The sequence below is a fragment of the Manihot esculenta genome, chromosome 14, assembly GCF_001659605.2.
Source record: "Manihot esculenta cultivar AM560-2 chromosome 14, M.esculenta_v8, whole genome shotgun sequence".
Classification (NCBI taxonomy): domain Eukaryota; kingdom Viridiplantae; phylum Streptophyta; class Magnoliopsida; order Malpighiales; family Euphorbiaceae; genus Manihot; species Manihot esculenta.
Window position 1 is genome coordinate 20,959,531 of NC_035174.2, and position 72,089 is coordinate 21,031,619.

At 36.0% G+C, this 72,089-nt stretch overlaps 1 protein-coding gene across 3 annotated transcripts; it reads right to left on the minus strand.

The window, feature by feature from the left end:
• Window positions 1–23,099: 23,099 nt before the first annotated feature.
• On the minus strand, window positions 23,100–36,218 carry LOC110620048 (pumilio homolog 6, chloroplastic). 3 transcript variants are annotated; one of them, XM_043950069.1, is made up of 10 exons: window positions 36,009–36,209; window positions 34,731–35,356; window positions 33,148–34,556; window positions 32,924–33,065; window positions 32,712–32,819; window positions 29,853–30,065; window positions 29,629–29,739; window positions 25,150–25,344; window positions 23,601–23,772; window positions 23,100–23,522 (listed from the first exon to the last, which is right to left on the minus strand). In XM_043950069.1, the coding sequence occupies exons 2-10, from the start codon at window positions 35,301–35,303 to the stop codon at window positions 23,506–23,508; spliced, it is 2,940 nt and encodes a 979-aa protein (XP_043806004.1). In that variant the 5' UTR covers window positions 35,304–35,356; window positions 36,009–36,209; the 3' UTR covers window positions 23,100–23,505. The 3 variants fall into 3 exon arrangements, with proteins under 3 accessions (XP_043806004.1, XP_021619301.1, XP_043806005.1); XM_021763609.2 differs by having other exon boundaries at window positions 36,048–36,206; XM_043950070.1 differs by lacking the exon at window positions 25,150–25,344 and having other exon boundaries at window positions 36,048–36,218.
• Window positions 36,219–72,089: the final 35,871 nt, after the last annotated feature.

The following is a 72,089-nucleotide window of genomic DNA, read 5'->3' on the forward strand; positions in this document are numbered from 1 at the left end:
GAATAGGTGCAAATAAACATCAATAAGATCATGAAAATATGGACTAAAATATGCTCTATCAAATACCCCCACACTTAAGCTTTTGCTTGTCCTCAAGCAAATAAACATAGTCAAATAAGTTTTCTTCCTCTAGATCCTATTTACCACTTAAGCTCATACTCTAGACACTTATTTTGAAGCATTGCAGTGAAGAATATATGCATGAAGATTACTTACCCCCTTTCCTTGTTTCCCTTTGCTTACCATGGCTAGAATTTGTTTTCCTCAAGAGAGACATGCACATTAATTTATTAAGACTTTTTCCAGCTTTTAGTGTGACTTGCCCTTACCTTGAAGTACTTTATTCAGGCTTTTGCACTTTAGATTTTGCTTGGAAAGGTCACCAACCTATTTTGATGTCATGTTTTATATTTTTCAGTTGGTCACCTATCCAAGTGGCTATTAGCCTTGTTCATAGTCTTTTGACCATTGGAATAGTTTTTGAATTTGTGCTTTTGAGGTCTTTACCTTTGCTGAATTTTCTTTCTCTCAATGATTTGGGCAAATCAACACCAATTGCTAAATCAAGTCACATTAGGTTCATTCACACAATTTTAATTTATTCTCAATCAATTGAGGGTCATCAATATATTTTTCACCATAGGCAAACTCAAGGATTCAATTCAAAAGGCAATTCTCAAACATGAATACAACTCACTACAATTGATTCAACATAAGTTTAAAGAGTTATCACATCAATGGGGTCATGGCAAGAAAAACTCATTCAACATAGTTCATCAGTTTGAGTAGAGCAAAACAAAAAGAAGAAGAAGGTTGTGGTTGTGTGTGTTTTATTGAAAGCATAAACGAATTAAAATTCAACTGTGGCTAATTAACTGAAAGTAATGCAAGACTGAAAAGAGAAAAGAAAAAATTTTTGCAATAAAATTGCAGAAGATAAAGGAAAGAGAGGAAGAGAAGGGGAGAAGAAGAAGGGAGGAAGAAGAAGAGAGAGATATGCACCCCCACACTTAAATCATGCATTGTCCTCAATGGAAAAGAAAGAAAAAGAGAACAAAGGAATCTGAATACTCCCCTCAGGTGTGGTGTGCATGGCATGATCCTCTAGGCAGAGGGATGTTGTAGTGGAATTTCTTCCACCACTTGTACTGCGAATCCTTCAAAGTATGGTTTTAGACGATGTCCATTCACTTTGAAGATTTTTCCAGTTTCTATGCTTCGGATGTCCACAGCTCCATGTGGGTAAGCATGTTCCACAATGAATGGTCCAATCCACCTAGACCGTAGCTTTCCTGGGAATAGTTTCAAACGAGAGTCTAAGAGTAGGACTTTATCGCCAACCTCAAATTGTTTTCTTGAAAGATGATTGTCATGGGAGGCTTTGGTCTTTGTTTTGTAGTTCCAAGAGTTCTCATATGCATCTCGTCTTATTTCCTCAAGCTCTTGCAGTTGTAACTTGCGATGGTGGCCAGCTTCTTTGAGGTCCATATTGCAGTTCTTTACAGCCCAATAGGCTTTGTGCTCAAGTTCAACTGGAAGGTGACAAGCTTTTCCATAGACCAATCTGTAAGGAGACTGTAACGCCCCGGGAATCCGGACCGCTACCGGCGCTAGGATCCAGATCGGCATAAGGCCGCCGGGACCCGTAGCAAGCCTAACATATACCTGTAAACCTGCTTAATCCCATACATGATCAACCATCATACATAAAAATTAAAACTTTTCTTTTATACATGTGATCAATCACCAACTCAACCTGTGCATACTCTGAACATATACATAAATAAAGTCCCTCTGTGGGATCTCATCAAAGCCTCGAAGGGCTATACATCATGTGTTGAGTTAGTTTTGCATAAACATCATATCATAAGATCATGTACATAAAATAAAGGGATTAGCAATACATTATGGTCAAGCACAACTCTATCCTCAACAACATAATTACACAACTGTTCAAAACTCTACATTACATTCTTATCATTGTCATGTCCACATACTCTAGCTATTACATACATATGACTTTTCTCTTCTTTTCTTCTCTATCAATCCCGTACCTGCAAACCTGGGGTTAGGGGAGAGGGGTGAGCTAGATGCCCAGTGAGTAGAACTATATAAAAAAAATATTTAAAACATGCTATAATGGAATGCATCATTGCACAAACATTTCACATCATGGAAGGACCGACCCAAAAATCCCTCAGCTCCATGCCCGGCCCTATTATGGGCACCACAGGACTTCGTATTGCCCGGCCCTATTATGGGCACCACAGGACTTCGTAAATCGGAGCTATTGCCCGGCCCTATTATGGGCACCACAGGACTTCGTACACAGGACTAGTGAATCGTGCAATGTCCCTCCTCATCAACCACAATATAATAATGCAATGTAGCATATTCGTGATTCTAATGCAAACAACCTATATTATAGTCATGATGCATGAAACATGATAGAACATTCACTTTATTAATTTAAAAGGTTAAGTATAGTTCCACTCACCTCTGGCTGACTCTGTCAAACTCTCAGCAGCTGGCTCACTGCTGGGGTCCTTGGTTCCTCGGGTCCGAACCTACACAGGTGGACTCCAATGAGGGACCAACATATACAAACATAACTCTAATATATCCCCCAAAAACCCCCTAAAACATCCTGAAAACATCACAGAAAATATGCATGAAATGGCTGAACAGGGCACCTTCGGCGGCACCTTCGGCGGCCGAAAGTCCTGGACAGAGACGAAACTCAGCTAGGTTCGGCGGCACCTTCGGCGGCCGAAAGTGCCAGACAGAGACGAAAGTCTCTTTTCGGGGGCACCTTCGGCAGCCGAAAGCTGCCTTCACAAGAGGGGTTCGGCGGCCGAAACTCCCTTCGGCTGCCGAACCTGGTTTCTGCCAAACGGCAGAAACTTGGTTCAAATGAACCTCCTGCCTCCCAAAACCACAGATCATGCATATTTCTCAACCAAAACATACATACAAGTTCCTAGGGGCCTCAAACATGCATATACCCCATCTACAACACTTCATACACACACAATCAAGCTACATTGCTCAAAAACTCAACATAACCCATAAACTCAACATATGTCCTAACATGCATTTCTACCCATAGATCTTACTTAAAACTTGTTTAAAACATAAAAAGGGTTCAAGATCGACCCTTACCTCTTGAAGAAACGAGAGGAAAGTGATCCTAGCTTGGAGATGGAGAGATTAAGCTCTTTGAACCTCCAAGCACTCAAAACTTGCTCAAAACTTGCTCAAAGCTCACAAATCTTCAAAACGAAGTTATAAACTCGTTAAAACCATGAAAGATCTAAAGGAAACACTCAAGATCGAGGGAGGAACGGTGGAGACTCACCTTGGCCGACAATGGGAGAGAAAAAGCTCGCCCGTGCGGACCAAGGGGACCCTTTTATAGTGGCTGGCCAGGCCACGTTCGGGGGCCGAATGTGCCTCCGCATCCATGCAATGTTCGGCGGCCGAACATAAGGTTCGGCGGCCGAACCTGCACTTCCCTCACTTAGACTTTCGGGGGCCTAACGTGCCTCCCAAAGTCCATACATGTTCGGCGGCCGAAAGTGAGTTTCGGCGGCCGAACCTGGGTTTTCCTCCAAGGACTTTTCATGCTAGAACTTATTTAAAATCATACTTAAAAACATTAAAAACATGAAAACATTTTATAAAAACATGCTTTTACCCTTCTAGAGGTTTCCGACACCCAAATTCCATCGGACGGTGGGAATTCCGATACCGGAGTCTAGTCGGGTATTACATTCTCCCCCCCTTAAGAACATTCGTCCCCGAATGTTCCTCAACTAGTACATGCATAGCAAAACAACATAACATACATATAAAACACATAGAGACTAACCTTAAAAGAGATAGGGATATTGCTGGAGCATGGACTCCCGTGTCTCCCAAGTACATTCTTCCATATTGTGGTGGTTCCAAAGGACTTTCACCATCGGGATTTCCTTGTTCCTTAGCTTTTTGATCTGAGTGTCAAGAATCCGCACTGGTTGTTCAACATAAGTGAGATCCTCTTGGATCTCCACATCAGGCTCACTAAGAACCTTGCCCGGATCTGACACGAACTTCCTCAACATGGAAACATGGAAAACCGGATGGATTCTCTCCATAGAAGCAGGCAAGTCCAGCTTGTACGATACATTCCCAATCCTTTGCAGGACTTCAAAGGGTCCAATGTACCGCGGAGCTAGCTTACCCTTCTTACCAAATCGAACCACCCCTTTCATCGGAGACACCTTGAGCAATACTAGATCCCCCTCCTGAAACTCTACCTGTTTCCTGCGGATGTCTGCATAACTCTTCTGCCTGCTAGTAGCAGTCTTGATTCTTTCTCTGATCATGGGTACCACTCTGCTGGTGATCTCTACAAGCTCAGGCCCTGCTAAGGACCTCTCTCCAACCTCTTCCCAGCAAACAGGTGACCTGCACTTCCTCCCATACAAAGCTTCATATGGAGCCATCCCAATGCTAGCATGATAGCTGTTATTGTAGGCGAACTCTACCAAGGGTAGATGTTGCCTCCAAGAACCGCCAAAATCTAGCACACACATTCTGAGCATATCCTCTATTGTCTGGATGGTCCTCTCTGATTGTCCATCAGTCTGGGGATGGAAGGCAGTACTGAAATCCAACCTGGTACCCATAGCATTCTGCAGACTCCGCCAAAACCTGGAGGTGAACTGGGTCCCTCTATCTGACACTATAGAAACTGGGACCCCATGCAGCCTGACAACTTCATCCACATAAACCTGCGCTAACTTATCCACAGAGTAGTTGCTCCTAACAGGGATGAAGTGAGCAGATTTGGTGAGTCTGTCCACAATCACCCATATGGAGTCTAGTCTGTTGGATGTTGCCGGTAACCCCACTACAAAATCCATAGCGATATTCTCCCATGTCATACTGTCTAGTCTCGGGTCCACATAGCACTTGAACCATTCCTTTGCCTTTTTGCACTTCAGGGTGAACCCTGCCATCTCAATGGCTCTTCTATCATCTGCCCCTAGCTCATCAGTGATCGTCTTCACTGCTCTCAGGTATTCAAAGGGATCATCCCCTGACTTATATTTAGGAGCATCCAGCTTAAGGTAAGCTGTCATTTTCACCTTACTCCCACTGGCTGAGCTAGGTCTAGGAGGTTGAGTATCTGGGGCTACTGGTTCTGTAGGAGGTGGAGGTGGGGATGCAGCATTCCCCGAGGTGGGGTTTGCTGGGTGAGGATGGAAGGATGAGGGTGGATAGGCTGGGTACTGTGGGTACGGTGGATAGAAAGGTGGATAAGGCATGTGGGTAGGGTAGGGATTAAAGCTGGAGTAATCCGACGTACTTCCCATCGGATACCCGGGACTCTGTGCATAGGGTGGGTAATAGGGTGGAAAACCATACCCCGAGGCCTGAGTGCCTCCTTGTGACTCCCCTGTCCCTTCTTCTGACATGCCAACATCCAGATTCCCATCCCTTCTCTGATCTTCTTCCATAACCTCCCTCGCATCTGAAGAACTTCCTCCTCTTTCTGTCCCCCTTCTGCTAGTATCAAAAGACCTTCTAGGGTCCCTTGATACTCTTTCTCTGTTTGTTCTGCATGACATTGCCCTAGGCAACGTGGGAGGACGGGCGCTTGTGCCCTCATCCTCTGGTGGGACTCCTGTCAATCGTGCAGATCGACGAGTTCCTCTCATTCTGTTTCTGAAAAACAGCACATAACTCACAAGCATTAGCATCATATGGTTCATGTGGAGTCACATGAACCTACATCACGTACATGGCAAACATAGCATATCATTTATGCGCATGCATATAGTCATGGCATATCACATCATCATAGCAAGACAGGACTCTACATCCTATCCTAGTGGACATGACCTTCCTACTGTGCTTGACCTTCTAGAACATCTATGAGCCCGACACTCTAGGTCCGACCATATGAACCTAGGGCTCTGATACCACTCTGTAACGCCCCGGGAATCCGGACCGCTACCGGCGCTAGGATCCAGATCGGCATAAGGCCGCCGGGACCCGTAGCAAGCCTAACATATACCTGTAAACCTGCTTAATCCCATACATGATCAACCATCATACATAAAAATTAAAACTTTTCTTTTATACATGTGATCAATCACCAACTCAACCTGTGCATACTCTGAACATATACATAAATAAAGTCCCTCTGTGGGATCTCATCAAAGCCTCGAAGGGCTATACATCATGTGTTGAGTTAGTTTTGCATAAACATCATATCATAAGATCATGTACATAAAATAAAGGGATTAGCAATACATTATGGTCAAGCACAACTCTATCCTCAACAACATAATTACACAACTGTTCAAAACTCTACATTACATTCTTATCATTGTCATGTCCACATACTCTAGCTATTACATACATATGACTTTTCTCTTCTTTTCTTCTCTATCAATCCCGTACCTGCAAACCTGGGGTTAGGGGAGAGGGGTGAGCTAGATGCCCAGTGAGTAGAACTATATAAAAAAAATATTTAAAACATGCTATAATGGAATGCATCATTGCACAAACATTTCACATCATGGAAGGACCGACCCAAAAATCCCTCAGCTCCATGCCCGGCCCTATTATGGGCACCACAGGACTTCGTATTGCCCGGCCCTATTATGGGCACCACAGGACTTCGTAAATCAGAGCTATTGCCCGGCCCTATTATGGGCACCACAGGACTTCGTACACAGGACTAGTGAATCGTGCAATGTCCCTCCTCATCAACCACAATATAATAATGCAATGTAGCATATTCGTGATTCTAATGCAAACAACCTATATTATAGTCATGATGCATGAAACATGATAGAACATTCACTTTATTAATTTAAAAGGTTAAGTATAGTTCCACTCACCTCTGGCTGACTCTGTCAAACTCTCAGCAGCTGGCTCACTGCTGGGGTCCTTGGTTCCTCGGGTCCGAACCTACACAGGTGGACTCCAATGAGGGACCAACATATACAAACATAACTCTAATATATCCCCCAAAAACCCCCTAAAACATCCTGAAAACATCACAGAAAATATGCATGAAATGGCTGAACAGGGCACCTTCGGCGGCACCTTCGGCGGCCGAAAGTCCTGGACAGAGACGAAACTCAGCTAGGTTCGGCGGCACCTTCGGCGGCCGAAAGTGCCAGACAGAGACGAAAGTCTCTTTTCGGGGGCACCTTCGGCAGCCGAAAGCTGCCTTCACAAGAGGGGTTCGGCGGCCGAAACTCCCTTCGGCTGCCGAACCTGGTTTCTGCCAAACGGCAGAAACTTGGTTCAAATGAACCTCCTGCCTCCCAAAACCACAGATCATGCATATTTCTCAACCAAAACATACATACAAGTTCCTAGGGGCCTCAAACATGCATATACCCCATCTACAACACTTCATACACACACAATCAAGCTACATTGCTCAAAAACTCAACATAACCCATAAACTCAACATATGTCCTAACATGCATTTCTACCCATAGATCTTACTTAAAACTTGTTTAAAACATAAAAAGGGTTCAAGATCGACCCTTACCTCTTGAAGAAACGAGAGGAAAGTGATCCTAGCTTGGAGATGGAGAGATTAAGCTCTTTGAACCTCCAAGCACTCAAAACTTGCTCAAAACTTGCTCAAAGCTCACAAATCTTCAAAACGAAGTTATAAACTCGTTAAAACCATGAAAGATCTAAAGGAAACACTCAAGATCGAGGGAGGAACGGTGGAGACTCACCTTGGCCGACAATGGGAGAGAAAAAGCTCGCCCGTGCGGACCAAGGGGACCCTTTTATAGTGGCTGGCCAGGCCACGTTCGGGGGCCGAATGTGCCTCCGCATCCATGCAATGTTCGGCGGCCGAACATAAGGTTCGGCGGCCGAACCTGCACTTCCCTCACTTAGACTTTCGGGGGCCTAACGTGCCTCCCAAAGTCCATACATGTTCGGCGGCCGAAAGTGAGTTTCGGCGGCCGAACCTGGGTTTTCCTCCAAGGACTTTTCATGCTAGAACTTATTTAAAATCATACTTAAAAACATGAAAACATTTTATAAAAACATGCTTTTACCCTTCTAGAGGTTTCCGACACCCAAATTCCATCGGACGGTGGGAATTCCGATACCGGAGTCTAGTCGGGTATTACAGAGACATGCCTATGGGAGTCTTGTAGGCTGTTCTGTAGGCCCATAGAGCATCTTCTAATCTTGTACTCCAATCCTTTCAGTTTGGGGAAACTATCTTTTCAAGGATTGCTTTGATTTCTCTGTTGGATACTTCAGCTTGTCCATTCGTCTGAGGGTGGTAGGCTGTGGATGTTCTATGGATCACATTGTGTTTTCTGAGAAGGCTTTCCACCACCCTATTACAAAAATGGGTCCCTCTATCACTGATGATTGCTTTTGGTACTCCATGTCTGGCGTAGATGTTGGTCTTCACAAAGTTTACCACTGCCTTGGCATCATCAGTCTTAGTCGCTCTAACTTTCACCCATTTGGACACATAATCCACTGCAAGGATGATATAGGTGTATCCAAAGGATGGTAGGAATGGTCCCATGAAGTCTATGCCCCAAACATCAAATACCTCACAGACCATGATGGGGTTCTGTGGCATTTGATTTCTTTTGCTCAGATTTCCAGTTTGTTGACATCTAGCACATGTCCTGCAAAATAGAAAAGCATCTCGAAACATGGTGGGCCAAAATACGCCACTTTCAAGTATCTTGTGAGCAGTTTTCCTTGGACCAAAGTGTCCCCCACAACTATATGAATGACAAAAAGTAAGTACAGAGGCTATTTCTTGATCAGGAATGCATCTCTTTATCATTTGGTCAGCACAATGTTTCCACAAATATGGTTCATCCCAAACATAGTATTTTGAATCTTTCTTTATCTTATCTTTAGTGTGCTTAGGCATGTTAGAAGGTAAGTTACCTGTGGCCAAGTAGTTTACCATATCGGCATACCATGGCTCATCAGACTGAGCAAGGAAGATTTGTTCAAGGAGGTCTTCCTTGGATTCTTCAGATTCAGGAAGGTACTGTTTTGAGCTTGGCTGCAGAGAAAGTGGAATGGAAGAGCTTACTTGTGATGGAACCTGCTGGGAGAGGTTCGGCGGCCGAATTCCTTCAGTTTGCGGAGTGAGCTGTGGCGATGGATTTGGCTTCCGCAAGTCAATGGGGTTCGACTGCCGAAAGATATTCGGCGGTCGAAGAATGTCTTCTTTCTGCACAATGTTTTCCTGAAGTGGTGCGACAGAAGGCGGTGTCTGAAGGGCAGTGGGGTTCGGCGGCCGAAGGTGGGCTATGTTCGGCGGCCGAAGGTCTTCTGTCCGCGCAACCTCTATCTGCTGAATGCTGCAGATTGTTTCTTTTAGTTTCAGGTTTTCAATCCTGCAAAGATCATCATCTAGAACAGAATCTTGATTTTCATTAAACACATCTTGGCTCAAACAATCAATAATATCAAGACCATAAACTGGGGACATATCATGTGGATATTTCATGGCATCATAGACATTGTACTTAATGACCTCCCCTTCAAATTCCATGGTAAGAGTACCATCATGCACATCGATTTTAGTTCTGGCAGTACTTAAGAAAGGGCGTTCAAGAAGAATATCAAAACTAGTATTACAACTATCTTCCTTAGTATCAATCACATAAAAATCAGCAGGAAAGACAAGTTCATCTACTTGGACTAAGACATCTTCTAGAACACCTATGGGGTATACCACAGATCTATCAGCGAATTGTATCACAACTCTTGTTTCTTTGAGTGCACATGCATTGAGAGATTTATAGATGGAGAGAGGCATGACATTAATGGATGCACCTAAATCACACATGGCTTTCTTGATACCAACATTCCCAATTTTGCAAGAGATAGCAAACATACCTTTGTCCTTGCATTTGGTAGGGAGTTCTCTTTTAATAACAGCAGTAACTACCTCACCTACACTTACTTTTTCTCTTTCAGCAAGCTTTCTTCTATTGGTGCAAAGCTCTTTCAGAAATTTGGCGTACCTAGGAATCTGCTTGACAGCATCTAGCAGTGGTATGTTGATTTCCACTTTTCTGAAAGTCTCAAGGATCTCCTTTTCCTCTTTTTCTTTTTGTGCTCTTTCAAATCTTTTTGGAAAAGGGGTTGGAATGTGCAAGCTCACCTTTTGTTCAGTCTTGTGCGCAGGTGGTGGTTCAGATGGTGATGGAGAGGCTTCAAGTTGCCTTCGCTCTTCAGATGGCGTATGTTTTGGTGCAACTTGCTCTTTTTACTCATATCTTGTATCTTGAAGTTCTTTTCCACTTCTCAAGGTGTGCACTCACATTCTGTCTAGGGTTAGCTTCAGTTTGAGAAGGGAGTTTACCTTGGGTTTGCAGTTGGCCTACAGAGGTGGCCATTTGGCCTAGGTCTTGTCGCACGCCTTGCATAGATGTGGTCATTTGGCCTAAGTCTTGTCGCATGCCTTGCATGGTGCTTATTAGTGTCTCCATCATCTTCTCAAGGCTCGGATTGGAGCTTGAAGGTGCTGGTTGGGCTTGATTCCTTTGGTAATTTTGGTAATTCTAATCATTGTTGCCCTTTCCATAGCTAAAATTGGGGTGGTCTCTCCAACCTGGATTGTATGTATTGGAATATGGATTATATCTGGGTTGGTTGTTGTACCTTCCAATTGCATTGACTTGCTGATTGTCTTCTTGGAGGGTAGGACATTGATCAGTGGGGTGTCCTACATATGAGCAGATACCACATGGCCTAGGAGGCTGGGGTGCTTGAATCTGTTGCACAACATCTACCACAATATTTTTCATAACAGATGTTAGTTCAGACATGGTGGGAAAACTTACCTCATTGGCCCTTTGTAGTTGCCTCTCTTCTCCATACTGCCTAGATGAGGCTGCAAGAGTAGATATCAACTCTTTCATCTCCCTTGGTGACTTGTCTAGGATAGATCCTCCACAGGCTACATTTATGAGTATCCTTTCTGATGGAATCAATCCTCCATAGAAGAATTGTATGAGGGCCTTGTCTGACATATCATGTTGTGGACAACCTGTACATAGTCTTTCAAACCTTTCCCAATAATCGTATAAGTCCTCAGTTGGTCTTTGCCTTATGCTAGTGATTTCTCTTATTATGCCAATTGATTTAGATGGTGGGAAGTATTTGTCCAAAAAGGCTTGGACCATATCATCCCAAGAGGTTATTGATCCAGGTGGCAAATAAAATAACCAATCCTTAGCATGGTCATCTAATGAAAAGGGAAAAGCTCTTAGTTTAACATGATCTTCAGAGATCCCTTGAGGTCTCATGGATGAACAAATAATTTTAAATTCTTTTAAGTGCTTATGTGGGTTTTCATTTTCTCTACCTCTAAACTTAGGAAGAATATGTATCAAACCTGTCTTGAGTTCAAAGGGAACTGTAAGAGGTGGATAGGTGATGCAAAGTGGAGCATAATCACCTACAGGAGTTGCTAACTCCCTCATGGTTCTTTCTCTTTGTGCTTGTGGCCTATTTACTGGATTTTCTTGGACTATCTGGCCGTGGACAGCATGTCCATCATGGGCAGCAGCTGGTGCTTGAGGTTCTGCCATGGGTACAAAATTCGATTGCTGAAGTGCAGGACTTTCGACGGCCGAATGTTGATGAGTTTCGGCGGCCGAAGGTTGGGCAGAAGGTTCTGCGTTTGAGGCTTGCTTTCCTAGCCTTTTGATGGTACGTTCAATTTCTGGATCAAAGGGCAGTGTATCCCTATGTTCAGACCTGGTCCTGAAAGAAAAATAAACAAACAAGTAAAATCAATTCCCCGGCAACGGCGCCAATTTTTGACAGTGCGGTTGTCGAAGCCAGTCAAAAATAACCTTCTTGGTTATCAACAATTTTACAACTGCAGATAGTGTTGAAGGATCGTATCCACAGAGAATTGATTACCTATTTATATATCTCAATCAAGACCAAGAGAACTAATTGAAAACACAATAGAAAGCAAGTTATTGCAAATAGAACAAAAGTAAAGTGCAAGAAAAGTAAAAGGGGGGTTTTGAGATGATTTGACTAACAACTATTTGGAAGTAATTGAAACAGCAAGTAACTAAAATAAAAGAAGAAATCAATATGAGAAAAGGTCTAGTTGAAGATATGGATCCACTTTGGTTGTTTGGGTTGATCATTGAAACTTAGGTTTTCTTAATTCATTCAATAGATTAGTTATTGGGGGTGGAAAACGCTTCACACCACCATGTATCTCCTTATGATTAAATTAATTAGGGAACGTCCCCTAATCAATTACTAATTAACAAATTGCCAAGGAACGTCCTTGGGCCTTAGGCATCAAAACAATTGTCAATTGCATAAAGAATGAGAGAGACCTAACCCTAGCTACTCAAAAGCATGAGATGTTGCTAGATCATGCAATTCCTTAGTTTTTACACCAAGTGTTCTTAGATCAGAATATTTCCAGCAATTACGGACTAACAAATATCCTAATCAACAATCAATTAACTTTGCAATCAAGAATCAAGTGGCCAATTTGATCAAAGCAACAAAGTAATCTTTAGAATTAAGCACAATTGCATGAATATTGAATAAATCAAAATCAAACACTTTATGTTTAGATCTCACAACCTTTTAAACAACCTTAGTTTCAACCAAACTTCAACTAGAACAAAGGTTTCAGCCACTCATGGCTGAACCAAAACAGAAAATAAAAGAGAAGAAAGCAAAAGGATGAAGAACCAAGTGGTGGAGGAGAGAGGCTGTTCTTGATCAATCCTTGATGGAAGATGATTGTTTCTTGGTCTTCTTGAGGCCTTTAAATAGATCTTGAGAGGCTGCCTATTTTCCTTTTTAGTGTCCATGCATCTTTTAGAGTGATTGCCCATAGTGTCCTTGAGTCTTCTTTGTGCATGTGTGGAGTTGCAAGCCCTTTTTGGTCTTTTAATTGATGTCCAAGGTGTGTCCAAGAAGATTCATGCACTAAAGAGGAAGGTGAAGCCTTGATTTGAATTTTGAATGAGCATAGCACTATGTAGGAAACATGTGATCTCCAAGATTTGGCTCATTAAATAGGAAGGAGACTGTTCGGGGGCAGGTTCGGCCGCCTAAGTTAAGTTTCGGGGGCAGGACTTTCGTCTCTGGAGCCAAGGTTCGGCGGCCGTAGGTGCCGCCGAAGGTGGTCGACTTTCGTCTCTAGAGTCCTCTTTCGGCCGCCGAAAGTGCCGCTGAAGGTGACTGGTTTTTGGCTTCCGAAAGTGCTTCCGAAGATTGCTGAACTTGGGTACTTTTTGGCCTTTTTAAGAGCATTTTCTCCAATTTGTTTCTTCACACCTAATATTTGCAAAACATGATTAAAACCATAAAATTAGGTAGAATAGTTGCAAATAAACATCAATAAGATCATGAAAATATGGACTAAAATATGCTCTATCAATGGCCAAATTGCATTTGGACCAGTTTTATTATTTTAGTATTTTAGTACTTTGTGGAATTTATTTTAAATTAATTTGGCTAATATTAGAAGTTAAATTCGTGCAACCCATTTAGGAAGGAGATTTCTCCAAGATAATTTAGAAAAATGATCTTTAATGTAATCCAGGTTTGACTATTTGACTATATACTTTTTCTATATTATAATTACACCTTCCTATAATAGAATTAGGGTTTGAAGGCTATAAAATCACCCTTAAGGTGATAGCCACAAGAATCCAATGAATAAAAAATGATGTTATGAACAATATTTAATTCTTCTCCATTATTTAGTAACTTATTAAGGTTTAACCTTGTGGCATTCTAATATAGATCTCCTCCATGCTCAGTTAACTTATCAAGAATTTCTTGTGGCGTTTTCAAAGTTGAACTCGCTTGATTATCTATGTTTCTAATCACATTGGTTGGTTAGGGGTATGGTAGAGCAACCTTCGCTCCATTATCTATATTTCTAATCACATTCGTTGGTTAGGGGTGTAGTAGAACAACCTTTTGGAAGATATCTATACTTTGTTCATTATCAAGTTGTGTGAAAGGGTTTTTTTATCACAAGTTGATCTTGGGTTCTGCATCAGTTGGTAACCTTGTTGCATTCTAATATGGATCTCCTCCATGCTTAGTTAACTTATCAAGAATTAGTTGTGGAGTTCTTGAAGCTGGAATCGCTTGATTATCTATGTTTCTAATCACATTGATTGGTTAGGGGTGTAGTAGAGCAACCTTCGCTTGATTATATATGTTTCTAATCACAATGGTTGGATAGGGATGTGGTAGAGCAACATTCGCTCCATTGTCTATGTTTTTAATCACATTCGTTGGTTAGGGGTATAGTAGAGCAACCTTTTGGAAGATATATTTGCTTTATTCTTTGTCAAGTTGTGTGACGGGCTTTTGATCACATGTTGATCCTAGGTTCTGCATCAGTTGGTATCAGAGCACGATGATAGATAAATTTCTATTTATCTATATTTATTAATTCGTAAGTTTTTTTATTTATTTTTTCAGTCTATCTTATTATTTTTTTATTTCAGTTTATCTTATAGTTTCTCTCAAAAAGAAAAAAAGAAAGAAAAGAAAAAAATTCAGTTATATTTATATAAAAAAAGAAGAAAATTTTTTTATTCCAGTAGTGTAAATTTTTTTTTAAAAAAAAAGTGAGATAAAAAAAAAAAGAAGAGTGAAGAAAAAAATCATTTTAGTTGTTTGATTAAAAAAAAAAGGGAAAAATGAGGAGAGATGTCAAAGTTTAGTGCTTTATTCGCGAAATGTCATACTGAATTCAAAGAGGATCCCATATATGTCAATTTTTTTTCTTGTCATTATAGTTGATGATTCGAGGATGAATCTTTTTAAAGAATGAGAGAATGATACGAGTAAGGAAATAATATGATATTTCAAATATTTAAAATGAAAAACTCCAAATCATGACAAATCAAGTTATCATCGGTTAATTCAAGACTTACGAGATGAGAACTATATTTGGAAAGAATGGGAGAATAAGAAAATAAGCCACACTCTCTTCAATACATGTGGATGCACAACACTGTAATACCCGGCTAGACCCCGGCATCGAAATTCCTACCTTCCGGCGGAATCTCCATTGGAATCCAGAATTCCTCGGATGTCGGAAGCCTTCTAGAAGGGTAAAATAAAGGTTTTTCTAAAATGTTTTTACATGTTTCTATGGTTTGATCAAGAAAGAAAATTGAGTTTTGAAAGAAAAGAAAGTTTTGAAGGGAAATGCCAGGTTCGGCCGCCGAAGGTGGCTCCCTTTTGCTGCCGCCGAAGGTGGCTCCCTTTTGCTGCCGCCGAACATGGTGGAGTTGTGGAAGCACCTTTGGCCTCCGAAGGAGGTCTGGCCAACCATCTATAAAAGGCCCCATGTCCGAAAATGGGCGAGTTTTCTCTCTCCATTTTCGGGCAAAGGTGAGCTCTTAACCCTCCATGGTTGATTTTATGTTTTCCTTCAAATCTCCCAGAGTTTTTATGAGTTTTTACCATGTTTTGAAGATTTTAAACTAAGATCAAGGTTTTAGAAGTTTGGATACCTCCGGAGTTCGTTTCCTCCGCATCTCTAAGTTTGGGATCGCATCTCCTCTCGGTCTTCAAGCGGTAAGTGTAGATCCTCCTCTTCTTTCATGTTTTAAGTAAGTTTTAAGAAGGGGTTAAGGGTTTTAATGCATGTTTAGAGTAGATCTAAAATGTTAGGGTTTATGTACCCTTTATGATAAATGTATGCTAAATGTGATGTTTGTTGGGGTATAGGCTAGTTTTAAGCCCCTAAATGCTTGAAAATATGTTTATGCATGCTTTTGTGTGAGTTGATGTGAGTTGAGAGGCTTTGGGGTGGCTGGTTGTGCATGTGAGGCTCGGGTTCTGCCCTTTGGGAGAGCCCAGGTTCGGCCGCCGAAGCCAGTATCGGCCGCCGAACCTGCCTGGAGGCAGCTTTAGGCTGCCTAAACTCGCCCCCGAAGGTTTGGACTTTCGGCTTTGGAAGGGAGCTTCGGTCCCCGAACCTGCCCCCAAAGGTTGTGACTTTCGGCTCTGGAAGGACTTTCGGCTGCCGAACCTTGCCCCCGAAAGTGCCTGACTTTCGGCTCTGGAGGGACCTTCGGCCGCCGAACCTTTCGCCGAAAGTCCCCTGCCCAGCCTGTCTTTGCCTGTTTTGCATACATATTTTATGATGTTTTAGGGGGTTTTTGAGGAGATGTTTAGAGTTATGTTAGAGTATGTTTGGTCTCTCATTTAAGTCCACCTGTGTAGGATCGGACCTGAGAGACCGAGGAGGTCAGCAGTGAGCTAGCTGCTACAGAGTCTGTAAAGCGTCAGCCAGAGGTGAGTAGAACACAACTCTTTTATTTTAAAGCAAATAAACTTTTAAGCATGTTCATGCATCACGAATGCCATGATATGTACTAGGTTGTTTTGCATTAGAATTCACGAATATGATGCATTGCATAATATGTTGTTGATGTGGATGGATATTGTATGATCCATTAGCCCTCGATGTGATATGATATGATATGAGATGGAAAGACCAGGCGTGGCCGTATCGCCCCTGGCACAATTGGACATGTTATGATATGTATATGTAAGAGAAGACTAGGCGTGGCCGTATCGCCCCTGGCACAGTTGGACATGTTATGATATGTATATGTAAGAGAAGACCAGGTGTGGCCGTATCGCCCCTAGCACAGTTGGACATGTTACGATATGCAGAGGGTTACTAGTGACAAGTCCATTCGTAATGTGAATTGTTTGTGATGTGATGCATTTCATGAAAGCATGTGTTTAATTAACTGTTTTACTGTTCTGCTCACTGAGCTTTAGTAGCTCACCCCCTTCCCCTAACCCCCAGGTTTGCAAGACCAGAGATAGCTCAGGGAGTCAGCAAGGGTAATGGCTATAGTTATGTCATGTAATAGAGTTTTAGTGGACATGTAGTGTAATGAAATGTAAAATGATGTAATATAAAGTAATGTAATGAGGATTAGTATTGTGCTTAGCCCTAGTGTTTTTTGTAAATCCCTGTTGTACATAATCTTGATGTAAATGTTTTAATGATGAGTTATGTTGAACCAGGCTTGGCATATGAGATGTTGACCCAACTAGAGCATTTGATGAGGGCTCCAGTAAGGGGTTTTATGTATACAGTTATGGTGCATGCATAGGTCAAGTTTGGTGTATGAAAAAGTTTAAAGTTTTTATGTAAATGTTTGATTATGTATGGGATTTATCAGGTATGACAGAATGTATGTTAGGCTTGCTACGGGTCCCGGCGATCTTAAGTCGATTTGGATCCTAGCGCCGGTAGCGGTCCGATTTTCGGGTCGTTACAAACACAATTTCAGATCGCGTAATGTATGTATGGACAAATTACATTTAGGCTAGTTTTATTATTTTAGTATTTTAATATTTTGTGAGATTTATTTTAAATTAATTTAGCCTATATTAGAAGCCAAATTCGTGAAACCCATTTAGGAAGGAGATTTCTCCAAGATAATTTAGGAAAATGATCTTTAATGTAATCTAGGTTTGACTATTTGACTATATATCTTTTCTATATTTTAATTACACCTTCTTACAATAGAATTAGGGTTTGAAGGCTATAAAAACACCTTTAAGGTGGCAGCCACGAAAAGCCAATGAATAAAAGATGATGTTATGAATAATATTTGGTTCTTCTCCATTATTTAGCAACTTATCAAGGTTTAACCTTGTGGCATTCTAATATGGATCTCCTCCATACTTAGTTAACTTAGCAAGAATTTCTTGTGGCGTTCTCGAAACTGGAATCGCTTGATTATCTATATTTCTAATCATGTTCGTTGGTTAGGGGTGTAGTAAAGCAACCTTCGCTTGATTATCTATGTTTACAATCACATTGATTGGTTAGAGGTGTGGTAGAGCAATCTTCGTTCCATTATCTATATTTCTAATCATATTTATTAGTTAGGGGTGTAGTAGAACAACCTTCTGGAAGATATCTTTGCTTTGTTCTTTATCAAGTCGCGTAATGGGGTTTTTTTTCACATCATTCATCCTAATTGAAAATTACTAAAGGATTAGAGTGGAGGTTGTTACTTTATTGTCCTCTTTGGAGATAAATGTTATTGGCTTTTAGCATAACTCCTCCATCGCCATGATTTTAATTGGATCTAACACTTGCATCTCCCTCTTCTTTTTCGCTTTTGATGGTTCAAGTCCTCTGGCAATTACATTAATTGTGCCAATTAGTTCATCATTATCACTTTTTTCATTTTTCCATAATGAAGACTCCTTTCTTCTAGAGGACTCGCCCTTTTTGGCTACACGATTTGCTCGAATGAACTGTTTGAAGGCTCCATTATGGATGAGTCTTTTAATTTCATCCTTAAGGTGCATGCACTTCTCAGTGGTGTGCTCATGATCCTCACGAAAATCAGGATATTTGTCTATGTCCCTCTGTAAGTCTTTTTGGGGATTCATCACTTTAGGTATTTGATCCGCTTCCTTTTTTTTTTTTTATCCACATCAGGACTCTGGCTTTGAAATCAATGAGAGGAGTATAGTTCCAATATGAATCTTTATCCCTTCTATTAGCTCCTTTGTTCTTTCTCATTTGATGCTCCTCCTTTTATACTAGACCCAAACTTCCTTTCCTCTTTCCTCTCAATTCTTAGTGATGGCTTCTCATCAAGTTTGATGTATTTTTAGGCATTTTCCTTTAGCTAGAAATAGTTCATCACTGAATTTTAATAAAAGATTCTACAAAAATAGTATTTCCACAACCTTTCTTTGTCGCTTCATAAGCAGTTTCAATATTCAGGTTTATCAACCTAAATAGTTTCAACATTGAATTTGCCGATGTAGTTTCAAAGGAATTCATGTTCTACTACTTACCATTTGTAAATCTAATAACAATTTTCATTAGGGGGGATGCACGTAATAAATTTTTGCTTGAAATTTTGTCTAGCTATTTGAAATCATATATCACATCCTCAAACCTATAGTTATGAATATTGATACTATTAGATATGAGTTAGACTATTTCACAGTAAAGATGTGCTAGCTTACCCTAACCTACTTAGAGGAGGTGCTAGCTTAATACCGAACTGCTTGACACAAAATTCACCAAAAAATATAGTATCAAAAGTTATACTTAGAGGTTCATCTTATATTGCATATAGAGTTAAATACGTTGAGATAGAGTTAGAGTAAAATAATGTGTAATAATATTTTAATGTCTTCAATCCTAATAATTGAACCATAGAAAGTTCAAATAAAGAAATGGATGTATCTAAAAATAAAATAGACAGTGTGATCAGCGAGTCGAAGACAAGTTACTTTAAGAAGTGCTTAGGGGTATTACATCATAGATAGAATGAGGAGGGAGGTGTTGATATAACTTTTGAGTTACACCTATTAAAGAGGAGGAAAAACACAACACATAATTGAATCACTAACATCTTCCAGCAATATTGTGATTTAAAAATTGGCTAAGTAACTTTTGGGATCAAATTTTTCATCATATTTTTCTAGTTTTGAAAGTGGGCTCAATTAGGATTTCAGATGATAGTGAAGAAGCATCTCGAACACCAAAATCATTATCTTGGTATTCCTTTTAGATTCTCTTGACTGCGTCCAAAAACTTTGCTCTTCACTGATTTTCAATGGGCTTCTCATTGGTAATATTCTTGTCTGGATAATTTTATAAAAATTAAAAAACAATTAAAAGACCATCTTATGGATGGTTTGTTACAATTAGTTAGCATAATTATAGGGATCTACTCATCTATATTCGTATTTAGTTTGCTTAATTGTATAGGCATACTTGTATATAAATATGTACCCCTTTTCCACTATGGGAAAATACTGATACAATCTCTACACCATTTATGTAGGTCATTTATTTGTATATATACACACACAAACACACATGCACAACAAAGCCTTGAAGAATTAATATGAGGTCTTATTATTAGCTTGGGTGTTTGAGTTTAGTAATGGTGGGTGTTTCAAAGTAGATCCTTGATCTGTTCAAATGATTTGTGGAAGTTATCCATAGGTCTTACATTTGGTCCACCAATATTTTGAGTTCCATTATGTAGGATTTGAATTTAAAGATTTGATATTGGAGTTCAAAAAACAGATCTAAAATACATGGATTTTCTTTGCTTTGGCTAAATGTATGAATTCACAACTGTAGATGAAGATATGTTTGTAGTGCATTGGAATTACCTTTTCAAAATTTATAATTTCTTATATACTATATAAATTTTATTGAAACCTTTTATTTTCTGTGTATTTCCCTTATTACAAGTCAATGTAATTCAAAACTAAAATCTTAATACAAATATTTGGATTTCAAATTTTCCGTCCAAATGCTACTTTTCAAACGAGAGAGAGAGCAAGGGATGTATAACTAAAAGTTACAATTTGGCCCCCAAATTTTTATATTTTGTCTTATTAAATCAATTTTCTGATTCAAACTGAGCAGATGCCAAACTTAAACGCGCATTACCTTTGTTTTGCCCTCAGCTTCCGGCCTTTCTATATTGTGCAAATGCCTTCTAACTAGCTTTTTTACTGCTGCTTGACTCAAATGGTATCTTTCCCTTCCCTTCTTGTTCATGTGGATTTCGCACTCACATTTCATGTCCGTCTCATGTGGATGTGAGATAGGGGAGTATTTGTATTGGATTGTTTTACCTTCATTTCATTGCTAAAATTGGACCATTGGAATGATAATGTTAACACTATGTAGGGAATATCAGTTTGGTCCTTGAGCACCAACCTTGTACGAAATGTGATGCATTTTAATTTTTTTTTTTTTTGGCAAATGAAAACATGCAGAACATTGGCAACAATAAGTTGCCTACATATTACAACAATATTATTCTTGTTAGAAAAAAAATATCAATGTCTAATGAGGAGGGATTGAATCCATTGGTACATCGTGATTGGTTTTATTCTCTGAACTTTATTAACCAAGCCAAATCATGTGTAAAGTTTATAGACCTTGACCTCAACCTAGCTTAGCCAAAAAGATTAGCCTTGATTCATCAGGGTTATCATAACATGATTAAGAACAAAACATAATATTAATATTTGATTTTTTTGTGAGCTGAGCAGTAGGTAAATATAATCCTAACCTGCCTCACCTTGGAAGCAGCTGGGTTAGGCCTAGGGACAAAAACCTTCCAGTTATTGTATCCATAATAAATATATTATATTTATGCAATAATTTCTTTTTAGATTTCCATCATCTTATCCTAGTAGTTTTTTTATCTAATGATTGCTTGTATTATATTTTTTCTACTTCAATTAGAAGTAATATGATTGTATGAAACTCCACAATATAAAGGGTTTCTCTTTATTCAATAAATCATGCTTTAAAAGAATATAATTTAGTTTCAAGTGAAATCCAAATACACTTACAATAGCCACCGGCATGCATGAAAGAGTGTTGGCAGAGAGTTGTTGCTGCCTTTCAATTGGCAAGGCTATTTTGAATTTTAAGCCACATGAGAACCTATTAATCATTTCTAGGCTGCATACTCTACCTTTGCGCTTGAGGATAAACTCTTTTTTCAGAGAAAAGTGATGTTATGGATAATGGATAGATCAAATTCATAACAAATAGATTATATTTATCTAGTAATTTTTTATTAGATTTTCATTATCTTATTCTCGCAGCTTTTTATCTAATGTTTGTATTAGATTTCTACCTTAATTGAAGTACTATGATTATATGAAACTCTACTATATAAGGGGCTTCTCTTTATTTAATGAAACAATCTGATGAATTATAAATACATTGAGATTTAAGACTCTCTCTTGTTAACGAGTTTGAGATGTTAAGACCTCATGATAAAGCTCCTTCATATCAATCGTCCTACGATGCAATTTGGCTCTTTTGCAAACTGATCTAGCAGGTCCTTAGGCCGATATTAGTGGTTGCAATTAAAATGTAAGGTAAGAAAATATGTTGTGTCATATGTCTAAGAAATGGATCATAAATTTATCATTGTTGAGTATTACCAAGCAAGCTTTTATGCTTTTGCTTATTAGGATTCTTACCTGAAGAGCCTCTGTATGCAAATCAACAACATTTCAATGTTGAAAAATACAACCTAGCCCCTGAACTTGTATCCAAAGCTTAATTGAGCCCTTTAACTTCCTTTTTTTTTTCCAATTTTTTCCCAGTATTTAAGCCCAAGTTTAAAGGAACATTTACAACAGGAGCAAAATATGAATGTAAGTCCTACTCAAATCCTAAATCAGCTAAATAATAAATCTAACACAATAAGAAGGCTGAACACACGAGAACCCTAATCTATACCCAGATAATAGAGGATGTTGACCTAAAATAAGGTGAAGATGAAAAAGTAGCCTCCATGATCTGATACCTTCAATGGGCATCTTCAATGCGACCTGATATCTTTGATTTGCCTCCTTGATTCCTTGTTCTGAATTCAAGATATCCTTGAAGAACAATGGCTGTGGACATCTTCATCACTTGAAGATCTTGATAGATTTAGGTTTAAAAGATAACCTAAATCAAAGCAAAGCGAAAGAGAGTTAAGGAAAGGTAAGTTCGATCCACAATTATGGTTGTCCTCAATTAGTGGCTGCTGTTGGAATATTCAACGAAAATTTTAAACTAGTTTAAAAACAAAGAGATTAATTAATTTTTTTAATTTACGTTGCTAACCTTCTTTCTAAAATGGATACTCAAAATCATTAATGCAAATCATTAATTTTGACATAATTGCTATTGAAATTAAAAAGTTTACAAAAATTTAATCAATTAAAAAAATTAATTTTTTTAACTTAAACCATTGTATTTAAATCTTAAAAAATTTGAATTATTTTATTTTATCTCTAAAATTTGTTAAATGTGACAAGTAAATCACAAAAGCATATGCATTTTTTCAATTAAAATTATAAGCTAAATTTCCCTTATAATTTCAGCTCCAACCTGAAACGGAATGGAGTTATAAATTTTGGTTCCTATTACTAGCTATCGACAATTACCCGGGTAATTCTCTCTTCTTCCCCTTTTTTGTTTTTTTTTTCCTGGAAAGCAGTAGATTTTATACATAACATTTTTGTAACTTAATCACGCTTCATAGAAACAGCCATCAGCCAAACAAATCTTAAATTATTTTACATACACCCATCTTTTGCTTCCAAACAATTCCCTTTTGGATCTTCTGCAATCTATACTCCTAAATTACTCTGTCTTTTCTTTTCATTTTTTTGTTTTCTATAAAATGTAAAAAGCAAATCCTTACAAGGCACACGTATTTACCAATCTTACATCTTCCAACTCTGTTGTTATTAGTGGTTGAAGCTCCTACTGCTGAAGCAATCATATTTTTACACAATCATGTTGAAGAACACTGCACAGCTTCATTCCATCTTTCTTAACTCATTCCTTTCAAACGTCAGCCGAAATCTCGTTGCCACGTAACATGCCTCTGAAGATGATTCCCGCTGTCTTAATTATAATCATGATGCTTGATTCTCTGTGAAAGGGAGAAGGAACATTTAGAACGACAGGTCAGCAACTTCAATAACAGTCTGTTATCATATTAAGTACTTACCCTCTCCAAATTGCTGATCATACCGAGCAACAATGTGTTTCCCATAAGTATATTTCTTCAGAGCATGCACATGTGTTTTTATACGATTAAGCAACATTTCTCGCTGAATATCAGTACATGTATCAAGTATCTTTTGGACAACATAATTTCCAAACTGGTCCTTCATCATTATCTAGCACATAGAAACCAGAAAAATAATTAAAAAAGTAACATCTACCTCAAATATGAATAATACAATGTTAGAAACAAATTTGATTGGGTTACTGAGACAAATTATTGCACTTATATGAGATAAACACAAGCAGAATAAATAAACATCAAGGAGGGAGCGTCACACCCAGCCCAATCATCAAACAGGAGAAGAAAAGAGGGCAAGTGTCAGGAATCTAACAGGCACTAAATTAAATATAATATTTAAGAGTTAAGTAAATATACATGCATATGTATATATCAAATAGTAAATTAGCACTAGAAGTTAAAACCAAATTACATAATATTAAATATTCTTTTGATGATTAATTTGCATATTCCTTATAATAATAATAAAAGAAATAGTTGAAGTTTGGCCTAGAGAACAAGAAGTATATTTATTGCCAAACCAAGAAAAATAGCATGTGTCCTTATATGCACATTATTATTTATTTTTTTCATAAAATGGAAGTTGTCTTTTGAATTGAAAAAAAAAATAATGAAAGGGAAATATATGAAAACTTTGTGAGTGGGTACGACATCTTCCTTTGAAACCTAAAATTAAATGGTTCTTCCCAATTTGTGAAGATGTATCACACAGAATGAACCACAGCCGGGTAGACCAGTTCCCTGGGTTCCCAGTTTGTAGTCTCCTGCAGGTTTCAAAGCTTATGTACAATTTATTTTCAATCAAAGATGAAAAGTAAAAGTACAGAACTAGTTTTTCATAACAAAGTACCAAACTTCATCAGATACAAAACTTGAAAACAGGATTATCAATGTACTAGAAGATTCCTTTCTTATTGTAGCTGGGTATAGAGCATAAATGATAGTCTAGCCAGACTCAAATGCTTAACAGTAGAATTATTATTACAGCATCAAAAGTATCCCTGAGACAGCACAAAGCAACATTTAAGAGGAATGGAGGGTATCTGTATTTTGAACAGAATACCCAGGTAATAGACCCGGCCAAGGGTTGGTTTAGACTAGAATCATACCAGTTCAATCCAGAATCTAACCAGCCTTACACTGGACCAGAACTAGCTAATATGGTTTTGAGCCAAAACCGGTTTTTATTCTTTTCCTATTCAAAAAAACTTTCAACTGTTGGGACTTATCAAAACCAGAACCGAACAGAAACCTGCAGTCCAATTCCAGTCCACTGAATCTTGATCCTGAACCGTGGTTCTGACCAGAACCAGCTTTTTGGCCAGGTCTACCTGGTAATAATGATGTTGATGGTAAAATGCCACCAAATATATGCCATCTACTAGTGAATTTATAGATTATTCCCCAAAAAACACTACATTTATTCACAAAACCTTCATTAAGCCATGCAGAAAAGCTTTGTGGGACTCACCAATAAATTATCATTTCCCTCATGCTGCCCCAGAATTTCCTCAATTATTTGCTCCCGTTCAGTGTCACCACCATACTCCAAGCATTTCTCAATAACATTAGATGCAAATTTATGTTGGCTGAGCTGTACAACATGCCTTGACAACTTGCTAATAATTTTGCTTCTTTCTTGAGATTTCCCTCTCTCTAACACATGCTGGTAAAGATATATGTTTTAAAATTAGTACCAATAAATGAAACATTGAATAATGCTTATATATATATATGTATATATAGATACGGCAGTAAACTATATCGTAAATCAACTGGCCAGAAACTTATTCACCAAATTATACCTAAAACAAAGAATTTTTTACAATGCTAAAGCATATTTGAATCATCAACAAACCAAATCACAATGTAAATAGTATTGACTTGGCAATGGCACAAAGGCAGTCATGAACAGGTTGTAATGCAAAATCATGTACATTGTTGACACGGTTTAAATCTACATCCAACTCTATCTATATATGTTCAGTAACCTCACTGACCACTAAACTTATCTATTCCCATCGTTTTATAACCTTCTATAAGGAAAAAAATTTCAAAGCACACAAAAGTCATGTAAGATAATATAGAAACATTAGATATCACCTTCCAATGATAACAAATAATTAATTCTTACTAAGCAACATATTATCTTAATCTCATCAGTATAACAGTATAGCACAATATATTCTCACATGGCACATGCCCTTAGAAAGGAAAGAACTATGTATCCAGTTTAGTTCAATTAGTCAAATATAAAGAAATGCTATAATCCATGATTCAATTTCAATTAAATTCTGCATCCATTAGTTTATTTCCTAATATATAATTAACCTAATAACAATACTTACCCATTAACATATCCATTTAACTTTAGCACAACTTTCTTATAGCAATTCATTACTGTTTAGCCATCGAGAATCCAATATCAAAACTTTTATTAACATAATATTTTGACAAACAATACTATTTAGATTTGTATACATCAAGTAATGCAAACGAGCTTAAAAATTAAGCTCGAGCTTGGCTCGTTTAGAAATCGAGTCGAGCTCGGTCGAACTTTTATCGAGTCGAACCTCGAGTAGCTCACGAACGATTTGGTTCATTTACACCCATAGGCATATACTACTCACAATAGTACATACTAGGTAAGAAAATAAATTAATTCACTAATTATAGCCTAATCATATCCCAAGCATATCACATGATCATATCTCTAATTATCACTACAAATCTAGGCTATTTACAGAAAGAATCCCTCAAGCTGGAGCGTACATGTCATTTGCTCCAACCTTGTTACAAATATACTCGGTTTGTAAACCTCAAAGCGATTTTGTGAAAACATCAGCTAATTGATTATTTGAGTTGACAAAGCTAGTAAAAATGCATCCCAACTCAATCTTTTGCCTAATAAAATGGCAATCCACCTCTATATGCTTCGTCCTCTCATGAAAACTGAATTTGATGCAATATAGAGGCAGCTTGATTATCGCATATCAACTTCATTTGGCCAGTATCGTTATATTTCAATTCCTGAAGGAGTTGCTTCAACCAAATGAGTTCGCATGTTGCTAAAATCAATAGTAGAGTCATAGCATTCATAACCTTTTTAAAGTTATGAATAGCTGAGAAACACATTTAACCGATTTGGACCGAAGTTTGTCTTTGCCAAGAGTATGATCATAAACAAATCATATACATCTGAAAACACACAGAGAATTAGGTGGAATTTTGGCAAGATGAGGACTTTAATGCTGCAAAACATAAGAAGGCATTCGGTTAATCAAGTAACAGGCAGTAAAGACAGCTTCCCCCCAAAAATGCAATAGAACATTGTGATGTAGGAGTAAGGTGCGGGCTGTTTCAATCAAATGCCGATTTTTTCGCTCAGCAATCACATTTTGTTGTGGGGTATGAGAATAAGAAGTCTGGTGAGTAATAGCCTGAGTAGATAAGAAATGAGTGAATGAGGGAGACAAGTATTCTCTTGCATTGTCACTTCGTAATACCTTAATGTGAACACCAAATTGATTATGGATTTCACCTTAATATTTTTGAAAAATAGAGAACAACTCAGAATAATTCTTCATTAGAAAAAGCCAAGTACAATGAGAATAGTCATCAATAAAGGTAATAAAATATTGAAATCCCAGAGTTGTACTAACCCGACTTGGACCCCAAATATCTGAATGCACAATGTCAAACATAGAAGTGGCCCTATTATTAACCCGCTTAGGAAAAGAAGCTTTGAGTTTGCTTTCCAATTGACAAGACTCACATTCTAAAGAAGGCAAGGAAAAGAGACTAGGAGCCAGTTTTTGTAACTTGTTTAGACTTGGGTGTCCACAACAAGTGCGAATGAGTTCAGCGGAGGTGGTAGACACAAAAGCACTTGGAGGGTTAGATGTGGAAAAATAGAATAATCCGTGTGACTCATATCCTGCTCCGATCATCTTCCAATACTTCGGTCCTATACAACCACAGATTCAGCAGTAAAGATAACTGAACAGTGAAGACCTTTAGTCAATTTGCTAATAGAGTCGAGGATCCATGAACAAATAGGTAAAGACTTGGTTAGAAAAGCAAAAGAGTTACCAGAATGAGTAATGTTTGGAGAAGAATGTTGTTGAGTAGCTCGAAACTGTAGATATTCTCTGTACCGTGCTTCTAAACTGTGCTTCATTTAGAGTGACTGAATTCGGTTTGGAACATGAGTATACTCTATTTGATTGGGCCATATGAATTGTATTTAGGATTATCTACTTCTAAGACATGTTGAGAGAGAGTTTGAAGAAAGGAACCTGCTTCAGGACATGACCAACAGCCCCGAAGGTATTGTTCACAAAAGGGCGTGTGAAAACGGGCTAGCCAGGTGACCGGACCTACTGGGCTGGAGTCGCCGACATGAAACGGTCACCAGAGGACAGTACACGTGCCGGCGCATGTACCGGAGACAGACTGCTTTGAGCGGCGCATAGGACCAATTCTGGCAGCGGTGCTTCACCAAGAAGTCGATCAAAAGCCGGCAAAGAGAATGGGCTAAGTGGTGAGACCAACTGATTTCCAGAAAGTCTCCAAAGCAAAGTGGCAAATCTCCCACTCACAGGTGAACCAAGTTTCTTGGCTCTGATATCATGAAACCAATGAATGAAAAGAAGAAGAAGAAAGCAAAAGCTCTGAGAGAAAATACTTGATTATTCCCCTCAAGCCAATTGGGGTATATATACTACTTACAAGAGTAAGTACCAGATAAGAAAATAAATTAATTCCTAATTATAACCTAATCATATCCCAATCATATCACATAATCATATCCCTAATTATCCTTGCAAATCTAAGCTATTTATAGAAAGAATCTCAACAGAGGTGATCTGGATTAGTTCTAATACACTAAAATTTTCAAGCGGACACAATTAAAATGATCCTAAGAGATAACAGAAATCAAGCAAGAGAAAGATATTAAAATGGTCAGGACAATTTTCAATATGCAATATTATCGAAAACTTTTAAAAAACATTAAGAATATAGAAAATGCAAAAATAGGAGGAATCATTAGGAAGTAATTTGTACCTAACTTGATTTTGTATTTGATAAAGACAACTACAAATATTGAAACTAAATATGCTAAGAAAATAATAAAAAGAAAAATGGATGGCTAACCAAATAAAAGGAAAAAACATACAGCACACTTGAAGTTAATCAAAGTTGAGTTCTCAATGGAGCATATAAGAAGAGCCTTCAAAAGATCTTAAACAAAAAGAGGTTGACAAATTCATGTCAAAGAATACCAAAAACGATCTCACGAAGCTTAATTCTCCTTCCAGCCCACATGTTGAGCTGGACAAATTTCTACTTCATAATGTAATTATTATTTCAAAATTTCTCAACTTCACTTTTTTTCCCTTCCTTCAATTCTTCCATTCTTTTTCCTTCTATTATTTTTTTGCCCTGGGGAAGCAGGATTCCCCATGCGCCACCTTGTAAGTTCTCTTTTCAAGCTTAGGTAACATCATTAGTTCACTAAACAATGCATGTGTTAACTTTTTAATAAGTGAAAGACGAAAATGAAAGGGAGAAGATAGCAAAAAACCAGAAAAGGCTACATCTTTACTCAATTTCTATATTATCTTTACATAATACATAGTGCATAATTTTAATACAAACAACAAGATATAGATCCTTAAATTAAGAAAAACACATCCCTTGAATTAAGGAGACAACTAATCCTCTGTTAAAGAGTAATCTTCTCCATAATTTTATTTCATAAATTCCAACAGTATGAATTGAGAATCATGCCAGTGATATAAAAGATGAATTGAATTGTTAATGAAGTTTGCAAGAGATGAAACTGAGGAATAGTTCTTGTAAAATGCATTTATATAATACACAGCAGTATTTCAAAAGTTATAATTAGATAAAAATTTCCTAGTGACACAAAAAGAGAAAAACTAACCTGAGTCACATAATTGCCATATTGATCCTGAGCAAGTACACAGACAGACTCCAAGATCTCATCCACTATAAACTGACATTGCAGCTCATCTGTACAACGCTCCAGAACTCTCTAAAATAAATCGTGAACATCTAAAGTTTATTAGTGTTGTCACACAACCAAAGAAGATATGAGGAAAATGTGCAGAGACGAGCTGCCAACAAACTGCTTTAAGACTAACATACCTGTATGACACGGCAACCATACGGATGCATAGAAAGTGCTGCAACATGGCTACGAAATGCAGTAATTATGAAGCCAATTTTCTCTGTTGGAATGCTCTCAATACACTTCTGTATCACATGATTACCATTTTGATCACGTACACAACGCATGACATGTCCATCCAGTTCAAGAACAAGTCGTGCTTTTTGATCAAGCTCAATAACCTCCAGCGCCTAAAACCCACAGTAAAATCAATCAATCTCAAATATTTATATGAAATATAGTTCCAGAGAGGACAGATCCTATTTTTCAGTTCAGTAGAAATTGCTAATGTTTCAGTTCAGTAAGAAATTGCAAATGTTTCAGTTCAGGATGAAATCTGACAAACCAAAACAACAAATAACGTGTTTAAGCACTATTCTGGTTATCTGGTATGGTTTCCACTTTCCACAACATCTTTTAACTTCCTGATATTAGCAGAGATCATTTGCATCCAGCTGCAGCATCCTATAGTCCAGAATACGTATTAGTGACTTCACAGTTCCCATGGGCAAATTGCTTTTGCTCTTTTCACAAGTAATCCTTTTGTCTAATAAAAACAAGTAAATTTGTTTTGTTGTTTTTGCTAACCACTTTTCAACCACTTGGTAAATTTACAGACGTCCTCCTTAAGCTTAGGCAACATAGCTTGAAGATGAAACCTCTAAAGTGTTTCGGAGTATCCTAAGGAAAATTCCTCAAGATCTAAAAAGGAAGAGAATTAAGATGTATCACAATAAAACAAAGGCATACTGGGAATGCCATTTCCTACTAAAAGTGCAAAGAATGACTGGTCACATGGCTTTTTTAGCAATTTGGCCTGTTGACTTCCTAAAACCCTAAGTGAATGCAAATGAGAAGTTCAAATACCGGCAAAGGAACTAGTCTTATTTCAGGTCTTAAAGCAGCTATGGATGAATAACACACTTATTGCCTCCCCATCGTTGCTATCCCCTTCCTTTTTTTCACTCAAAATTCTTCCATTCCTTCTTTCCCCTATCTCTCATCTTCATCACCTGTTCTCCCCTTCACTTTTCAGTCCCATACTACTCTATTCCATTTACAAGTACAGAAAAGGTTATGTTGGGTCCAAGCAGAATCGCAATCGAAGTGTGGGGGGGCTGGTTTCAATCAAAATCATATCCCCCCTCCCCTCCGCCCCCCCCCAAAAAAAAGCATGGCATTGAACCATATCCACCAGTGTTGTTTTTTGGCACCAGGCAACTAAAGCAAGGTGAAATTGGAGAGGCAAGTGCCTTTCCTCGCCTAAGGCGAGGCCTCACCTCTTTAAAATAACAGGCAGACTGTTTTTTGGCTTTTTAAACATCAAATCCTAATTCATAGAGTCTATTTCAACATCAGAAGCTGGAGGACTAAATTTGGGGTATATTTCTCTCTCTCATTCCTCTTCTTCCCTCGCTCTTTTCTCCTCTTTTTCTTTTCTCGCTGCTGGTGCTGCAAATCCAGTAGGTTTCTTCTATTTTTTATTTTTTCATCTTCTTTTTTCCTGTCTCCTCTCCTACTTTTTCCTACTCTTCTAACTGCCAGTGCAACAAATCAGCAGGTTTTTTTCCAAATTTTCTTCTTTCATCACTGTCTCTTCTCTCCTCTTATTCCCTTCTTATCTTCTACTTTTCTCACTGCTGGTGCAGCAAATCCAGCAGAGCTTCTTCCCTCTTATTCTTTTCTTCTTTCATTCCCAAAATGGCACTATGGAAGCACATTTATATTTAACCACTATTTATGAATGTATAATTGTGTATTTGTATAACTCTCTGTGTGTGTGCACGCACGTCCATGCCATCTATGGCGCCACACTTCAGAACGGCCCTCACCTCGCCTTTCGCCTAAGAGCATAGGGTACCCTGTCGCCTCTTGCCTTAATAACACTAATACCCACATATGACATCTCATCTTCCAAGAGGTTTTGACTTGGACCTATTCATATCATAAGTATAAGCCATAGTTGCTTGCTGCCATATAATTTATGCCTTTCCCCTCTCCTTGTTAATAGCACTTTATACAATAGAAAATCCCAAAAGGAGTTAGCAGCCAGTGCTAATAAACAAATGCATCCCAATCTGAAAAGAAGAGAAAAATAATGGTTATAAAAGGAAAGAAAAATAACTTATGGAACCTTTTAGAGCCAGCAGTGCGGCTTGCATGGATTGCTAATCAGCTTTGCAAACTCATGCTCACAACCATCCAAAAGTGAAACCACAAAAGTTCCAGATACCATAGTCAACATAGAAACACTTCCTAAATGGTAATTGCAGAATGCAGATACGTAAACTCTGAAAACATTAAATTCCAAAATTATTGTGAACAATCATTTAAAACTACGGCCAGAAACTGAAATTTTCTGGACTTATGATGGAAAAAACCCTTTATCATATTCAGCTGGTTGAGATTACATCATATTCTATCATGACTTCTTAATTCTCCCCTCAACGTTCATAATTTATCCTAACCCCAGGAAAAGGTGGACATAATCCACAAAATCTAACAGTGCCAAATTTCAGATATACCCGTATACAATTCCAACCTGACCAGTATACTGACAAACTATTGGAAGAAACATAAATTTTCTTTTCTTTACAGCAAATAATTATAAGTACACAAAATGCTGAAAAATGATAACTGAAATATCTTTATAGCTCTAATAGAATCATTGCAAATTTTTGTTTAAAAAAATTAAGTAGAACATAGAAAAGGTCAAGTAGAGAAGGTATCAAGTCAAGTGGTCAGGGATGGACAGGGAAATTACAATCACTAAAGAATATTAGATACAAACACATGGTGGCATAAATGCAATAGATAACAAGCAGGATTGACAATACCTTTTGGATTACACGGCAACCATACATCTGCAGACTTAGAGGCAAAATCTGACCAGTAAGCTGATTGGCAAGGTCCTTCCTTTGCTCGGGGCTTCCATACTCAAAGAACTATAAGTGAATGAAAGAGAATAAAATTAACACAATTAGCATATCTAGAAGAAGACTGGATGAGTAAAAACCTTAAAGAAAAGAAATGCACAATTCAAACACACCTTCTGGATGACATAATTGCCAAAAACATCAGTCATCAATTTGGGAGCAAATGGAAGAACTTCTTTAAATACAGATGCTTTTTCTTCAGGACTACATGTCTCTAACTTCTGCTGAATAAATCGACTCCCATGTTGATCAGCACTGAAAGTTAAGAAGTCCCTGTCATTTGACTTTCCAACAGAAAGAAATAAAACAAAGGCAATAAAACATAATGCGAACTTGCCTAAATTCAACAATATTCCCAGCAATATCAGATAGCTCAAATCTGTGACCTTTGCCAGATTTCAACTCCTCAATAAAATTATATATTTTTGTGCAATTAGAATTTTCTAATCCCCTTTGACCTTGCCATCCAGAATACACAGCTGCATATCTACCCGTACCTGGGGGGAATCTCAGCCCATTTGTCCCTCCAGAACTCCCAGTTCCCCCCACAGGGGATCCTGGCAAAACTGGACTAGCAAGTGGGGATGATGGGTACTGCATCAACATACCCATGTTTGATGGGCTCCCAAAATAATGACTAATTATTGCCCCTCTACCTTGGTACAGATCATTCACACCACTGATCTGGTGATGCAATTTCTTATCTGACCCAACAGCAGCAAAAGATCCTTTCTTTGTTTCATAAGCACTATTTTGATTCCCAAGCACACCAATTCCAGAAGCTAGAGGATCAAATTGTCCAGAAACATTATATGCAGGTCCATAAGGCTGCTGATAATACTGCATATGTGCAGGATCAGTAAAAGGAGGTTGCATTGGGTATCCAAGCTGTCCATAAAATCTGTTCATATGTTGCAAATCAGTTCCATGTGCATAGCTCCCTCCAGTTGGAGCCCCAGGCATGCGGGCATTAAAGTTCGGACTATCTGGCCCATTGTAAACCATTGGAATAGCACCATGAGGAGGATAGCCAGGAAAAAATGGGGGAATAGCAGCTGAACTCAAAGCATATCCACCCACACCATATTGTGGAGAATATAATCCAGGAGGCTGCACATTAGAGTATATTGGGTTTGGAGAAGCCATATAAGCTGTGGCAGATGCATAAAGAGGAGGCGTAAACCCAGATGATTGCAGTACTGGCTGCACCTCTGCTGTGAACTTCGAAGGGCCATGTAGAAACTGATCCATGCTTATGTATGTGGAATTTAGTCCTTGAGAAATCAATTGAGACTTGCCACTATGAACTTGAAATGAGTTGCTCTGTTGCTGTTTTTGTACTTGATGTTGCTGTACATTGTCCTGGTACCTGTGTGGCCATTGCTGTTGAAATTTTTGGTCTTTGGAAACCGGAAGACTAGATATACTAAGATCCTTCATTTCAGATTCAATGATGATAACATCTTGAATCTTTAAATCCCCTTTAAGAAGTGGTTGCATGGGATTTGTGGCTCCTGTACACTTATGAGGTGATGAGCTAGAAACAGGAGCAGTTGAGGGATCAGCATTGAATGATAAGCTAATCCTATCTGTGCCTACAGTTGATGCCAACACATTTGATGTACTAAAAGGGGAATTATGCAAGGAACTGGAATCCACATCATGATCAGCTGCTTCATCTGTTGTTCCAGAACTGAAGGAGTGAGACTGATTATATACAGGTGATGGAGTCCGAGGGTAATCTTCCTGAAATATTATAAAAAATTTTTTGTTATGCAATTGGAAAATAGCACTTATATAAGCAACAGGTAATAAATTTTAATTCAACTGTGGAATTTCAAACCAAAATATATCCAGGCAAACTAACATTCTGTCAGAGTAATAAACAAAGTTGAACAAAATCACCAGCAAAATCCCCACCTGAATTAAATCAACCAAGCTTCTGGATTGGCCAACCAATGAAGAGGCATCCTCACCAGACCAAAACCCATTTACCTGTTCTACTAGATCATCAGATGGTTGATGGGATGAGCGATCATCTTCACACTCTTCCTTGTGTGTAGAAAGGGAAACTTGTGAGAAGTGCAAGGAATTGTTATCACTGTAATCTATTGAAGTCAAACCCCAATTACTTCCAAATCTACCAATATCAGATTGCATATACCGATTCTTCCTAGCAATGGGAGGTGTAGGAAGTCTGGGGTTTGGGTTGACACTGGAATCATAAAGAGCCAAATAAGATTGCTTCTCTGACTCAGAGTTTTGAACAGAATAACTTAAATTCCCCAAGTTAGAGCTCTGCTGGCAAATGAGGTTATTTACAGCAAGAAATGACCCTTCCATGCTTGGAGGCGCACTACCACTTCGATTGGGAACTTTGTCTCTCCCACTGCCACGGAACTTTTGACCATTCACAGCCAGGTTAGGAGTTGATGGTGCAAAACTTGCAGCCTCACTGTGAGATGGCATTCTAAGTGGGCTCTCAGTTGCCATATTACTACAATATTATTACCCCCAATATCCTAATCAGATTGGAACAGAATATCCTGCATAGTCCGTGAAACACACCAATTAACCATTATTCCTTGACCAAAATTACAAGAAAAAAGAAGGGGGACTGAGAAGGTGGAAGATGTGGGGGGGGGGGGGGGGGGGGGAGAGAAATACACTTAAAAGAAATAGTTACCAATGACAAAAAAATATCAACAGAATAAGATTCAATTCTACAGCATCAATAACTGTAACCCAATCCTATTAGGTGTCATATCGAATATTTACACAAAGAACCACTAACAGTGACTTACTAATTAAAATATGCTAATAGAGAACAGAATTGTTTGAGACAGGTAGCTACCAGTTCAATAAAAATTCAAGAAATGCATAAACTATATATATCTCCACATGTGTGCAAAAAAGCTGCAAGCTTTCTTTTTCTCTTCTAAGTAGTTTCCCAGCAACCAAACAGAAGAAACTAATTGACCAATACAGCATAAACACAAGCCTAAACAGAATTACACGTCATCCCAAGACATTCAAATAGACATAAATTTAGAACAACAAAAAATGAGAACAACCCAATTGAAGGGAACATAAATGCTTAACAAACAAAGAAATAACAACCCATGAAAACTATAACTCAGGTTCCACAGCAAGCGGGAAGCACAAAGATAGAGAACAAGTAAAGGCAAGCAACTTCACTTTTGAAAACCCTAAACGAGACAGTGAAGATTCTTTTACCTAGCAAGTGAGGAGGAAGATTCACTGTTGCGAACCCTAGATTCTTTCTAGAGAGAGGGAGACAAATAGAGAGAGAGAGAAGCTCTAAAATGATATGTTTGGCTCTAGTCAGGGGATTTTAAAAAGATTTGTTGGATTGAAATGGAAAAGTGCTATTGCCAGACAATGATTTTGCTATGTCAAACGAGTTTAACACAGAGATGGACAAAATTAGGCTGGAATAAAAAGGAAGACTCGCGTATCAGATCTTTCCTTTTTGAATTATGGATATTTCCAATCCGTGCACAGAGGGTCTATCGATAAAACGTGGAGAACCCCGTAGCAGATATCGGAAACGGATTGTTAAATGTTTTTTTATTTACAATATTTTAAAAAAATTAATCAATTATTATCAGCAAAAAGGGCGAATTTGTCAAAGCGATAATTACGAACTCCAATACAATGTCTGTTTTTTTTATTTTAAAATGGTGGAAAAAATCAATAAATCAATCTTTTAAGGAATTATCATTTGGGGATTTCCGGTTTCGATTTTAATTTCAATTTAGCGTTTATCTAAAAATTGAAATTAAATTAAAATATAATATGATTTTAATTTTAGCTATTGAATAAAAACATTTATATTATTTTTATATTTATATTTTAATTTTAAAATTTTAGATAATAAAATTAATTTTTTCATATTTATTTTAATTTTAATTATTTATTTTAATTAATTTTAATCAAAAAAATTTTTAGTTATTTCTCAAAAAATTTATTGCCATCTGCTTCTCTTTCTCTCTCCAGAGCACTTGCTTTCCCCTCAAAAAGCTCAAATCTTAATTGCAGAGGAGCCATTTCTAGGGTTTTCTGTTCGTCTCTATTGCTAGAAATTGGAGAAACTACCCTCTTAAATGGTGGTCTTAATTTTGATAATGCTATGCTTCCAATTGCAGAATCCTGACCTTAACTCGCAAAATCGCGCACCCAAGTATGACTTAAATATTTTTAAATTATGATTTGGTAAATATAAAGTTTTAATTATAATTTACAGGTAAATATAAAGCTATCCAGTATATAAAGGTAAAAACATAAATTTGTATGTACATATAAATACATATAAATAGTATTACAATACCGTATGCATACATGGTAATTATTGTTTGGTTTAAAAATTATTATTACTCAATAATATTTCAAGATACATAAGCATAGAATTAAATAATTCTAATGTTCGTTCTATTTCTCTACAATCGCAATATTCATTATGATTGGTAGTATGATAATTACTAATAAATCTTCCTTGTTGAATTATATTTCTTTTAAATGTTTCTACTTCTCTTTTATTTGTCAAATCAACTAGACTTAAATTTTCTAAAGCTGATTTAATAAACCTCATGGTTAATATTTAAAAAGAACCATAAATTAAATAATAAGAAGCTAAATTAACATAATAATCAGCTATAATTAAATAATATTCTGCTAGTGTAAAATTATTGTTAATTATCTGATTATAACCTTTTTGTAAATAATAATCTGCTAAAAAACAATTAATTAGTACTTGATTAAACATTTTGAATTTTAATGTATCAAATGAGCAACACAATTTCTGATATGGCAGATCAGCCGAAGCTGCAACCATAGAGCATACTTATCATGATATGCAAATTGATTATTGGTTAGGGTTCCTGCACTGTTAACCTGGAAGCCCAGAATTAACTCAGATTGAAGAACGGAGAGAGAAAGAAATAGGTGCCGTCAACACGGACTTATACAGTAACAGTTGGTATAATACTTGTGTATTAAAATTTGAATGCAAAATACAAAATTACAAACTTACTTTTGTACAAAATATTTTAAAAATAAACTGCTACCACTGTGTTGTAGTAAACATCAGTGTCCTTACAAATTGAGAATACAACTATCTTAGAATACATGAGAGAATTTGAGAGCAAATTCCTGTGATAGAAATTTTGGTGTGTCCAGTAATGCTTTGCAATCGTCCTTTTATAGACGAGTATGGACTTCAAAAATTCTTCATTTTATTTGAGCGGTCATCCACAGTAGTGTGAATGCTGAGTCATAGTGGGCCATGATGTCGGCCAGTTATGTCTGCCATTTGTCTTTGTCGATGAGCTGGTTTTGTATTGTTGTATGAGTGCTTTGATGAACTGGCATTGTCGGGTATCTTCTTTTTAACTTTGTCGGCCACTTGTTGGGCAAATGCTGTGTGACGTCATGGCTTGCGTTGCCTTCTTTGTCTTTATTGGTTTTGGTCAAATTGTAGGTCCGTGTGGGTCCTACATTTCTGCTTGTGTAAAGAAATCATCATTGTCGTTATCCAAGCTGATTGGTGATGGTGATGCTGCTGAACTTCTAACATCATTTAGTTCATTAATTAATTGGTCATATTCTTCTTCAGATGTACATGCAGCCATTTGAGACATGATCTGTTGTTTGCGAGCTAAGAAAGTTTCTTGTCTGGTAATAATAGAAATACTGGGTTTTTTGCAAAATTGTGGGTGGTCTTGAAAGAATTGTTCAATGGCTTTATTGTTACAGCCATGTAAATTGGTTTTAGTCCACCATTTTGTTTTGAATCTTCTGACTATAGTGGGAACTTGAAAAATACCTATAGCTTGGTCTTTTATTTGGTATTCAATCATGAGTATCCATGGAATATGAAAATGGTGACTATATATTAGCCAGGATGGGGCTATGGACACATTTTCGGGTAACTGCTGTTTTTCAAAGAATTGTTCTTTTGCTATAACGATTTGGTTTGGGACATTGGTTTCGCAAAAACCAAATTTGTTCCACCATTGGTAGAACCAATATGGTAAAGGATAAGAAAAATTGTCATCAAAAAAGAAAAAGAATGACACAGACAATTGTTCATTTTGCTTGAAAAAGGTTCTTTCCCAAGCAATCTGATAATCATAGTAATTATACTTTATATTTTGTTTTATTTGTCCAATGGTCATAATCATCTCTCTCATTTTGTGAGGTTCAAGACCCCAATCTGTTAAAGTCCATACTTTTAAAATTCTGACTTTACAATACCTTAATTTGTTGGGATTTTGTGGATCATAATTATTATGCATAACTATAGAACAAGTATTGCTGAGAATTGTTTCATAGAACTGTTGAGATTTTTGGAAATTGTCTGGTATGTAGTAATGATTTCTTGGGAAAATAGTACTACATAATTGATAAATATTTAAATTGGGATTTTGAGCCCAATATTCGGGTTCAATGGTCAGAATGTATTCGTTTATGGATTTATAACTGTATTCTGTTTGGGTTGGTTCTTGGGTTAAGAGTGGATTGGAAGATGATGGTTCAGTGGCAGGTGGGCCGGTAACTGCTTGTTTGAAAGTGGATGGTGATATAAGTGCTGGTTGTAATGGGCTGAATCTATTGGTAGAAGCAAAACTGGGTAACCTTGGTCTTGGAGAAGTTGGTATTACTAATGCACTAGATATCGGATTCATTGGTCTTTGTAGAATAGAAGAGATACTGGTATAAATTGGTCTAGGACTATGTTGTCCTGAAGGTAGTAAGTTTATATTGCATGGTTTAATTATTGGTGATCGTAAAGAAATTCTTTTTTCAACTTCCTTTCCTTTGTCAGTCATGCTGTCCCTGCAAAAATTCACGTGTTAGGAAATCAGCAATAGAATTGTCAGTTCCTTTTATATGAATAATATCAAAGTCAAAAATAGATAAAAAGGCTTGCCATCTTGCAAAAATATGTTTGGCTGCTAAGTTTTTTACATCTTTGGTAAGAACATCTTTAGCAGCTTTACAATCTACTTGAATTGTGAATTTCTGATTTAATAAATCGCTTTGAAATTTTGTTACACATAAAACAATTGATAAAATTTCCTTTTTAATTGTAGAATATTTTTATTGTGTGGGATTCCAAAATCCTGAATAATATCTAATAATATAATCTTTACCATTTATGTTTTGTTTAAGAATACCTCCGTATCCTTGATTGGATGCGTCTATTTCTACTATTTTAGGAAAATCAGGGTTACAAATATTTAAACATGGTAGCTTCTTGACATATCTTTTAATTTCTTGAATAATTTTTGTATGTTCTTCTGTCCATGGTTTAGGATTTGTTTTTAACCTATTATATAATGGTTTACAAAATATTCTTAAATGTGGGTAAAAATCAGAGATGTAATTTAATGATCCTAAAAATCTTTGTAGTTGGTTTTTATCTTTAATTTCATCAGGAAATTTGTCAGCAAATTCTATACTTCTTTGAATTGGTACTATGGTATTTTGATAAATTTCATGACCCAAAAATCTAATTTTTGTTTGGAATAATTTCATCTTTGGTTTAGATAATACTAAACCATTTCTCTTTACAGCTTTATAAAAGATATTTAGATGTTTAATATGTTGATCTATGTTTTCACTAAAAATTAAAACATCATCAATGTAAGTAATTATAAAATTATAAGGATTAAATATGTCATTCATTATTTTTTGAAATTCACTTGGTGCATTTTTTAATCCAAAAGGCATAATGTTCCATTCATATTGTCCGAATGGTACTGTGAAAGCAGTTTTATATTTGTCTTGTTCAGCTATCTGAATTTGCCAAAATCCAGATTTCATGTCAAATTTTGAAAATAGTTGGGCTTTATATAACCTGTTTAATAAATCTTGTTTATTTGGTATTGGGTATCTAATCCATTGTAAAGCTTTATTCAAAGGCTTATAATTGATAACTAGTCGAGGTGCTCCTCTTTCTATTTCAGCATTTTTATTTACGTAAAAGGCTGCACATGACCATGGTGATTTACTTGGTCTTATTAAATTTTTTACTAATAGCTCTTGAATTTCTTTTTTGCAGAATTCTAACATTTCTTGGTTCATCTGTATAGGTCTGGCTTTAGTTGGTATATCTTGTTCTTTAAAGTCTGGTTCATATGGTAAAGTCACTATGTGTTGTTTTCTATCCCAAAAAGCTGTTGGTAAATCTGAACATAAGTCTTGTTCAAATTGTTCTTAGAGTGTTATAATTTGTTACTTAGTGTTTGGATTTTCTAACTGTTCTGCTATTTTAATAGAATGTAGATCTTTCTTTAAAAATCTTATTTGGTTTTCTAAATTATTAATTTTACTTATGTTTTCTTGTTGAAATAAATTAACATCATGGTAATTAATAGGTGTTATGAATTGAAATATAATATCCTGTCCTAATACATTGGTTTCTAAACCTAATTGTGTGACTTTAAAAGGGTATAACATTTGTAAAACTGGATTTCCCAAGATAATTTGTGTATTAAGATTTTTAATTAACATGAAACTGGTTTTAAAACATATTCCATTATTACAAATATGTGCACTTGGTATTTTGTAATCTATTTTTACTTTGGTTGAATTTGCTGCAGATAATGTCTGTTTAGTCTTATGAAAATATTGACTTGGTATGATTCCTTGGTCTATGCAGTTCATATCTGCACCTGAATCTAACATGGCTATAGTTTCTATTGTAAAATCTTTAATTGTTAAATTTATTTTTACATACCATTTTTGATATTTTATTCTTGTAATATCATTGAATTTTAATGCTTGTTCTTCTTCTGTGTCTGTGCTTATTAATTCTTCTATCTTAGTTTTGTCCTTTCCGGAACTTTGTCCTATATTTTGACTTTTATTTAAATTTTGTTGTAGTTTTTGATTTTGTTCTAAATAATCACATCTTAATTTTAATTGTCTAACTTCTGATTTTAATTGTTTTATTTCTGATTATAAATCTATAGAAGAAATTGTTGTTATAGGTTTTTTCTGTTTAAATAATTGTTCAATATCTTCGAACTTAGTTGGTGGTGCAATTTCTTGTCTTATTTCTTCATTAATTAATTTTGTTAATTTTTTAAACATTTTTCGCTTGATATTAGAATCTTGTATTTGTTCGATTTGTTCTAAAACTTGTTGATATTCTGTTAAGACATTTACTTTAATGGTACAATTACAAATTTCTCCTTGACAATTATGGTTATTATCTGAACTACTTATTGTATCTGATGAATCGTTACTACTGTATTCATCATCTAATTCTGAAGAAGATAACTTAATTTGGTCAATTTTTTCTAACAATTGTTCTATGTTATCTATTTTTAATTCTAAACCTAATTCATGTATTTTTCTTTTTGCAGGACACTCCTTTGCATAATGTCCTTTTTGGTTACACAAATAACAAGTTATATTAGTTTTATCATTAAATCTTTTAAAATTGTTTTTCCTATAATTATTTCTGTTAAAGGGTCTCTTTATAAAAGGTTTTTTAGTAATTTGCTTATTATAATTATTATATGGCTTCCGCTTCCTAGGATACTTATATCGTCTATAAATTTTTTCTTTAAAAGGTTTATATCTTTTATGTTTCTGTTTCTTTATGGTTCCGAATCCAAATTGTTCACACCAATTTCCTAATTCTTTACGAGATTGTCTATTTTCCATTTTTAATTTTTGTTGTAATTTCATGTCTCTACATAATCTTATGCCTGTTAAATTTACACAGGTTATTAGGTCTCCATATGTTAAGTCATCATAAGAAATGTGTCCAAATTTTTGTTCAATTGTTTCTTTTACTTTTGTTGCAAATAGTCTAGGTAGTCCTGTAAGGAATTTTTCTTTCCAATGGTATGCGTTTGGATCAGCTAATGCATATACTCGTTTTAGAAAATTGTCTTTATACCATCTTAAGTTTTCTAACTTCCTACATTTAAGATTTTGTAATATTTCACTATTTTTTTCAGTGTATAAATCTAAATCTCCTATAAAATGAGATATAAGATTATAGACTAGATAAGCTAAGACAAAAGCTTGCGGTTGTCCTGTTAGTGGGTCAATAACTGGTTCGCCAATAATGCTATCGATTCTTCTGGCATTTAGTATATTTGTTTTTATTTCATTACTTAATAATTTATCCCACCAAGTTCTTAATTCTCCCGTAAATCCTAATATGATATTCTCAGCGGCATCTTTTTCTGTAATGCCAACTCTTTGTTTATAAATATTCCCTACAATGACCATTTCCTTGGTTATTTGTATTATTTCTGTTTCAGATAAGTCATCTATATTCCATTCATAAATATTTTTTGCATTATAATGTTTTTGTTTTCTATCTAATATTTTTAAATCATCTGGTCTGGTTTCATATTGTCTTTTGCCTATGGTATTTAAAGGAATAACATTGTCTTGCTCAGAGGCTGATGCTTCCAAGGGATTATAGATGGTATCTTCCTCTGAAGCAGAAGTGTCATTATATTCTGTTAAAATAGTTATTTTATTTTTATCTTTGTTAATATTCGCACTTGATATCTTACTTTGTGTAGGTTTTGGGGACGTACTTTGTTCCCTTATTATGTTTTGTAAGTATTTTGACATATCATGTAATTCTGTTTTTGGACTTAGTGTTACTATTTCTATGGGATTTTGTGATGGAGGTATCATTTTTGTGAAAGGTTGCTTAATGGGTTTTATAGCTGGATCTATTATATCATATGGTTTTGGATTACTATATTTTTGGGATAAATATATAGTGTTTGGTTTTGGTAAAGGAGATGGTGCCTGTGGTGTTTCTATGTGTTCTATATTTGTAATGTCTTCGTGATTTCTATCTATCTTTTCTTCTATCCTATCTAATTGTTAGCCTATGATATGTAATGATACATTGGTCCAATTGTTTTGTAGGCTGATTTCTCTTATGTGGTTTTCTTCAATATTGTCAGTTTTTACAATTGGTTGCATTCCATGAGATATTTGGTTCTTTTTGAAAAATACTCTGTCAAGTGGTGGTTTTTCACATTCATGGGCGAGATCACTAACTCCTCCTTCATTATTTACTTTGTGCCATTTATGTATTTTCTTCTCTAATACATTTAATTTCTTCTCATGAAAATATTTTAAATATGTAAAAAATGGTATAGTCTTTTCGACTTGTTCACAAAATGTAAAGAATTGTTTTTTAATGAGACTTTGTTCTTTTCTGGAATAGGTTTGCAAAAATAGGTCCCTTTTCCCCCGGTTTTGATCTGACATGTAGTCAGCTTGAATTTGGTCTTTATCAATTTCAAAGGTTTGAGTTAAGGTATTAATAGAGAAAGTACTATCTTCATAAGGTTGGCTAAATTGTCCTTGTTTAAAAACACCTTCTTGTATTTTAATACCTTGAGTAGTATGTTGTGGTTTGGTATGTTGGTCAAATGTTTCTTCTATTGGTTTAGTTCCAGAAGTTTCTCCAACAAATGGTCCATGATAATGAGGAAGAGGAATTGTAGAGTCTTCTGATATACTATTATCTGGTTGTATTTCTATACTATGTCGTCTACGAGATGTATCTAAAGAATGTCGAGAAGGTTGGTATATACTGGGAGTTGTTTGTCTAAAAGAGTTTGATCTTTTATATTTTAATTCTAATGATCCATCATCATTTTGGATAATATAATCTATGTCTTTTCTGGAATAGGTTTGCAAAAATAGGTCCCTTTTCCCCCGGTTTTGATCTGACATGTAGTCAGCTTGAATTTGGTCTTTATCAATTGCAAAGGTTTGAGTTAAGGTATTAATAGAAAAAGTACTATCTTCATAAGGTTGGCTAAATTGTCCTTGTCGAAAAATACCTTCTTGTATTTTAATACCTTGAGTAGTATGTTGTGGTTTTGTATGTTGGTCAAATGTTTCTTCTATTGGTTTAGTTCCAGAAGTTTCTCCAACAAATGGTCCTTGATATTGAGGAAGAGGAATTGTAGAGTCTTCTGATATACTATTATCTGGTTGTATTTCTATACTATGCCTTCTACGAGATGTATCTAGAGAATGTCGAGAAGGTTGGTATATACTAGGAGTTGTTTGTCTAAAAGAGTTTGATCTCTTATATTTTAATTCTAAGGATCCATCATCATTTTGGATAATATAATCTATGTCTTTATTTTCCTTAAAAGGTTGATTAGGAATTGTCTTGACTGGATATTTCCAGCTTTCAGGTAAAGTTACGTCTTTCCATTGTATAGTTCTGGGAATGGTTATATTTGCTTTGGAGTGATCAATTTCCCAAAATATTGTTTCTCCATCTGTCTTTTTATGATTTATGGCATTAGGGCATAATCCTGTATTCATTATTTTATAATTTAATCTATAAAATATTTCATATATGTGAGATCCTTTTAACATATTATAATTATGAGTTAGAATATCTAATGTTAAAATTTTCATTATATGAGGATCTGTTAATGATATAGTGAAATTTGGAAAACAATTTGAATAAATTGGTCCATTTGTTAGGCTGGTTTCAAATAATCCTAATAGTGAATCTTTATAATTAATATGTCTACAATCACGTAGAGCTATATGCATGCTGGTATTTAATCCTTCAACAGTTAATGGTTTTATAGCAATTTGTACTAATCCTATATGCATAAATTTATAACCTTGATTTAGATATTTTATTATTGTTTTTTGACTTAATAGACTCATAGATTGTTTATCAGCGTATAGGGGTATAACTTTTTCTTTTGTTTTAATTGCTCTAGCTGATTTGAAGTCTAATATACCTGTTTTATAAATAGTATCTATTGGCGTCTTTGGAGGTTTCCAATTTGTTAATTGCTGGTCATTCCATATATTTTCTCTTGATAATATTGTTTGATTATGATCTGTATTAATATTTAAATCATTTATGAGTTCGTCGTCTGATCTCCTAGACCTAGAAGATCTATTTCTCCTAAACATATTCATCTTAAATTTCTAGGGTTGGCACATACACTTCCTTCTCTACTCACACTGCAGGTCTTACTACTCTCTGCCTGACTTATGGTTTTCGTGACACAGGTTCAACCCTAAAACTTTAATGTGAATTGTTTAAGATCCATAGAGTCTTCACAGGCTCTGATACCATTAACTTTAAACCCATGTATAAATTTCAATTATAAATTTCAATTATAATTATAAATAGGGAAAATTACTTCTTAGTCCCTCAGGTTTAACGTAATTAACACTTCTGTCCCTCTATTTTGGCGACCCAACACTTAAGTCCCTCACTTTCTCTTCCGTCCAATTTCGTAGTCCTTCCGTTCATTTAAACCGTTTGGTCAAAGAGTCAAAAGTGAGAGGTGATAATTTTTTCCAGAAATACCCTTCTCTTAATGTGAAATTCCTTTTTTTTTTTTCTCTTTCATGCTTTCTCCCGTTGCAGAAGAAGAAGAAGAAGAAGAAGAAGAAGAAGAAGAAGAAGAAGAAGAAGAAGAAGTTGCTGGATAGGAAGAAGAAGAAAAAGTTGCTGGGTAGGAAGAAGAAGAAGAAGAAGAAAGATTTGCTGGGTAGGAAGAAGAAGAAGAAGAAAAAGTTGCTGGGTAGGAGGAAGAAGAAGAAGAAGAAGAAGAAAGAAGGAGAAGAAGAAGAAGAAGTTGCTGGGTAGGAAGAAGAAGAAGAAGAAGAAGAAGAAGAAGAAGAAGAAGAAGAGGGTTAATTTTGTCAATTCACGTGTCCCAAACGGCTATTTTGAATGGAAGGACTGCGAATTTGGACGGAAGAGAAAGTGAGGGACTTAAGTGTTGGGTCGCCAAAATAGAGGGACAGAAGTGTTAATTACGTTAAATCTGAGGGACTACAAAGTAATTTTCTCTTATAAATAACAGGTAAATATAAAGCTATCCAGTATATAAAGGTAAAAACATAAATTTGTATGTACATATAAATACATATAAATAGTATTACAATACCGTATGCATACATGGTAATTATTGTTTGGTTTAAAAATTATTATTACTCAATAATATTTCAAGATACATAAGCATAGAATTAAATAATTCTAATGTTCGTTCTACTTCTCTACAATCGCAATATTCATTATGATTGGTCGTATGATAATCACTAATAAATCTACCTTGTTGAATTATATTTCTTTTAAATGTTTCTACTTCTCTTTTATTTGTTAAGTCGACGAGACTTAAATTTTCTAATGCTGATTTAATAAATCTCATGGTTATACTATATATTCATAAAAGCAATATGCAATTATATATTCTATTTCTGTGGAAATATAATATTTTAAAATATAACCATTGTCTAATTCAATAATATCAAATAAAACAATAAACATTATTAATTCAAATGAGCAACACACTTTCTGATGTGGCAGATCGGTATAAACCGCAACCACAGAGCATACTTAATATGAATGCACTTGATTTTAAATTGGTTAAGGTTCCTGCACTGTTAACCTGGAAGCCCAGAATTAACTCAGATTGAAGAACGAAGAGAGAAAGAAATAGGTGCCGTCAACACGGACTTATATAGTAACAGTTGATATAATACTTTTGTATTAAAATTTGAATGCAAAATACAAAATTACAAACTTACTTTGTACAAAATATTTAAAAATAAACTGCTACCACTGTGTTGTAGTAAACAACAGTGTCCTTACAAATTGAGAATACAACTATTTTAGAATACATGAGAGAATTTGAGAGCAAATTCCTGTGATAGAAATTTTGGTGTGTCCAGTAATGCTTTGCAATCGTCCTTTTATAGACGAGTATGGACTTCAAAAATTCTTCATTTTATTTGAGCGGTCATCCACAGTAGTGTGAATGCTGAGTCATAGTGGGCCATGATGTCGGCCAGTTATGTCTGCCATTTGTCTTTGTCGATGAGCTGGTTTTGTATTGTTGTATGAGTGCTTTGATGAACTGGCATTGTCGGGTATCTTCTTTTTAACTTTGTCGGCCACTTGTTGGGCAAATGCTGTGTGACGTCATGGCTTGCGTTGCCTTCTTTGTCTTTATTGGTTTTGGTCAAATTGTAGGTCCGTGTGGGTCCTACATTTCTGCTTGTGTAAAGAAATCATCATTGTCGTTATCCAAGCTGATTGGTGATGGTGATGCTGCTGAACTTCTAACATCATTTAGTTCATTAATTAATTGGTCATATTCTTCTTCAGATGTACATGCAGCCATTTGAGACATGATCTGTTGTTTGCGAGCTAAGAAAGTTTCTTGTCTGGTAATAATAGAAATACTGGGTTTTTTGCAAAATTGTGGGTGGTCTTGAAAGAATTGTTCAATGGCTTTATTGTTACAGCCATGTAAATTGGTTTTAGTCCACCATTTTGTTTTGAATCTTCTGACTATAGTGGGAACTTGAAAAATACCTATAGCTTGGTCTTTTATTTGGTATTCAATCATGAGTATCCATGGAATATGAAAATGGTGACTATATATTAGCCAGGATGGGGCTATGGACACATTTTCGGGTAACTGCTGTTTTTCAAAGAATTGTTCTTTTGCTATAACGATTTGGTTTGGGACATTGGTTTCGCAAAAACCAAATTTGTTCCACCATTGGTAGAACCAATATGGTAAAGGATAAGAAAAATTGTCATCAAAAAAGAAAAAGAATGACACAGACAATTGTTCATTTTGCTTGAAAAAGGTTCTTTCCCAAGCAATCTGATAATCATAGTAATTATACTTTATATTTTGTTTTATTTGTCCAATGGTCATAATCATCTCTCTCATTTTGTGAGGTTCAAGACCCCAATCTGTTAAAGTCCATACTTTTAAAATTCTGACTTTACAATACCTTAATTTGTTGGGATTTTGTGGATCATAATTATTATGCATAACTATAGAACAAGTATTGCTGAGAATTGTTTCATAGAACTGTTGAGATTTTTGGAAATTGTCTGGTATGTAGTAATGATTTCTTGGGAAAATAGTACTACATAATTGATAAATATTTAAATTGGGATTTTGAGCCCAATATTCGGGTTCAATGGTCAGAATGTATTCGTTTATGGATTTATAACTGTATTCTGTTTGGGTTGGTTCTTGGGTTAAGAGTGGATTGGAAGATGATGGTTCAGTGGCAGGTGGGCCGGTAACTGCTTGTTTGAAAGTGGATGGTGATATAAGTGCTGGTTGTAATGGGCTGAATCTATTGGTAGAAGCAAAACTGGGTAACCTTGGTCTTGGAGAAGTTAGTATTACTAATGCACTAGATATCGGATTCATTGGTCTTTGTAGAATAGAAGAGGTACTGGTATAAATTGGTCTAGGACTATGTTGTCCTGAAGGTAGTAAGTTTATATTGCATGGTTTAATTATTGGTGATCGTAAAGAAATTCTTTTTTCAACTTCCTTTCCTTTGTCAGTCATGCTGTCCCTGCAAAAATTCACGTGTTAGGAAATCAGCAATAGAATTGTCAGTTCCTTTTATATGAATAATATCAAAGTCAAAAATAGATAAAAAGGCTTGCCATCTTGCAAAAATATGTTTGGCTGCTAAGTTTTTTACATCTTTGGTAAGAACATCTTTAGCAGCTTTACAATCTACTTGAATTGTGAATTTCTGATTTAATAAATCGCTTTGAAATTTTGTTACACATAAAACAATTGATAAAATTTCCTTTTTAATTGTAGAATATTTTTATTGTGTGGGATTCCAAAATCCTGAATAATATCTAATAATATAATCTTTACCATTTATGTTTTGTTTAAGAATACCTTCGTATCCTTGATTGGATGCGTCTGTTTCTACTATTTTAGGAAAATCAGGGTTACAAATATTTAAACATGGTAGCTTCTTGACATATCTTTTAATTTCTTGAATAATTTTTGTATGTTCTTCTGTCCATGGTTTAGGATTTGTTTTTAACCTATTATATAATGGTTTACAAAATATTCTTAAATGTGGGTAAAAATCAGAGATGTAATTTAATGATCCTAAAAATCTTTGTAGTTGGTTTTTATCTTTAATTTCATCAGGAAATTTGTCAGCAAATTCTATACTTCTTTGAATTGGTACTATGGTATTTTGATAAATTTCATGACCCAAAAATCTAATTTTTGTTTGGAATAATTTCATCTTTGGTTTAGATAATACTAAACCATTTCTCTTTACAGCTTTATAAAAGATATTTAGATGTTTAATATGTTGATCTATGTTTTCACTAAAAATTAAAATATCATCAATGTAAGTAATTATAAAATTATAAGGATTAAATATGTCATTCATTATTTTTTGAAATTCACTTGGTGCATTTTTTTAATCCAAAAGGTATAATGTTCCATTCATATTGTCCGAATGGTACTGTGAAAGCAGTTTTATATTTGTCTTGTTCAGCTATCTGAATTTGCCAAAATCCAGATTTCATGTCAAATTTTGAAAATAGTTGGGCTTTATATAACATGTTTAATAAATCTTGTTTATTTGGTATTGGGTATCTAATCCATTGTAAAGCTTTATTCAAAGGCTTATAATTGATAACTAGTCGAGGTGCTCCTCTTTCTATTTCAGCATTTTTATTTACGTAAAAGGCTGCACATGACCATGGTGATTTACTTGGTCTTATTAAATTTTTTACTAATAGCTCTTGAATTTCTTTTTTGCAGAATTCTAACATTTCTTGGTTCATCTGTATAGGTCTGGCTTTAGTTGGTATATCTTGTTCTTTAAAGTCTGGTTCATATGGTAAAGTCACTATGTGTTGTTTTCTATCCCAAAAAGCTGTTGGTAAATCTGAACATAAGTCTTGTTCAAATTGTTCTTAGAGTGTTATAATTTGTTACTTAGTGTTTGGATTTTCTAACTGTTCTGCTATTTTAATAGAATGTAGATCTTTCTTTAAAAATCTTATTTGGTTTTCTAAATTATTAATTTTACTTATGTTTTCTTGTTGAAATAAATTAACATCATGGTAATTAATAGGTGTTATGAATTGAAATATAATATCCTGTCCTAATACATTGGTTTCTAAACCTAATTGTGTGACTTTAAAAGGGTATAACATTTGTAAAACTGGATTTCCCAAGATAATTTGTGTATTAAGATTTTTAATTAACATGAAACTGGTTTTAAAACATATTCCATTATTACAAATATGTGCACTTGGTATTTTGTAATCTATTTTTACTTTGGTTGAATTTGTTGCAGATAATGTCTGTTTAGTCTTATGAAAATATTGACTTGGTATGATTCCTTGGTCTATGCAGTTCATATCTGCACCTGAATCTAACATGGCTATAGTTTCTATTGTAAAATATTTAATTGTTAAATTTATTTTTACATACCATTTTTGATATTTTATTCTTGTAATATCATTGAATTTTAATGCTTGTTCTTCTTCTGTGTCTGTGCTTATTAATTCTTCTATCTTAGTTTTGTCTTTTCCGGAACTTTGTCCTATATTTTGACTTTTATTTAAATTTTGTTGTAGTTTTTGATTTTGTTCTAAATAATCACATCTTAATTTTAATTGTCTAACTTCTGATTTTAATTGTTTTATTTCTGATTGTAAATCTATAGAAGAAATTGTTGTTACAGGTTTTTTCTGTTTAAATAATTGTTCAATATCTTCGAACTTAGTTGGTGGTGCAATTTCTTGTCTTATTTCTTCATTAATTAATTTTGTTAATTTTTTAAACATTTTTCGCTTGATATTAGAATCTTGTACTTGTTCGATTTGTTCTAAAACTTGTTGATATTCTGTTAAGACATTTACTTTAGTGGTACAATTACAAATTTCTCCTTGACAATTATGGTTATTATCTGAACTACTTATTGTATCTGATGAATCGTTACTACTGTATTCATCATCTAATTCTGAAGAAGATAACTTAATTTGGTCAATTTTTTCTAACAATTGTTCTATGTTATCTATTTTTAATTCTAAACCTAATTCATGTATTTTTCTTTTTGCAGGACACTCTTTTGCATAATGCCCTTTTTGGTTACACAAATAGCAAGTTATATTAGTTTTATCATTGGATCTTTTAAAATTGTTTTTCTTAGAATTATGTCTTTTAAAGGGTCTCTTTGTAAAAGGTTTTTTAGTAATTTGCTTATTATATTTATTATATGGCTTCCTAGGATACTTATATTGTCTATAAATTTTATCTTTAAAAGGTTTATATCTTTTATGTTTCTGTTTCTTTATGGTTCCGAATCCAAATTGTTCACACCAATTTCCTAATTCTTTTCGAGATTGTCTATTTTCCATTTTTAATTTTTGTTGTAGTTTCATATCTCTACATAGTCGAATACCTGTTAAATTTACACATGTTATTAAGTCTCCATATGTTAAATCGTCGTATGATATATGGCCAAATTTTTGTTCAATTGTTTCTTTTACTTTTGTTGCAAATAATCTGGGTAATCCTGTTAGGAATTTTTCTTTCCAATGGTAGGCGTTAGGTTCTGATAAAGCATAAACGCGTTTGAGGAAAGTATCTTTATACCATCTAAAATTTTCTTATTTTCTACATTTTAAATTTTGTAATATTTCACTGTTTCTTTCTGTATATAAATCTAAGTCTCCAATAAAATGTGATATAAGATTATATACCAAATATGCTAAAACAAAAGGCTGTGGTTGACCTGTAGATGGGTCTATAACAGGTTCTCCATTAGTACTATATATTCTTCTTGCATTTAGTATATTTGTCTTTATTTCATTGCTTAATAATTTGTCCCACCATGTTCGTAATTCTCCTGTAAATCCTAATATAATATTTTCCGCGGCATCTTTTTCTGTAATGCCAACTCTTTGTTTGTAAATGTTCCCTACAATGACCATTTCCTTGGTTATTTGTATTATTTCTGTTTCAGATAAGTCATCTATATTCCATTCATAAATATTTTTTGCATTATAATGTTTTTGTTTCCTATCTAATATTTTTAAATCATCTGGTCTCGTTTCGTATTGTCTTCCTATGGCATTTACAGGAATATCATTACTTTGGTCAGAGTATGATACTTCTAAGGGATTGTCTATAGTGTCATCTTCTGATAAAGAGGTTTCGTTATATTCAGTTAAAATAGTTATTTTATTTTTATCTTTGTTAGTACTTTCACTTGGTATCTTACTTTGTATAGGTTCTTTTATTTTAATGCCTCCTGTCATACTAGGTTTTGTGGAAGTACCTTGTTCCTTTATAATGTTTTGTAAGAATTTTGACATATCATGTAATTCTGTTTTTGGACTTAGTGTCACTATTTCTATGGGGTTTTGTGATGGAGATATCATTTTTGTGAAAGGTTGTTTAATGGGTTTTATAGCTGGATCTATTATATCATATGGTTTTGGATTACTATACCTTTGGGATAAATATATAGTGTTTGGTTTTGGTATTAAAGGAGATGGTGCCTGTGGTGTTTCTATGTGTTCTATATTTGTAATGTCTTCGTGATTTCTATCTATCTTTTCTTCTATCCTATCTAATTGTTGGCCTATGATATGTAATGATACATTGGTCCAATTGTTTTGTAGGCTGATTTCTCTTATGTGGTTTTTTTCAATATTGTCAGTTTTTACAATTGGTTGCATTCCATGAGATATTTGGTTCTTTTTGAAAAATACTCTGTCAAGTGGTGGTTTTTCACATTCATGGGCGAGATCACTAACTCCTCCTTCATTATTTACTTTGTGCCATTTATGTATTTTCTTTTCCAATACATTTAATTTTTTCTCATGAAAATATTTTAAATATGTAAAAAATGGTATAGTCTTTTCGACTTGTTTACAAAATGTAAAGAATTGTTTTTTAATGAGACTTTGTTCTTTTCTGGAATAGGTTTGCAAAAATAGGTGAAATTAAATTAAAATATAATATGATTTTAATTTTAGCTATTGAATAAAAACATTTATATTATTTTTATATTTATATTTTAATTTTAAAATTTTAGATAATAAAATTAATTTTTTCATATTTATTTTAATTTTAATTATTTATTTTAATTAATTTTAATCAAAAAAATTTTTAGTTATTTCTCAAAAAATTTATTGGATTTTATTTTAATTTATATTTATATTCAAAATTTTTAATTTTACATAATAAAATTAATTTTTTTATTTTTTTTAAATTAAATTAAATTTAAAAAGTTATCAAAAAATTATAATATAATCTCTAAAATTTTATTTAACTAATAAAATAATTTTTAAAATAAATATTTTTATTTCAATAATATTTTTTTATTAATCTCATTATTTACTTTTCATTCTCATTTATATATATATATATATATATATATGGTAGTTTAACAAAAATTAAAAATATAAAAAATTTATAATATAAAATATATAATATTTAATTTTATTTAATATTATTATATAAATACAGTTTTTTATCGGATTAAATAATAAATTAATATAAGTAATAAGCTTATATATAAGTGAATAAAATAAAAATATTAAATATTTTAAATAATTTATAAAAAGCGTGGTATATATATAAGTTTTTATAAAAATTATAAATAAAATGACTTTACATACTAAAATATGTATTATTTCATTTTATTAAATATTATTAATATAAAATATCATTTTTATACATTAAAAATATATATATAATTTATAACGTCGAATATAAATTTTTAAAAAAATATTTTAATATATAATATTTATATTCGATATTTTATATAGGAAAAAAATATATTTATAATAAATATTTATTTAATATTACATACTATAATATTCTGGATTTTTTATTTATTTATTTTATTATTATCAAAATAATAATTTGGTATTTTAAATTAAATTCATTCTGAAATTTTTTAGATTTTTAATTTTTGAAATTTTACATTTATATTGTATATAATTTTAAAAATTTATTTTAAATTATTTAAAGAGCACATGATAAGTTTTAAATTATTTTTGTGTTTTATAATTTTTTTGGACTTTCATGAATTTTATAAAAAAAAAAATTAAATTCGTTATAAGATGAAGCAAAAAAATCAAAAATTAAATATAAAAAACATAAAAAAAAAAAATCAAATCGACTGAATCAAACTGATCGAATCAAACCAATCAAATCAAGCCGATCAAATCAAATTGAGCCCACCCCTTTTCTCCTCTCCCGCGCAATCCTCCACCCGACAATTTCTTTCTTTTTCTCTTTTTCTTCCCATCGGTTTTCTCTCGATTTCTCCTACATTTGCTCATCATTTCCGATAAGGCTGGACTCTTTTGATTCCTGTCCTCACACGCTTCACAATGATACTAATTTGCCCACCATCATCACTCGATTTGCACGAATCTAACATTCAAAATTTATAACATTTTTTCTTTTTTTCTTGAGATTTCTCCCAAACCAGATATGCTATTAAAAATCTAAAGTTACCAGCTTGTCATACTTATCGAGAGCTTCACGTGGATACCAATTTAATAATTTTTCGATACCGAAAAATTTTGGAGACTCATAAGCTTGACAATGAGTTTTCGAGCTGTTAGAATTATATATTTTATAAAATAAAAATATATTCTTATCTATAGTATTATGGGCTTTGTGTAAATACTTTTGTTTCGGAGAAATTCTACTGGAGCTAGGGACTGCAATTTTAGTCTAGATGTGCGGGCTCTGGAATTGACCCCAGAAGGGTCAATATTATAGTCTTTCCTACCATTTTTAGAGACGCGTTTCAGGTATCAGAATTGGCATTAGTAACCCTAAACTCAAGTTATCATTTTATTATAATATTTATGTTTAGTTTAATATATTATTGAATATTTTAGGATGACTATAATTGAGTAAGGTTGTTTGCTATAGCCATATATTATAATTAAGGACTTTAGAAAAAATTTGTGAAATTTTTTTTTAAATATATTCAATATTTGTAGAATTGTAGAGAATATTAAATGTGAGTTAAAATTTATAATTGGCTATTATTGGTTTGTTTTGAGAATACTCGAAAAAAATTATATATTATTATGTTGTGAGTCTGAGACATTTGGGCTATTGAGAAATATAAAATATATTATCTTGCAAGGGGTTAAATCTAAAGTACAGGGAAAACTATGCCAAAATTTCGGCGCATATTTGAGAAGTAGTTACCTCGTAATTTCCTTATTAATAGTTTATTTTTTATTATTTTATGGTATTTCTATATAGATTATCTCAATCGGTCATCTTCTTCCTAACAGGACCATTAGATAACGATTCATAATATTTTGTGAGTTAGATGTGGATTATTTTTAAAATTTCAATATTATTAAATATTTTGGTATCTCCATGCATCATAAATGTTTGTATATGTAATTATATATCAAGAACACTATATTTATTACATAAATAATTTGTTATATTATTTGTGGGTATCGCCTTTGACGTGGAACCCTATGGCACAAGTCTCAAATCCACACGCACAAGTAGATATGGAATCCAAAAAATTGATAAACCCACCTCCTATGACACCCCACACTTAGAGAAGCTGGAACACCAATAATTAAAGAATTTAGATAAGAATCCGACAAACGCCATAATGAATAGTTAATAAGTTAGCCAAAATTTTCAGTGCAATTGATGAAAGCAAATCATCACTCTCACTCAAAGTAATACATGCCAAATGCATGAAAAAAAATTCTGAAAATTTAGATTTAAAACTGTCTCTTACAAATGTTTCTTATCCTTATATAGTAAGACACTCTTTTTAGGTCTGGCCGAACTACACACAAAACCCAAACCCAATTACATGCTAAAATAATACATCAAATACATAAGTATTAAAACATAAGCCCAAAACATGACCCAACACTCTAAAACTTAAAAGATAAAATATGGCCAGAATACAAGTCCAAACAAAGCTAAAATAAAACAAGTGCTTAAATAATAAAACATAATAAGCACATCATAACAAAGCTGAATCTTCATAAAAACATTTCTTAATCTTCACTTTAGGCTTCCCTTTGTGTAATTTTAGCCCATAGGTTTTATTAGACTCCCTAAGCCTATGATTGTAAGTGTTGCACCAAATTTAGCCCATATGAGTTGAAATACGCCCCAAATATATATGGATTATATGAATATGATTTTGAACTCCTTTTAGATCAATTGGAATAATATAAGTTTGCTCCACACCATTGTTAGAAATTTATCCTATTGGATCCGTATCATTTCTTCCTTCTTTAGAAAAGATTCGTCCTTGAATCTTATTGATATTTATATCAAGAAGGGAAACTTTAGGAACCCATGTATCTTCAAAGACCTCCTCTTGAATAGGTGGAAATAGCATAAAACTTTCATCATGGATATTTTCATCAACAACCTGCACATCAAGAACAAATGAACTAGGTATAAAAATATTAGTCATAGGAAGATCCTGTGGATGTGACCTATTCTCCCCTACAACTTTCAAAGCAGTCTCATTCGCCTCCTCCACCTCATCAATCATGTGCTCCCTATGTCCACCATCATTTGCAACCTCTTCTATAAGCTCACTGATGAAATTTTCAATAACAACTACATTAGATTCATGCATTACAACTTCCTCTTCAATTTCAATCTCTATGGAAGTTGAGATTGGAACTTTAGCCTCTTCTTTCTCCTTTTCTTTCTCCATCTTCCCTCCTTGAACTACTCTTGATTCTTTTCCAGACTCTTTACCCTCAAACTCACTCTTTTCTCTCATTTTTCCCGCAGAACTCAAGCTCTCACTCCCCTTTGTGGCCAACATCACACAAGATCTAATCCTTGTACCTACCAATAGAAAATGGTATAACCACCTGGCGTGTAACCCTAATCTCACTAGAATCGTTCAACCATTGCAATCTGTATGGCTTAGGGTGTTTAATAGAAGCCAAGCCCAATTTCTCCACCATATACACACTAGCCACATTTGTGCAACTATCTCCATCAATAATGAGGGTGCACACTTTTTCATTAACCAAACACCTAGTGTGAAATATGTTTTCCCGTTGTTCTAGGCTTTCTTCCTTAATCTGCATATTCAAAGCACGCCTAGCAACAGGCATCTCACCATGTTCAGCAAGCAACACATTATCAACAAACACATCTGAATCATTACAGTCATTATTGTAATTAAGAGTTCTTTGAGATATTCTTGTAGAAATGGAAGCTTGTGAGACATTCAAATTCTCCATAGTTTCAGTCAACCTCTCCATAATTGACTGTGCGATTGTCGAGGCCGGTCAAAAATAATCTTTCTGGTTATCAACAATCTTACAACTGTAGATAGTGGTGAAAGGATCGAATCCACAGGGAATTGATACTCACCTATCTTTCTTATCAAGACTAAGAGAACAAACTGAAAATAAAATAAAATAAACTGCAAGTAAAGTAAAAGGGGGGTTTGAGATTGATTCAATTAATCTGATGATGAAAGCAATAAAATAAAGCGAATGATTAAAATAAAGCGAATGATTAAAATAAAGATAATCAAATATGAGAAAAGCTCTAGTTGAAGAATTGGATCTACTTCAATTGTTGGGATTGATCATTGATACTTAGGTTCCTTTGTTTGATTCAATAAATTAGTTATAAAGATGGAAGACGCTTCTCACCACCATATCTCTCCTTAAGCATAAATTAATTAGGGAACGTCCTCTAACCAATCACTAATCAACAAGTTGCCAAGGAACGTCTTTGGGCCTTAGGCATCTAACAACTGTCAATTGCATTAAGAAATAAAGAGACTTAATTCTAGCTATCCAAACACATGGTGATATCGCTAGATCATGCAATTTCCTTAGTTTTTACACCAAGAGTTACTTGTGTTTGAACAATCCAAGCAATTACGGACTTAAAACTATTCAAACTAACAAATTATTACCTTGCAATCAAGAATCAACTGGCCACATTGATCAAAATAACAAAGCAACAATGGAATTAAGCATGAGATTGCATGAATATTGAAAAACAAAAGTTAAACAATGTGTGTTCAGATCTCCCAATCCATAAAACAACTAAAGTATCAAACCAATCTTCAACTAGAAATAAAGGTTTCAGCCACTCATGGCTGAAACAAAACCAAAAAATAAAGAAAGGAAGAAGGGAGAAGAGTGGCTAAAGCCTTAGAGAGGAAGGAGAAGCTTGCACCGAATCTGAAGAGAAGGAGAGAAGAGAGAGTTGGGAGCCGGCGCTCAAAGAGATGCTTATATAGGTGAAGGGTGTTGCCCTAGCTCCTTACTTGCTGCCCAAGTGCTGCCCTTGCCGCCCAATGCACATTAATGAGGTGGAGCCTCTCTTTTGAATTTTGAATGTGCAAGACTTGGGGGACAAGTATGCCTTCTTTGGCTTCCTTAACAAGCTGAATTTGAATTTCAAACTTGAATGTGCATCTTCTTGAGATTTAGCTTCTTCAATAAGGAAAGGGATTCTTGAAGATTTTGAATTTCAAACTGCTCTGCTGACTGCACTTTCCTTATTTGCCACTTTCCTTATTTAGCACTTTCCTTAATAAGCTGAATCTTGCATTTTGAATGCTCTTTGTAACGACCCAAAAATCGGACCGTTACCGGCGCTAGGATCCAGATCGGCTTAAGGCCGCCGGGACCCGTAGCAAGCCTGACATATAACCTGTAAACCTGGATAATCCCATACATGATCAACAATCATACAAAAAAAAAATTAAAACTTTTCTTTCATTTCTCATACACCAAACTCAACCTGTGCATGCACTAAAACATAATCATAAACTTGACCCCTCTGTGGGATCTCATCAATGCCCCAATGGGCAATATACATGTGTTGAGTTGGCTAACATCTGTATCATCAAATATCTAAGATCATGCAACAACAAGGGATTACAATACTCATAGGGTCAAGCACGTCTATAACCTCAATATACCTCATTACATAACATACTGAAATCTCTTACATTACATCATAGTACAATTGTCATGTCCACAATCTAACTATTACATAGACATACTTCAAAACTCTGGCTAACCTCCTGGTCTACCCTGTACCTGCACATCTGGGGTTAGGGGAGAGGGGTGAGCTACGAAGCCCAGTGAGCAGAATAGAGAAATCATATATTAAAATTTCATGCTTTCATGAAATGCAACACATCACAACAAATCACATCTCGGATGGTATTGTCACCTATAGTCCTCTACATAGTCCAACTGTGCCGGGACGTAGAATGGGTACAACCGGTCTTTCTCTTAACATAACATATCATACAGTCCAACTGTGCCAGGGACGTAGAATGGGTACAACGTGGACTTCCATACCATATCATGCCATAACATCATCATATCATATGAGGACTAAAGGATCATCCAATAACCAATCCACATCATCATCATAAATGCAATGCAACATATTCGTGAATACTAATGCAACAACCTACTATATTTCATGGCATTCATGATGCATGGATCATGCTCAAAATTCATATTTCATTTATTTTAAAACTTAAGGTTTATTCCACTCACCTCTGGCTAGCTCTAACAAACTCTGTAGCAGCTGGCTCACTGCTGGGGTCCTCGGTTCCTCGAGTCCAAACCTACACAGGTGGACTTCAATGAGGGACCAAACATACATAAACATAACTCTAATATACTCCCCAAAAACCCCCTAAAACATCATGGAATAATCATAGAAAAACACGCAAGAAATGGCTGGACAGGGCACTTTCGGCGGCACCTTCGGCGGCCGAAAGTCCCTCCAGAGCCGAAAGTCAGGCAGGTTCGGCGGCACCTTCGGCGGCCGAAACTGCCAGACAGAGGCGAAACTCATGCATGTTCGGCGACACCTTCGGCGGCCGAAAGTCCCAGACAGAGACGAAAGTCTCTTTTCGGGGGCAACTTCGGCAGCCGAAAGGCCTGCCTCCCCAGCCACGTTCGGCGGCCGAAAGCTCCTTCGGCTGCCGAACCTGGTTTCTGCCAAAGGGCAGAAACTTGGCTCTCTTTATGCACATTTGCCTCCTAACTCTTCCAACATGCATATAACTCAACTAAAACATGTATACAAGTTCCTAGGGGTCTCAAACAATCAAATACCCCAACTACAACACTTTAAACACACACAATCAACACACATTGCTCAAAACATCAATATTAGCCCATAACTCAACATATATCCTAATATGCATTTCTACCCAAAGAACTCATAAAATCTTACTTAAAACACATAAGGAGCTTAAGATCGACTCTTACCTCTTGAAAATCGAGAGGGAGACGACCTAAACTTGGAGATCCACGAAAATGAGCTCCTGAGTTCCCAAAGCTCCAAAACTTATCTTAAATGCTCAAAACTTGCAATGAGAGGTGAAAACTCAAGAAAAATGGAGGAGATTTGGAGAAAGAACACAAGATCTGGGGAGAGGGAGGTCGGAAGCTAGCTGTGGCCGAAAATGGGAGAAAGCTCGCCCATTTTGGCTAAGTGACCCCTTTTATAGGTGGCTGGCCAGGCCACGTTCGGGGGCCGAAAGTGCTTCCGCATGCATGCCATGTTCGGTTGCCGAACTTGACTTTCGGCGGCCGAACCTGGACTTCCCTCACTCATGCTTTCGGGGGCCTAACGTGCCTCCAAAACGCATGCATGTTCGGCGGCCGAACTTGACTTTCGGCGGCCGAACCTGGGTTTTCCTCCAAAGACTTTTCATGAAAAAACTCATTTAATTTTCATACTTAAAACCATGAAATACTTTAAAACATTTTATGAAAACATGTTTCTACCCTACTAGAGGCTTCCGACATCCGAGATTCCACCGGACGGTAGGAATTCCGATACCGGAGTCTAGCCGGGTATTACACTCTTGGAGATTTGAAATTTGAATTTCAAATTACTTTCCTTGTTTATCTCCTCTTCAGTTGCAACTTGGCATGCTTGCTCTCCTTTGTTCCATTTAAGGCAGTTTTAAGGGCATTTTCTCCAAATTGCCTCTTTGCACCATTTTCTGCAAAATAAGGTCAATATCACAAAATTAAGTAGAATAAGTGCAAATTAACATTAATAATATCATGATAAAGTGGTCTAAATTTGGACTGATCAAATACCCCACCTCCTATGGTACCCCATACTTAGAGAAGCTGAAACACCAATAATTGAAGGATTTAGATAAGAATCCGACAAACACCACAACGAATAGTTGATAAGTTAGCCAAGGTTTTTGGTGCAATTGATGAAAGTAAATCCTTACTCTCACTCAAAGCAATACACGCCAAATGCATGAAAAGAATTCTGAAAATTTAGATTCAAAGATGCATCTTACAAGTGTTTCTTATCCTTATATAGTAAGGAGAAAAAATAAAACTCTAAGATACTCTTTTTAGGTCTGGTCGAACTACACACAAGACCCAAGCCTAATTACATGCTAAAATAACACATGAAATACATAAGTATTAAAACATAAGTCCAAAACATGGCCCAACACTCTAAAACTTAAAAGATAAAATATGGCCAGAATATAAGCCCAAACAAAGCTAAAATAAAACAAGTGTTTAAATAATAAAACATAGTAAGCACATCATAACAAAGTTGAATCTTCACAAAAGCCTTTCTCGATCTTCACTTTAGGCTTCCTTTTGTGTAGTTTTAGCCCATAGGTTTGATTAGACTCTCCAAGCCTATGATTGCAAGTGTTGCACCAAATTTGCCCCATATGAGTTGAAGCACACCCCAAATATATATGGATCATATGAATATGATTTTAAACTCCTTTTAAATTCATTTGAATGATATAAGTTTACTCCACACCATTGTTAGAAACTTGTCCTATTGGATCCGTATTAAGAAGGGAAGCTTTAGGAACCCATGTATCTTCAAAGACCTCCTCTGAAATAGGTGGAAATAGCATAAAACTTTCGTCATGGATGTTTTCATCAACAGCCTGTACATCAAGAACAAATGAACCAGCCATAAAAATATTAATCATAGGAAGATCCTATAGATGTGACCCATTCTCCTCTACAACTTCCAAAATAGTCTCATTCGCCTCCTCCACCTCATCAATCACGTGCTCTCTATGTCCACCATCATTCACAACCTCTTCTATAAGTTCATTGATGGAATTTTCAACAATAACTACATTAGATTCATGCATTACAACTTTCTCTTCAATTTCAATCTCTATAGAAGTTGAGATTGGAACTTTAGTCTATTCTTTCTCTTTTTCTTTCTCCATCTTCCCTCCTTGAACTAGTCTTGATTCTTTTCCAGCCTCTTTACCCTCAAACTCACTCTTTTCTCTCATTTTTTCCGCAGAACTCAAGCTTTCACTCCCCTTTGTAGCCAAGGCCAAGGCCTCCCTCTCCCTCACCAACATCTTTATTTGATCAGCATATACCTCTTGAGGTGATAAAGGAGCAAGTATAACCTTCTATCCTTCATGAGTGAAGGTGTACCTGTTATTGAACCTTATCCACTAACAAACAACCTTTTTAAGGGAATAACAAGCAACAGTCAGGTAATTCTAACTCTTCTAACCCTAGTAGAGATATAAAATATTTTAAATGCTGGGGGAAAGGACATATTGCATCTCAATGTCCTAATAAGAGAGTTATGATAGCAACTGCTGATGGGGGTGTAGTGTCTGATTCTGATCATAGTGATGATGAGATATATGCTAATATGACTGAATTGATTGATGCTCATAATGACTGTGATGATTCAGATGTATTTGTTGATAATGTATTGCTTGCTGAACATGGTGAGATGTTTGTTGCTAAGCGTGCTCTGAATATACAGGTTAAGGAAGAAAGCCTAGAATAACGGGAAAACATATTTCACACTAGGTGTTTGGTTAATGGAAAAATGTGTACTCTCATTATTTATGGATGTAGTTGCACAAATGTGGCTAGTGTGCATATGATGGAGAAATCGGGCTTGGCTTCTATTTAACACCCTAAGCCATACAGATTGCAATGGTTGAACGATTGTGGTGAGGTTAGGGTTACACGCCATGTGGTTATACTATTTTATATTGGTAGGTACAAGGATGAAATCTTGTGTGATGTGGTACCTATGCAGGCGAGCCATATGATGTTGGGTAAGTCGTGGCAATATGATAGAAAGGTACAACATGATGGGTTCAATAATAAGTTCTCCTTCACTCATGAAGGACAGAAGGTTATACTCGCTCCTTTATCACCTCAAGAGGTATATGCTGATCAAATAAAGATGTTGGAGAGGGAGAGGGAGGCTTCGGCCTTTGCTTCAAAGGGGAGTGAGAGCTTGAGTTCTTCGAAAAAAATGAGAGAAAAGAGTGAGTCTGAGGGTAAACAGGCTGAAAAAGAATCAAGACCAACAAATGGCCCATTGGTGAGAGAAAAGATGCAAAAGGGAAGGGCAAAACAGACATTTTATGTGAGAGCGAGAGAGGTTAAGAGTGCTGACTCGCGGTTGTCAAAGCCGGTCAAAAATAACCTTTTCGGTTATCAACAATTTTACAACTGCAAATAGTGGTAAAGGATCGAATCCACAGAGAATTGTAAACTTATCTATTCTTCTCAACAAGACCAAGAGAATTAATTAAATCAGAAACTGAAAGCAAGTAGCTGAAAACTGATCAAAAGTAAAGTGCAGTAAAAGTAAAAAAAAAGGGGGGTTTTGGGATTTGATTTGATTAACAACTACGGACAGCAATTAAAAGAGCAAGTAATAATAAAATAAAAGATAAATCTAATATGAGAAAAGTCTAGTTGAAGAGATGGATCCACTTTGGTTGTTTGGATTGATCATTGAAACTCATGTTCTCTTGATTTATTCAATAGATTAGTTATGGAGATGGAAAACGCTTCTCACCATCATGTCTCTCCTTATAATTAAATCAATTAGGGAACGTCCTCTAATCAATTACTAATTAACAAATTGCCAAGGAACGTCCTTGGGCCTTAGGCATCAAAACAATTGTCAATTGCATGAAGAAAGAGAGAGATCCAATCCTAGCTACTCAAACGCATGAGATGTTGCTAGATCATATAATTCTTTAGTTTTTACACCAAGTGTTCTTAGGTCAGTATAATTCCAGCAATTACGGACTAAAAATTATCCCAACTAACAATCAATTACCTTGCAATCAAAAATCAAGTGGCCAATTTGATCAAAACAACAAAGCAATCTTAGATTGAAGCACACAATTGTATGAATATTGAACTAATCAAAGACAATAGTTTATGTTCAGATCTTACAATCCATAAAACAACCTTAGTTTCAACCAATCTTCAACTAGAATAAAGGTTTCAACCACTCATGGCTGAACCAAAATAGAAAATTGAAGAGAAGAAGAAGAAAGAAGAACCGGCGGTGGAGACGCCTTGTGGAGATCGGCGGCCGAACCCTTGGAGGAGATGGGGGTGATGAATTCTTCCACTTCTTGTCTTCTTAAAGCCTTTAAATATGTCTTGAGAGGCTGCTTAGGGTTTCTTGGCAGTCCATGAGTCTTTTAGAGGCTGCCCAAAATGCCCTTGGTCCAATATGTGCCTTCTTTGTGCATGTGTGAAGGGAAAAACGTGGAGCATTGATAGAGCATAATTTAGGCCATATTATCATGATGTTAATGAGGTTTATTTGCACTTTTTCTGCCTAATTTTGTGGTTTTGTTCATGTTTTGCAGAAACTAGGTGTAAAAAGACATTCTGGTAAAAATACTATCAAAACTGTCAAAAAGTGCCAAATATGAAAAGTTCCAAATAAGGAAAGTTCTAAATAAGGAAAGAGTCAGATAAGGAAAGCATAGTTAGCGGACCATTTGAAATTCAAACTGCAGATCTTCCTTGCCTTTTTCAGAATGTGAAGCCAAACAAGGAAGGTGCCAAATAAGGAAAGTGTCGGAAAAGGAAAGCGCAATCAACAGAATATTTTGTAGATCCTTCTTTCCTTATAGGCAAGGTCAAAATAAGGAAAGCAACAGATGAGGAAAGTGCAGTCAGCAGATCGTTCAAAATTTGAATCGCAAATCTTTCTTTCCTTGTTTTAAGATATGCAGACACCTCGGCAGATTCTCCTATTCAGGAAGCAATATCTCAAGATACACTTGGCCTTCATTCAGTCCAGATTCATAATCCGAAAGAGGCTTCGCCTAAATAGGAAATCCAGACAACTCATACTTCCCATTCAGAAGCATCCGAGTGCCTACCTCTTCTACAGAGCGCCATCCGCGCGCCTTCCTTCCTCTTCAAGTGTAATACCCGGCTAGACTCCGGTATCAGAATTCCTACTGTCCGGTGGAATCTCGGATGTCGGAGACCTCTAGAAGGGTAAAGCCATGTTTTCATAAAATGTTTTAATGTGTTTTATGGTTTAAAGCAAGATGGAAATGAGTTTTTGCATGAAAACAACCTTGGAGGAAAACCCAGGTTCGGCCACCGAACCTCAAGTTCGGCCGCCGAACCTCAAGTTCGGCCGCCGAACCTCAAGTTTGGCCGCCGAACCTCAAGTTCGGCCGCCGAACATGGCATGCATGCGGAGGCACGTTCGGCCCCCGAACGTGGCCTGGCCAGCCACTATAAAAGGGTCCCTTAGCCGAAAACGGGCGAGCTTTTCTCCCCATTGTCGGCCAAGGTGAGCTCTCCGCCATCCCTCACAAATCTTGAGTCCTTTCCTTCAAATCTTTCACAATTTTCACTAGTTTTCACCTTATTTTGAAGATTTTCAAGTTTTGAGCAAGTTTTGAGCTTGGAGACCCAAGAAAGTTGAAAATCTCCCATCTCCAAGTTTTGGTCGTCCCTCTCTCGATCTTCAAGAGGTAAGGGCCGATCTTGAACTCATTTCCATGTTTTAAGTAAGTTTTATGAAGATCTATGGGGTAGAATGCATGTTTAGCTTATAGTTAGGGTTATGAGTTTATGTTGTGTTTTTGAACAATGTGGCTTGCCAATGCATGCTTGATGTGTTGTAGATGGGGTTTAAGATAGTTTGAAGCCCCTAGGAGCTTGTATGTTTGAGTATGTGTGTTGTAGAATAGGTTTATGCATGATTGGAAGTTTTGGAGGCAAATGTGCATAGAGGAGCCAAGTTTCTGCCCTTTGGCAGAAACCAGGTTGGGCAGCCGAAGGACTTTCGGCCGCCGAACATGGCTGGGGAGGCAAGCCTTTCGGCTGCCGAAGCCTGCCCCCGAAAGGAGACTTTCGTCTCTGTCTAAGAGTTTCGGCCGCCGAAAGTGCCGCCGAACATGCATGAGTTTCGCCTCTGTCTGGGAGTTTCGGCCGCCGAAGGTGCCGCCGAACCTGCCTGACTTTCGGCTCTAGAGGGACTTTCGGCCGCCGAACCTGCTGCCGAAAGTGCCCTGTTCAGCCTTCCTTTGCATGTTTTTGCATGATTATTTTGAGGTATTTCAAGGGGTTTTTGGGGGATGTTTTTAGAGTTATGTTCTAGTTGTTTGGTCCCTCATTTGAGTCCACCTGTGTAGGTTCGGACCCGAGGAACCGAGGACCCCAGCAGTGAGTCAGCTGCTTCAGTCATTGTCAGAGCTAGCCAAGAGGTGAGTAGAATCAACCTTTACATTTTAAAGCGAATAAATTATAAAGTTTTTAGCATGTTCATGCATCATGAATGCCATATGATGAATTAGGTTGTTTGCATTAGAATTCACGAATATGTTGCATTGCATTTATGATGTTGATGTGGATTGGTTATTGGATGATCCTTTAGTCCTCATATGGGCGGTGGCACAAGGTGGAGGAGTTCGGCGGCCGAACCCTCGGAGAGGTGGGGATCTTGAATTCTTCAAATCTACCACTTCTTGTCTTCATAAGGCCTTTAAATATGTCTTGGGAGGTTGCCTAGGGTTTCTTGGGTGTCCATGCATCTTTTGGAGGTTGCCCAAAGTGCCCTTGGTCTTATATGTGCCTTCTAGGTGCTTGTGTGAAGTTGCAAGGACTTTTTGGTCTTTTAATTGCTGCCCAAGTGTGTCTAAGAAGTTTCCTTCACATTATTCTTGCCACCCATGCACTAAAGAGGAAGGTGGAGCCTCCTTTTGAATTTTGAATATGCATGGCATGAAGTGGGAAACATGTGATCTTCAAGATTTGGCTTCTTGAATAAGGAAGAGGCAATTAGGGGGGACTTTCGACTGCCTAAACTTGTTTTCGGAAGCTGGACTTTCGGCTCTGGAGCAAACTTTCGGCCGCCGAAGGTGCCGCCGAAGATGGGTGACTTTCGGCTCTGGACGAGACTTTCGGCCGCCGAAGGTGCTTCCGAAGGTAGTTGAGTTTCGGTTCTGGACGAGCCTTTCGGCCGCCGAAGGTGCTTCCGAAGGTGGCTTTTCCAGATTTGGCACTTTTTGGCATTTTTGAGAGCATTTTCTCTTGATTGTCGCTTTACACCTAATATCTGCAAAACATGATTAAAACCACAAAATTAGGTAGGAAAGGTGTAAATAAACATCAATAAGATCATGATAATGTGGACTAAAACATGCTCTATCATTACCCTTCTTCCCAAAACGAATCACCCCCTTCATAGGAGACACCTTAAGCAATACCCTATTGATAAAGCATAATTTAGACCATTTTATCATTATGTTATTGATGTTAATTTACACTTTTTCTGCTTAATTTTATGATTTTAATCTTATTTTGCAGAAAATGGTGTAAAGAGACAATTTGATGAAAATGCCCCTAAAGCTGCCTAAAATGGAGCAAAGGAGAGCAAGCATGCCAAGTGCAACTTGAAAAGAGCCAAATAAGGAAAGTAATTTGAAATTCAAATTTCAAATCCTTAAGAGAATTCAAAATTCAAAATCAAGATTCAGCTCATTAAGGAAAGTGCTAAATAAGGAAAGTGGCAAATAAGGAAAGTGCAGTCTGCAGAGTAGTTTGAAATTCAATATCTTCAAGAATCCTTTCCCTTATTGAAGAAGTCAAATCTTTAGAAGATGCACATTCAAATTTGAAATTCAAATTTAGCTTATCAAAGAAGCCAAAGAAGTCACACATGCCACCTCAAGTCTTGCACATTCAAAATTCAAAATTCAAAAGGAGGCTCCACCTCATCAATGCAAGATATGGGCGGCATGGGCAGCTCTTGGGCAGCAACTTAACAACTTGGGCAGCAAGTAAGGACCTAGGACAACACTTTCAACTATAAAAAGACACATAAGGAGCCTCCCCATGCTTTTTCTACTCTCCCTTAGACACACCTACGGGATTGCAAGTGGCCACATCTCTTCTTCATCTCTTTCTTTATTTTTGGTTTTTGTTTCAGCCATGAGTGGCTGAAACCTTCAATTCTAGTTGAAAATTAGGTGATACTTTGGTTGTTTTATGGATTGGGAGATCTGAACATAAGTTGTTTATCTTTTGGTTATTCGATATTTATACAATTTCATGCTTGATTCCATTATTGCTTTGTTATTTTGATCAATGTGGCCAATTGATTCTTTATTGCAAGGTGATATATTGTTAGTTTAAATAGTTTTGAGTCCGTAATTGCTTGGATTGTTTAAACACAAGAACACTTGGTGTAAAAAACTAAGGAAATTGCATGATCTAGCGATATCTCTGATGACATTGAGTCATCTGGGTCCTGGGTCCACACCAGTGAATATTGTCCGCTTTGGCTCAAGGTCGCATGGTTTTGCTTAAAACGCGTCCACTGGGGTTTCAAGGGCAGAGACTTATAAGGCCTTCTCCCTTTCAACCTCTTTCTGATGTGGGATACCTATGATCCACCTGTGTAGGGTTCTTTCTCCCTCATACAGGCCTGAGTGTGCTCGCTCAGCTCACCGTACTCATGAGGACCAGGTTATTTTTCCCACAGACGGCGCCAATTGATGATCTGAGATCCAGAGAAATAGGGTTTTACAGAGATTTTTTGGAATAGTAAAAACTTAGACCTAGAGGAGAGTATTTCTCCTTTTATATGTTTCCTTTTGTCTGCTAGTGACGTGTTAACAGAACGTATATCATTGGACCACCTATCCCTGCTACGTTGATACGGATGTACGAGGAAATCAGATCTCTGCCCCATACGTAACGGCCTCTGATTCTCTTATGCGCGTGTAGATGGGTCCACAAGGCAGATGGAGGAGTCTTCCTTCTGGTTCCGAGCTGGGCCGGAAGATAGGAATAAAACTGAGCCAAAAGGGGGTCGGCCCGAGGAGCAGTGAAAGCTGGGCCGACCTGGTTGAGAAATTCAGAGGGGGCCTGGTATTGAGGATCGAATGGGCCTGACCTGTCAGTGTAGTGGATGTGTGGGCTTTCGGATGATGAGCCATTACCGAAAGCCCACAGATCCACTGCACTGACAGGTCATGCCCATTCGATCCTCGATACCAGGCCCCCTCTGAATTTCTCAACCAGGTCGGCCCAGCTTTCACTACTCCCCGGGCTGACCCCCTTTTGGCTCAGTTTTATTCCTATCTTCCGGCCCAGCCCGGAACCAGAAGGAAGACTCCTCCATCTGCCTTGTGGACCCATCTACACGCGCACAAGAGAATCAGAGGCCGTTACGCATGGGGCAGAGATCTGATTCCCTCGTACGTCCGTATCAATGTAGCAGGGATAGGTGGTCCAATGATATACGTTCTGTTAACACGTCACTAGTAGACAAAAGAAAACATATAAAAGGAGAAATACTCTCCTCTAGGTCTAAGTTTTTACTATTCCAAAAAACCTCTGTAAAACCCTATTTCTCTGGATCTCAGATCATCAATCTCTATGCGTTTGGGTAGCTAGAATTAGATCTCTCTATTTCTTAATGCAGTTGACAGTTGTTTTGATGCCTAAGGTCCAAGGACGTTCCTTGGCAACTTGTTGATTAGTGATTGGTTAGAGGACGTTCCCTAATTAATTTATGCTTAAGGAGAGACATGATGGTGAGAAGCGTTTTTTTATCTCCATAACTAATTTATTGAATCAAACAAAATAACCTAAGTATCAATGATCAATCCCAACAACTGAAGTGGATCCAATTCTTCAACTAGAGCTTTCTTATTATTGATTTTTCTTTACTTTTACTTTCTTATTATCCAATTCTTCAACTAGAGCTTTCTTACTATCACTTCTTGGGATGACATGGTAATAGCTTTTCTGAACAAATACTTCCCAACTTCTAAAGCTATTGGCATAAGGAGAGAGATCAGTAGCATTAGGCAAAAACAATGTGAGGATTTATATGACTATTGGGAAATGTTCAAAAGATTGTGTATAGGTTGTCCTCAACATGTTATCTCAGACAAGTCACTCATAGAATTCTTCTATGGAGGTTTGCTACCATCTGAAAGGAGATTTATTGATGTGGCATGTGGAGGTTCCATTGCAGATAAGACACCTAGGGAGATGAGAGAGTTGATCTCAACACTTGCAGCCTCATCTAGGCAATATGGAGAAGAAAAGCAACTGCAGAGAGAAGCAAATGAGGTAAGTACATCTACTCTTTCCTCTCAAATTTCTGAACTGACCTCTGTTATGAAAATTTTTGTCATAGGTCGAACTCAACAGGCTCAGACACCTCAACCACCACCTCAGCCATGTGGGATTTGTGCATATGTAGGACACCCAACTGATCAATGTCATACACTTCAAGAAGATAGCCAGCAAGTGAATGCCATTGGAGGATACAATAGCCAGGTGAGACATAATCCCTATTCTAACACTACAATCCAGGTTGGAGAGACCACCCCAATTTCAGCTATGGAAGGCTAACAACTATCAGAACTATCAAAGAAATCAAGCTCAACCAGTACCTTTAAGTTCCAACCAGCACCTTGAGAAGATGATAGAGACTTTGGCAAACTCTGTGCAAACTCTCCAACAACAAGTGGGACAGATGGCCAAACCTATGAGCAAGTCTGAATCCCAAGGTAAGCTACCTTCCCAAACTGAAACTAATCCTAGATAGAATGTGAGTGCTATCACATTAAGAAGTGGGAAAGAGCTCCATGATGCTAAATCTGATGAAGAAAAGCCAAGGGCGCAAGAATAAGGTGTTTCAGAAAACCTTCCAACGCACCACCTCTCCAAGTCAAAAGAGCAAGCCAAACCGATTCAACAGCCAAATGCAAATCAACAGGTAAGTTTCAAAATTCCACCTCCTTTCCCAAAAAGATTTGAAAGGACATAAAAGGAAAAAGAAGAAAAGGAGATCCTTGAGACCTTTAGGAAAGTGGAAATCAACATACCTCTGTTAGATACTGTGAAACAGATTCCTAGGTACGCAAAATTTCTAAAAGAACTGTGTACCAATAGAAGGAAGTTTGTTGAGAGAGAAAAAGTAAGTGTAGGTGAGGTTATTACTGTTGTGATAAAAAGAGAATTTCCAACCAAATGCAAAGATAAAGGAATGTTTGTTATTTCTTCCAACCTGGCGTGTAACCCTAACCTCACCATAATCGTTCAACCATTGCAATCTGTATGGC

Bases quoted from the DNA above. Each gene is read 5' to 3' on its own strand.
- LOC110620048 (XM_043950069.1), bottom strand. From the start codon at position 35,303: ATGGCAACTGAGAGCCCACTTAGAATGCCATCTCACAGTGAGGCTGCA. The intron at 32,820-32,923 runs GTGTGTTTGAAT...ATTCACTTATAG, and splicing joins GCAATTATGTCATCCAGAAG to TTCTTTGAGTATGGAAGCCC. The intron at 23,773-25,149 runs GTGAGTCCCACA...TCTATGTGCTAG, and splicing joins AGGGAAATGATAATTTATTG to ATAATGATGAAGGACCAGTT.